At 40.0% G+C, this 71,458-nt stretch overlaps 3 protein-coding genes and 1 long non-coding RNA gene across 18 annotated transcripts in view; 1 reads left to right on the forward strand and 3 right to left on the reverse strand.

Moving 5' to 3' along the window:
• Nucleotides 1–10,807: 10,807 nt before the first annotated feature.
• LOC148868358 (Duplicated homeodomain-like superfamily protein) lies at nt 10,808–32,749 on the reverse strand. Of its 5 annotated transcripts, XM_088972461.1 has the most exons (5): nt 32,344–32,636; nt 32,114–32,246; nt 30,767–31,627; nt 21,013–22,041; nt 10,808–14,040 (listed from the first exon to the last, which is right to left on the reverse strand). In XM_088972461.1, the coding sequence occupies exons 3-5, from the start codon at nt 31,545–31,547 to the stop codon at nt 10,928–10,930; spliced, it is 4,923 nt and encodes a 1,640-aa protein (XP_088828587.1). In that variant the 5' UTR covers nt 31,548–31,627; nt 32,114–32,246; nt 32,344–32,636; the 3' UTR covers nt 10,808–10,927. The 5 variants fall into 5 exon arrangements, with proteins under 5 accessions (XP_088828587.1, XP_088828585.1, XP_088828586.1 ...); XM_088972459.1 differs by having other exon boundaries at nt 32,114–32,749; XM_088972460.1 differs by having other exon boundaries at nt 10,808–14,037; nt 32,114–32,681.
• Nucleotides 32,750–38,365: 5,616 nt separating this feature from the next.
• Nucleotides 38,366–44,893, forward strand: LOC148868359 (uncharacterized). 3 transcript variants are annotated; one of them, XR_016108168.1, is made up of 3 exons: nt 38,384–39,039; nt 39,183–39,405; nt 44,031–44,893. It is a non-coding gene; the product is annotated as an uncharacterized LOC148868359 (long non-coding RNA). The 3 variants fall into 3 exon arrangements; XR_016108167.1 differs by lacking the exon at nt 44,031–44,893 and having other exon boundaries at nt 38,366–39,039; nt 39,183–39,492; XR_016108169.1 differs by lacking the exon at nt 44,031–44,893 and having other exon boundaries at nt 39,160–39,492.
• Nucleotides 44,894–48,374: 3,481 nt separating this feature from the next.
• LOC148868360 (auxin response factor 4-like) lies at nt 48,375–57,116 on the reverse strand. 6 transcript variants are annotated; one of them, XM_088971813.1, is made up of 10 exons: nt 55,602–57,116; nt 55,442–55,498; nt 55,057–55,239; nt 54,890–54,974; nt 54,722–54,812; nt 54,466–54,630; nt 53,146–53,265; nt 52,971–53,046; nt 49,925–50,087; nt 48,375–49,826 (listed from the first exon to the last, which is right to left on the reverse strand). In XM_088971813.1, the coding sequence occupies exons 1-10, from the start codon at nt 55,947–55,949 to the stop codon at nt 49,039–49,041; spliced, it is 2,076 nt and encodes a 691-aa protein (XP_088827939.1). In that variant the 5' UTR covers nt 55,950–57,116; the 3' UTR covers nt 48,375–49,038. The 6 variants fall into 6 exon arrangements, with proteins under 6 accessions (XP_088827939.1, XP_088827940.1, XP_088827942.1 ...); XM_088971814.1 differs by having other exon boundaries at nt 48,375–49,823; nt 55,602–56,562; XM_088971816.1 differs by having other exon boundaries at nt 48,375–49,823; nt 52,971–53,040; nt 55,602–56,535.
• Nucleotides 57,117–70,113: 12,997 nt separating this feature from the next.
• The window catches only part of LOC148868361 (peroxidase 21-like), a 1,897-nt gene continuing 552 nt past the window's right edge, over nt 70,114–71,458 (reverse strand). Inside the window, exons 3-5 of one of the 4 annotated variants that reach the window (XM_088971820.1) lie at nt 71,266–71,454; nt 70,925–71,093; nt 70,114–70,652 (exon numbers count right to left, since the gene is read on the reverse strand). In XM_088971820.1, the coding sequence (XP_088827946.1) occupies nt 70,222–70,652; nt 70,925–71,093; nt 71,266–71,454 (789 nt within the window). In that variant the 3' untranslated portion in view covers nt 70,114–70,221. Of the gene's footprint in view, nt 70,662–70,924; nt 71,094–71,259; nt 71,455–71,458 lie in introns of all 4 variants that reach the window. The other 3 variants (XM_088971818.1, XM_088971819.1, XM_088971817.1) reach the window with 3 other exon arrangements.

Genomic DNA, 71,458 nt, shown 5'->3' on the forward strand with positions numbered 1-71,458 from the left:
AAGTAATATCACCAAAAATACAAAAATTAATGTTTGGTGATGGAGCGCAATCCGGTTGGTTTTAGCTGTCAGCGAATTCATCTCTGAGCTGGAGCGTCAGGGAGCTTGAAACGGGAAAAATGAGAGAACTCCGGGGGAAACCCGATGTGATAACTCCGAAGCTCAAGTCAGTAATCTCTCAAAGGCAAAGTGTAGACCAGATGGCGCAAAGTTCACATACCTTGATCGTTGGGGGCAGGGGGCTCTTATAATCACTTCGCGCACTCGCTCTGAGGCCCTTGTCAGGTCGGGTATGATTACCCTTACGTCTGTCAATTCGGTCATCGTCCTTTCTGCTGGGACAGAACCGTCACTGCCTAACCGTCTCTCTAACTGGAGATGGCGGTGTCAGGTGGCGGTGGCAGATGGCCATTTAGAGTGCGGCCGTCAAGCATCAGATCCCAAGTCAGTCAGGTGCGGCGCCCTTGGGAACGGACTTCCTCAGTGTCAGGCATAGTACGGTTTGTTTGGTTTTGGTGCCCTGAAGGTGTGGAGTGGTAAGCGAGGCGAAGTCTTGAGTTCGGAGGTATGTATAGGGCATGTCAGTTCGGCGAGGTGTATCCCGAGCTGTTACCAGGTAGGTCAGTTCGGCAAGGTATGTCCCGAACTGTTGCAAGGCAGGTCAGTTCGGCGAGGTGTATCCCGAGCTGTTACCAGGTAGGTCAGTTCGGTGAGGTATGTTCCGAACTGTTGCAAGGCAGGTCAGTTCGGCGAGGTATGTCCCGAATTGTTGCAAGGCAGACCAGTGGATTACTTTCCGGTTTGGGGCCAAGGGTGAGTTCGGGCCCCTAGTAGGGAGTTCGATCCGCTGGTTTCTCCCCTTAGTGAAAACGCCTTAGGCTTGCTTTTGTGCCAAGCTGTTGCTTTTGCCACGTGTCGCATAACTGTGAGGTCAAGCCAAATCATCCTTCATCAACTGCCCCCCACTCCTCGTGCCAAGGGTGTTGCCCTGGTGCGGGGAGTTTTGCAAGGTGGTAAGTGGACTTGTCCCATCCTTCGAATCTTGACTGCGCGAGTTGCATTTGCCAGGGTTCTTCAGTTCCAAGAAGACGGGAAACGTGCCTACGGCTCATAAATGTTGATGGTCGCTGGGACGTGACAGTGGGTCATTTCTATTTGAAGAAAGTGCGCCTTTGTCGTTCTGAAGGGACGTGCGCTGGCGGTTTTTGTCAGTTGCAGGGGGACGTGCGGCGCGGTTAGTTTCAGAAAGACGTGTGTCGGCGCGACGTCGGTTTCAAAAGACGTGCGCTGACGTTTCTCTCTTTTCGAAAAGATGTGCACCAATCGCGTCTCGACCTTAGGGGACGTGCTGTCAACGCGAATGTGGGTCGCGGGATCGCCTTTGATCTGCACGGTCGGTTCTTGGTTACTGTAGCTATAAATAGTGGGGGACCTTAGTCGATTTGTCACTTCTGCGGTTTGCCTATTGAGCTCGCGTCCAAGTTTTTATCAGCTCGCATCTAGGCTGGTTACTTAGCCTCCAAGGTTTTTTGGCTTGTTCCCGTCTCCGGAGCCTTCAAAACTTTCTTCCGGTGAGTACCTTCCTGAATCCACCTATTTTTCTCGATGTCTAGCTTTGATAGCTCAGACGAATTTTCAAGTAGGACTGATGTAGGTTCTACAAACCGAGCCGTATCCCCCGACTGCCTTAGTGATCCCGAGGTGGAACTTGAGGATGACTATGAACCCGTAAGCCGAGCCGCTTCGGGCAGTTTGGCGTCTACCCCTCGCCGAGGTCAGATGCTAGATAGGTTTGGTCCCTCAACCATGACGCCCAAGGGGCTCCAATCTATACTCATGTCCTACAATATGCCTGGGGGGTATACATATTTCATTCCCTCGGGTAGTTTTCCTTGGGAACATGGTCCTTACGAGATCGTGATTTTTCGAGAGCAGCTCGCCGCGGGGCTGCGACTGCCTTTCCACCCCCTTTTAGTCGAAGTCATAAACCACTTTGGCGTTACCATTTACCAGCTTCACCCGAACTCTATTCGGAACCTAGTGGGGACAGTCTCCCTTTTCTGCGAGCAGAATTTCCCTTTAGACTTGGAGATATTCTCCTCCATCTTGATGCTTAAGAGACAAGTGGGTTCTCTTCCTGGGGGAAGACGAGCGTATTACCTTTCTCCTCACCTGGGCTTTAAGCTTCTGCATGATCTTCCTAATAAGGTCCCGGCATGGAAGCGGGACTACTTCGGCGTGCGAAGTGCGCAAGGATGGCCCTTTCAGACCGGGTGGGGTGAGGCCGCTCCTGATTCTGGTGTCACTGTCGACAAAGAGACGGTGAAGGGCCTCCGGCAATGGGCACGACAAGGTTTAAAGTGTCATGAATACTTGATGTGGCCGGCCTGAGTTCGGGTAGGTTTCTAGTTCTGCGATTTCTTGCTTGCTTTTTTCCTTCATTTTTTCTGATGTCGAACTCGTTTCTACAGTTGCAATGGATGCGGAGAGAACTCGTGGGAGTGCCTCTTATAGGGCATGAAGAGGAGGAAGCGGGTCGCTAAGCGAACTCGTACCGAGCTGCCCCCGAATGAGGAGCCTCAAGTTCCAGGCCACACGCCGGAGGATCTGCCGAGGGAGCCCGAGGTGACTCCGCCGATGTATGAAACTACCGAGGTGCCTTACGTTGAGACTACTCATACGGGTGCTCCTGCTCACTTTGGGTCCGCTCATACGCGAGCTAGTCCCTCGGGCTCGGTAGCTCAAGGGGAGTTCAGGAGCGTGTTGACACCGAACTATGCTCTTCAGAAGAGTAGGGAGGCTACTTTCCCCGAGGAGATCGTAGCGTGGACCGATCTTCCTTTGAATCAGGTCGCTTGTCGCGCCGTAACACACGCTATGGTGGTAAGTCAGATTTCGTATGTCTTCACTTTCTATCGCTTTTGCTGTTGTTGCTCACTTGTTTCTTTTGGTAGGTGAATTCTTCAATTCACGCCTTAGCGGCCCAAGTGGAGAGGAGCTCACGACAGGCGCGAGCTACTGAGGTTACCGCCCATGTTGCTGAAGAGGCTTTCCGTGCGGCCGAGGCAAATACCCGAGCCGTTGAGGCGGCCGCTTATGCTGCCAAAGAAGCTGCTCGCGTTGCCATGGCCAGGCAGGCGATGTCTCAGCGTGATGCCGAGGCCATGGGGGTAGTCGTCAAACACATGGCGGATTTGAAGTTGGACTTGCAGCATCAAGTCGAATATCTTCAGGAGGACATCAGGGAGAAGACGCAGATTTTTTCCCAAGGTATTGAAGACTCCAAGAAGAAGGTTGTTGACGACTATATTGCCTCTCCGCATTTTGACGATCTGATGGTGGATTCTTACAGAAGGGGGTTCAAGCTAAGCCGGTGGATGATCTGGAACACGTACCCCGACCTCGATGTTAGTGCCATATCCACTTCGCATATAACTCAGGAGATGGCCAATGTTGCCGATGGCGAGCCGGACTCTATAGGAGAGGCAGGGCCTTCGGGTGTTGTTGAAGTGCCTTCTGATGGCGAAGAAGTGGCTCCGGGCGTGTAAAGATAATCTTTTTGTTTTTTTTTGAAGTGCCTTCTGATGGCTAATGTACTCTTGTTTCTTGCAACGGAATAGATAAATCTTTTTGCCCATGTTCCTTTTTCCCGAACTGATTCTTTGTTGAACTGATAATATGCCACTTGTCCGGGTTATTGTACTTTCGTGACCTGTTTTGCCGCGAAGGCTTTTGCAGCGAACTGATTTTTTGTTAAGCTGATAATATGCCCGACTTTTCTTTGCTTGTTTACGCCAAGGTTTCTCTTAGCTTCGCATCGTGGCCCATAGGACCTTATAGCGATTTCGTCCACTTCGCTTGGTGGTTTATAGGTAGTATCGCCTTAAGTTCACGATGTTCCATGCTCGAGGTACTAGTTTGCCTTCCAAGGTTTCAAGCTCGTATGCCCCCCCAAGCGCTCTCTTTACTTTATAGGGCCCTTTCCAGTTTGGTCCAAGTTTGTCCACGCCGGGTTCGGGCACCATAATCTTACGAAGGACCAAGTCGCCAACTCGGAAGCTTCATCGCTTTACTCTGGCATTGTAGTAGCGAGCTACCTGCTGCTGGTAGGCTGCTGCCTAGATGTGCGCGAGGTCCCTTACCTCGTCCAGTAGGTCAAGGTTGGTACGTAACTCATCTCCGTTTGTCCGATTGCCGTATGTTTCTAGTTGCAATGTTGGTACTTCGATTTCCACTGGGATAACTGCTTCAGTGTCGTAGGTGAGGTTGAAGGGGGTTTCTCCCGTGGCGGTTTTTTCTGTAGTTCGGTGAGCCCACAAGACACTTGGTAGCTCTTCGGCCCACAGTCCCTTAGCACGATCCAAACGTGCTTTCAGTCTGCGCAGGATGGCTCTGTTCATTACTTCCGTCTGACCATTTGCCTGTGGGTGCGCGACTGATGTGAAGTTTTGTCGAATCCCCATGTTCTGGCACCACTCTTGGAACTTGATATCCTCGAACTACTTGCCGTTGTCGGAAATTAGTATCCGAGGTAACCCGAAATGACATATTATGTTCTTCCAAAAGAAGTTCTGTATGTTTCGGGTCGTAATAGTTGCCAGAGGTTTGGCTTCTATCCACTCGTGAAGTAATCTACTGCAACAACTAGGAATTTTCTCCCACCTGTTGCTGGCGGGAATGGCCCCAGGAGGTCGATGTCCCATTGTGCAAAGGGCCACGGGCTGGCGAGGTATTTGAGGTCGGAAGTAGGCTGATGGTGGATATTGGCGTGTTTCTGACACTTGTCGTCTACATAACATTCAATTTTCATGCCAATTAAAGGCCGAAAAAGTTTATTTACAAGTCTTTGAAAGGTCGCACCAGCATTCTTTAGCCCGAAGAACATGACCTTGTAACAGTACAGGTCGAACTCGGTAATGAAGTTGGTTTTTTCTTGGTCGGACTGGTCCATCTTAATTTGGTTGTAGCCTGAGTAGGCATCCAGGAAGCTTAGCAGCTCGTGTCCCGAGGTCGCGTCCACCAGGTGGTCAATTCGGGGCAGGGGGAAGCAGTCTTTTGGGCAAGCTCGGTTCAGGTCGGTGTAGTCGACGCACATATGCCACTTGCCGTTGGCTTTTTTCACTAGCATTGGGTTGGCTACCCAGCTAGGGTAATGAACTTCCCTTATGAAGTCCGCTGCGAGGAGCTTTTCGACTTCTTCGTCGACCGCCCTCCAGCGCTCCGAGGCTAAGTTGCGTTTCTTCTATCTAATGGGTCTGACTACAGGGTCAGTGTTAAGCTTGTGAATTATAAGGCAGGGGTCAATACCGGGCATATCTGCCGCAGACCATGCAAAAATGTCTAAATTTTGGAGTAAGAAACTCACCGGTTCAGTTCGCAAAGGCTCGTTGACGGAGGCATCGATCTGTAGTGTTCGCGTCGGATCTGTAGTCGAGGCCGGGACTGCGACTGTTTCCTCAGTGGGCGAAGCTCGTTCCTCGCCCTGCTCCGCAGGTCACTCTAGTTCGAGATCGTCGGCTACCTTGGTTTTTCCCTTCAGGGCGGCAACATAGCATTTGTAGGACTCAAGTTGGTCGCCCCGCGCTACCCCCACACCGAAGTCCGTGGAGAACTTCATTGCCAGATAATAGGTGGAGACCACTGCATGCAGAATATGTGTAATTGGTCGCCCTATTATGGCGTTGTATGGGGAGGGTGTCGCGACCACCAGGAGACCACGGCCATGTGCTGACTTCCACAGGTACTGTTATTTTTCCCAAGGGCCTGACTTCCTCTCCGCTGAAGCCTACCAGAGGAGTGTGAGTGGGTTTCAAATCGCTTTTCTGCAACTGCAACTGGTCGAACGCCGATTTGAATAGTATGTCCGCCGAACTGCCTGAGTCTACCAGTATGCGCCGGACTTCGAAGTCGCTAATCCTTAGCTTTATGACGAGCGCGTCGTCGTGGGGGTAATGAACACCTCGCACGTCATCTTTTGTAAAAAAGATCAGTTCTTCCTTCTTCTGCCTCTTGGGAGGGTTTTGCTCCTCTCGGGCTGCTTCGCAAACTGACGTCCTTGCTGCCGCCGAAGTGCATCCTGCCACCACCGAACCGCCCACTATCACGTGGATGGTTCCCCGGACTAGCCTTTCTTTTGGGGGAGGTCGCAGCAAGGTTTCGGTCGGTCTGTTGCTCGGCTCGGGGACATCCTTCCCATGTTCCCCTTGCCGACCTGCTTTATTACTATTGTCATAATGTACAAAATTTCTTAAGTACCCGCAACGAAAGAGTCCTTCTATCTCGTCGCGGAGATTATTACATTGCTCGGTGCTATGACCGTGATCTTTATGAAAACTACAATATAAATTTTTGTTCCTCTCGTTGGGGTTGCTCTTCATGCGAAGTGGGCACTTTACGTAAGGGGCGTCCTTGATCGTCATCAGGATCTCAGTCCGCCTTGTGTTCAATGGCGTGTAATCCGTCCGAACTACTAAGGGAGCTCGGGACGGCTGGTTTGGCTTCACCTCTCGGTTATGGTCTCTTCTGTCGCCGGGGTTGGAGGGCTCACCTTCTCTTTTTCTTTTTTCAACCCCGCCTTCGTTTCTCTGGTTGATCTCTTCCTCTGTTCTCATAAACTTGTCCGCGAGCTTGAGGAAGTCGGCCATGGTTGCTGGTTGGCTGGCTACCATGTGCCATTTGAACTCTTTGTGAGTCACTCCTCTTTTGGTCGCGGCGAGCTGTACCGCGGGGTAACCGAGGGATCTGCAAACATGCTTCATTTAACCATTTGATGTAGCTCCGGAGGGGTTCTCCCTCTCTTTGGATCACCCCGAAGATACTTTCCTCGGTTTTTGGACACCTTTTGCTGGTAACAAAGTACGTAGTGAAGATCTGCACGAACTGGGGCTAGCTTTTTATTGACCCGAAAGCTAGGTTCCAGTACCAGGTGCAGACCACCCCTCTGAAGGTGGTGGTGAAGGCCACGCACATGCACGACTCGCTTACCCTAGCGAGGTGCATTTGCAACTGAAATGCGTCGACGTGATCGTTGGGGTCAAAGGACCCATCATACTTGTCCAGAGAAGGGAGTTTGAAATCTCTAGGCAAGGGGACTGTCAAAAGTTCTACTGAAAGGGGGGAAGGAACTGAGAGAATGGGGACGGTTTTTACCTCGCCCGAGCTCGTTTCTTCCTTGCCTCTGAGCCCGGGTAGCACGCGGGTAGCAGTTCGACGACTTCGCCGACGCCTTCTTTGATTGGGCCTGGTGCTGGCGCTGCTTGCCTTTGTGTTGCCGAGCTCAATGGGCCCGGATTGCTGGCTTGCTGCTAAGGCACTGAAGCGGTTCTCCGTGAGTGGGAACTTGGGCTTGGAGCGCCGATGTGACTGTTGGCGAGGTTCTTGACCCACCTGCGGGCTATGAGGCGGGGGTGATCTTTCTTTGCTTTCGGCCCAGGGATGAGGCCTGACTGTTAGGGGGGGTTCTGCGGTAGGGAAGCCTCTCCTTGGTGAGGTCGTCCACCTTGGGGGGAGGCCTTGGCCGGCTTTGAAACAGGGTGCCGAGGGGGGAACGGCTGGTTCAAGGGTAGCTGAGGGAATTGTTGTTGATAATGGTGTTGGGAGAGGTGGTGCAACACCTGGTGTTGCTGGAATTGCTGCATTTGGGCCTGCATTGCCCGCATGCATTACATCAGATCATCTATCTGGTTTTGGCGGGCTGCCAGTGGGACAACAGTTGGTTCCGCGAAGTTCGTTTCAATGGGGAGTGGGAGAGGGATGCTCAGCGAGGGAGTGTTCAGAGGTGCCACCGCATGTGGCACATTCAAACTTGGGATCCCATCCACTGAAAGGGGGATGGTGAACTGCCCAATGCACACCGTCGGAGCATGAAGTTGCTCTCCGGTAGCGGCTGTTTCAGTTCCACGTCCGGCACTGCTGGAGGAGGCCATTTTGGTGTTGGAGTGGGTGTTGGAGTTTTTGAAAGAAGGGTAGGTATAAGAGATTTAGAGGGAGGCTTTTAGAAGCGTTCCCACAGACGGCGCCAATTGATGGAGCGCAATCCGGTCGGTCTTAGATATCAACGAACTCGCCTCTGAGCTGAAGTGTCGGGGAGCCTGAAATGGGAAAAATGAGAGAACTCCGAGGGGAACCCGGTGTGATAACTCCGAAGCTCAAGTCAGTAATCTCTCAAAGACAAAGTGTAAACCAGATGGCGCAAACTTCACACACCTTGTTCGTTGGGGGCAGGGGGCTCTTATAATCACTTCGTGCACTCGCTCCGAGGCCCTTGTCAGGTCGGGTATGATTACCCTTACGTCTGTCAATTCGGTCGTCATCCTTTCTGCTGGGACAGAACCGTCACTGCCTAACCGTCTCTCTAACTGGAGATGACGGTGTCAGGTGGCAGTGGCAGGTGGCCGTTTAAAGTGTGGCCATCAAGTGTCAGATCTCAAGTCAGTCAGGTGCGGCGCCCTTGGGAATGGACTTCCTCAGTGTCAGGCATAGTACGGTTTGTTTGGTTTTGGTGCCCTGAAGGTGTGGAGTGGTGAGCGAGGCGAAGTCTTGAGTTTGGAGGTATGTATAGGGCAGGTCAGTTCGGCGAGGTGTATCCCGAGCTGTTACCAGGTAGGTCAGTTTGGCGAGGTGTGTCCCGAACTGTTGCAAGGCAGGTCAATTCGGCGAGGTGTATCCCGAGCTGTTACCAGGTAGTTCAGTTCGGCGAGGTATGTCCCGAACTGTTGCAAGGCAGGTCAGTTCGGCGAGGTATGTCCCGAACTGTTGCAAGGCAGGCCAGTGGATTACTTTCCAGTTTGGGGCCAAGGGTGAGTTCAGGACCCTAGTAGGGAGTTCGGTCTGCTGGTTTCTCCCCTTGGTGAAAACGCCTTAGGCTTGCTTTTGTGTCGAGCTGTTAGCTTTTGCCACGTGTCGCATAACTGTGAGGTCGGGCCAAATCATCCTTCATCACTTGGAATAGGCAATCATTAAGGATAAGTATGGTGGTAACCCTTTCTTTTTTGGCGGGTATAACTAAGAAAGCATCAATAAATCCTCTTTGGTTTCTTTATTTGTTTTGCACCTGTCTATCCAAAATCAAACCATTTGGAAAAGGAATGAAAACTTTCTAACTGGCTGTCTTAATGTTAAAACACTGCCAAATCAGACTCTTAGTACGTTGAACATGGTCAGTGGTCACACAACAGGAAGACTATACTGAACACTCTGTAACAGCCTATTTGAAATAAAACACTCTGTAATCACTATACTGAACATGAACCCAGTATGATTTACACTCTCATGCAAAAAAAACACATGAACCAAGTATTGCTAATAAATATTCATAATACAAGCAAAGATTAAATAATATATTATGTACATTAATTACAAATACATATAAATTACATAATATGGAAACTCATTTTTGGTAGGGCTTACAATCACAATGGAAACCACAAACCCACCCATCAAGTTCATATGAAAAATATCTATTTCTTAATTATATATGTTATAGTTAAATGCATAAATATATCAACCACCAATACCATCCAAGCCCCTCTGTCTCCACTACTATAGTCACCACACCTAGTATGCCGATCAATTTCGGATTCGACTATGATACTGTGGAAAAAAAATCTCATCCTTACTGTTTAGAATTTGACTTAAAATACTCCTATGTTTCCTAGCAATTTACTAAATCCTTATCCTTTTACTGTTATGGAAAGGAATATTTTATTCACAGGTTGGTTGGTTAGTTAATTACTCGTTCACTATTAATACAGACATCAGCAGTATACTTGCTGACCAAGAAAGATAGTGTAATTGTTTATGCTGATAATAATATTTGATTGTGTGAAAAAAGCAGGGTGAAAACAAAAGCGAGAGCCAGTTGATGAAGCCGTCCCTTGCGACTGCTATATAAAGCGTATGCATATATATGGTTCTGCATTCAAAAAATACCTTTTACATATTTCAAAAGTCATACGAAATTCAAAACATTTTCTTAAAGAAATGCATCAATATACATATCAATACACGATTTGGCCAAACCCAATTGGACTAACCATACAACAGTCAATGAGCATGAGATGAGAAAGAAATGCAATGGGGGATATTGTCAGTTTGCCAGCTCATCCCATCTTCAGCGATAATATACCTGGTAACTAGGCAGCTACGCTGAAGTCGTCCGCGGATCAGATCTTTACACCGATCTCACAGCGTGTCTCAACCGCACATCGAAAACATCTCCCATACTTCAGGGAGATTTCCCAATACATGGTGAGGAGCAAATCCCAATTCACGCTGATCCCAAATGGAGATGGGTTGACACATGACAGATTGGCACCAGATCCTTCACCTCTGCATGCTTGATTTTTGTAATTCAGGTGGACAATTTGATATACACTTGTGGACAAATGAATACGTTTACAGACCATGGTGGGATAGGCTCCAATTGTCGGCACTCGCCACTCGAAAATAAAGGAGTGACGAGCAATCCAATTCCAAATCCAAAACTTAAATAGAGGACAAGTGGGAAAAGAATAATTTCAAAACGAGGTTTTTGTATATACACGAGATATTCTTGATACCGTTGCTTTTGCTGCATCAGTGCAAGCTCAGGGCGGCAAATCGAAACCATCGGCTTGGTAAGCAACCCAGCACAACAAGAAGCTGAACAAAGTGGCTGGCAGCATGTGTAGCTTCCTCACTAACGCTAACCCTTCTTTTTTTTTCTTTTTTTTTCTTTTTTTTCCAGATTATTTCTGTATATTTCTATCCTAGTACAATACAACAAACAAATACAAAGCAACTAAAAACTTTAGGAATGAGAAAGACGGAAGTAAAATCAGCCCATTTTCATTGAGAGAGGTTGCAAAGCTATTATAATACAGAGAGCGACAAAAAAAACCAAGCGCCGCAAAATCCCACCTACGATAGATTGATTAACCAAGTCTGTTTAACTTCTTCCTATGTCTCCGCCATGCCACGATTCATCTTCCCTCGTACTACTACTACTACTAGCCTGAGCCTGCCCACTATACCGTTGGCGTTCCGAGGTGGCATAATGCATTTTTATTGCTGCCACCGGATCTGAAACGCCTGGACAATTCCCTCCAATAAGGATCCCTCCTCCACCCACAACACTTCTTCCCTGTTGTTGAAAACTAGTCACTTCAAATCCATTCCTCTTCTCCAGCTCCGAGAATATGCCATGTCCCTTCACATCCACTGTCGTAAATGGCTGTAACTTCGTTCCATCATAGCTTCTGTATGCCTGATAATCTGCCAAACCCCCAATACCATCTAAATCCTTCGTTGGAAATACTGACACACAACCCATGTTCAGGTCATTCCTCTTGACAACTGGCACCGGTTGCTTCCCTACCCTGCAGGATGGTGCTGAATAATCACCGAATGCTGCTGGATATTTTGCCAATAGCATAGCAGCATCTGGTTGCGACGAAAGCCCAGTCTGTATTCTGCTCCCATCCCAGAAACCATGACTCCTCGCTGGAAAATCTTCCAATCCCGAATAATTGCTATTATCAAGCTTTATTGAAACTGCAACTCCATCAACCGCATGATTGGAAGTAGACTTCAAGTTGAATGAACTGCTGCCTAGTTTGGACGATGCCCCACTTTCATTGTTCTCTGGAGAACTTGAATTTCGCTTTGAAGCAGGAGTCGGATGGCTCAGTATCTGACCAAATAGTTTGACATCTCCAGTTCTTCGTGACTGTTCTTCTGCATCTGAGCTACTCCAAGAATGAGGCCTTGGATGATCAATTGGAGATGGTTCTTGACCCTTTGGCAGAAGTGGGAGCTCAGCCACTGAATGGGTAAATCTTGAACTATTGCACTTTTCATGGTATACTTCCTGCATGTACTGGCTATGTTGGGATTTCCTTTCCATCTTAGAGAAGCTTTGGACCTTAGAAGATTCCTCACCACTTTTTGTATCTGCATCCGTATTTTTGTCATTCTTATTCAGCACATGCAGTGGATACCCTTTGAGAATCTGGGAATGCTCAACCCGGTTCAGTGACTCATGTCCCAACAGAATTTGCTGAAAAACATCTGCACTTGAAGATTTCTGCTGTTGCTTGTCACCATGTACCACAAAATCAAGGGTTGATGATGACGCCCTACATTGCTTTAACTGGTCCTTGCAAAGGACTGACGAATTCAACCCGACAGAAACTGAAGGGACGTTCTCTTTTTGCTGCCAAGAGACGACCTGAGGCTTCTGTATAGAAGATAGAAGCTCTAGAGGAATCTGATGAGGATATGTAGCAGGTAGAGTATATGCTGGATTAACACCTTCCATCTTCGCACTTGATTCAGTCGTGAAGATGCAGGATGTACCTGTACAACTATTTCTGTCTATACCATTTGCGGGATCCTGCCCATCAATCAGCACTTTTTCAGACACTTGTCTTTTATCTAGATCAACTTTAGAGTCCTCACAACCACTACATGGCAATGGGTGGAGATCAACTGCAGCAATTGATTTGGACTGGCCGACTTCCTCCTGTTCACATGCAGATACAGACTCTTCCTTGGGAACGATGACTTTATGAGTATGTGGTTCTTTAACAATCTCTTTCTCATCAGCCAAAGCAACACTTCCAGAAAGTTGCACGTTTGGCTCACTGTTCGAAACCACATCTACATTCACATCATCTCTGTTAACCACCTCTGGGCCAATGGAATTGTTATCAGCATCTAAAACCTTGGCAGACTCTGCCCCTACCTGACACTCGTCTGGCACCATGGTTTCAACTTTCATCTCGGAGGCTTCTCTATTTTGTGTCTCCATCCCATGTTTTTCACCTGATCTATCCAAGTCAATCTGCAGATGGGAGGGTTCTACCTGTACAGATACCCCACCATTCATGTTTGTCACAGATGATGCCAGATCAACCTCCATCTTGGAACATGACTGATTGCTGCAAATAGCTGATTCCAACTCAACAAGACAAGCGTCTTCAGTGTCACTCCTCCCGCCATTGGTGTCACTCCCTGGCATTTCTTCATTGACTGTCCCAGGATAAAGCACATCTAAACCAAGACATTTCCGAGCCTTGCTAAAGAAGATCCTGCATTGATCCCTGGACCTTGTCCTGACATATCGAGAGATCTTGGCAAAATCCCGACCATATAATCTCAGTGCCTGGATGAAGACCGACTTTTCCTCATCAGTCCAATCCACAGAATCCAGTTCCCCACAGCTCTCATCTGAACAAGTTTCTTCATCATCAATGTTCTGTGAAACTTCAGGGGTCAACAGTCGATCTTTCACTGAGCGGCGCTTCCACTCCTGACAGCCCTCTCCTGGATCAATTGAGCTCGTAACACAAGAGCTCATTGCCTCTGATGATAAAGCACCACATATACCAACCAACACATCAGCAGCAGCAGCTTCTCTTTCATTTCCAAGAATATCAACACTACTTGACCCTTCTAAATTGCAATCATCACCCTGAGATAAACTATGGTCATTATACCCTCCCAAAAACAACTTTCCACCACAATTTTGCTTTGTCTTGAAATTGGCATCAGCAGTAGCTGCTATCACTGAAGCAGCCCCTAACAAATCAAGTGAAGCAGCATTCCCATCACGATTCCACTTCTTCCCTGAGGTGACTAGGTATGTGTTGCTAGGGAAGCTTTGTTCTTGTTTTCTAAGTTCCAATTTTTTCTTTATTTTCTCAAAGCTCTCAGATTTCTGGTTCTTATAGTAGAAATCAATGCAATCTGCCGTTGTCTTATGATCAAGGAAAGAGGAAATTTTTTTGAAGTCCTTCCCAAATGTTGCAAGCATTTCCATGAAAATTTCCTTTTCTTTAGATGTCCATGGGTTGATCATTGCCCGCTCCTTTTCAACAGCACATGGATCTTCGACTAATCCATTACTTGTAACAAAACTAGAGAGCCTTTTCTCCTTCTCATCCAAAAGCAAAGCTGGCATTCTCAAACTATTCCTGCAAACCTTAATTTGGGAATCCGATAGCAGCTTGCCAGCAAAATCAACTATCTCTGTCGTAGGAACCAGGGTCAAGTTACCTGCTGTAGAAGAGGAAGATATTGAAAGATGAGAGTAGCACAATTTCAAAACATAGATCATTACAAGTTCATAACATTCCTAACATGGTTCAGAAAAGATAAAATCAAAATTCAATCCACTAGAAAAGGGAAAATGTGCAAATAAACACAGCCAATGCTGTAAAGGTAGTCAGATTCAAATTTTAGTTCCACAACCTACATAACAACTTGAAAAACAAGCAATGAAGAAGATATGCTGAAGTTTTGGAAAGGAACTTCCCAATGTCCAAATAACATATGTCAAGGCCCTGAAATGTTTTAGCCACCTAAAAATTTCCCTGTGGTCCTTCCCAGGGAAACAGAAATACATACCATGCCTTACTGATACTGTATTTATTGTTATCACATATTCCATGTTTATGAAATAATTCAACTTTATCTGTTGAATTATAGAACCTCCCTTTCCTTGTATCATTCATAAGCTTGGAATAGATGTCTTCCAAACCTTAAGTATTGTAAATTTGTAATCAAGTGATACTTCTTTCATGGTTTTCTTTATAAATAGAATGATTACTACAGAACTTTAAAAAAAATGTCCTACAAGAATCCAGTTATAACTGATGACAACCTTCTTGTTGGATGCTAACAAGTCATCATGTAAACATACACTTTCTCCTTGAAATGTACATACTCTGGCCCCATTATCCCGGGGAAATATTAACCGAAGGCAAATAATGTCTTCATAAATATCTTTAACAATCTTGCCTACATCTTTTTATGAATGACAACCTTGTTTAGTTGCTTATCTGAACTTTTCCTGGCACAATAATCTCCAACCATCTATACAAACCCTACCAGGACTAGTTGGTAGTAGTTAGTAAGCTAAATCACAAGCTCTGGCCTCTGCAATCTCACAAACAAATACTCTTCTTCAGCAAGGAATAACCAAAATGACAACTGCCACACAACCAGGCCTTGTCCAAAGTTCCCCTGAGGTACAAATATCAGAAGTCCCCATTCATTGCTATCACATATTCCATGTTTACATGAAAGAATTCAACCTACCTAGCTTTCCCAGAAGGAAATGTGTCCTCTCTACATTGTTATAAGTACAAGTGTAACATTACATTTATGATACTGTAAAACTTAGATTGGTGTCCTAGGAAAAGTTACAAGCAAAAACACTATTGAGATTTTGCATCAGATGATGACCCAGTATTTACCACCCAAACCCAACTTGCCTATCATTTAGAAATCTTCCAAACCAAGCCAGTTCCCAAGTTTCACAGACAAAGCAATTATAGAAGCAAAAATACCCTATTCCAAATGATGAATAATTGTAATTTTGAAATGGTCAACAAAGCAGGAACTCCACAAAGAGAATCTTGACACCCTCATAATACCATTTTTACACTTTCCACAACACATGTCCGAACTGGACATTGTATCAATTGCCTATCCTTATATACACCACCACAAAGAAAAAGCACTAAAGAACTCAAGCAGATATCATCCTGCATTAGAAGTTAACTTGACCCTAGGAATAATGCCTTGCTGAAATTCCAGAACAGCACTTTAATATCACCAGCTTCAAGAATCCTATAACCAGACAATTATTGGACCTTCGTTCTTCAATGAACAAAATAAGTTGAGGATTAATCGAGGCTATTACCCAATAAGCTAATTACACAAACCCCAAAATGAGTTTCTGAATTGAATCCGTGAACTCAAGGTATAACTTCAATCAGTTTCTAGACAAGATAATAAATGACAATTAGCCAAACCTTTATATACATCTAGATGATATTTTGGGTGGAAATCTAGATCATTGAATGAACAACAAGAAATTCAATTAGACTGCTCATTGATTGAGAAACCAAGGGGGTGTTCTGTAGTGTATATGAGAAATTGGGCGATGTGTTTTCTGTGGTGTGGATGAAAACACACTACCCCTCAATGGGGTAGTTGTTTTGCATAGTGGACAAAGATGTGTGAATTGAACCACACCACACCTCCGTAGGCCTTCTGCAAGGCGTGGTGTATTTCAATCCACACCCAGTGTTATGATGCCATGCATCTCAGTTACAACATTTGAGATGATCTATGCCACTAAACATTAAAATCAATAATATACCTTTTAGTAGAATACATAATAGAGAAATATTAGTAAATTGCTAACGATAATAATAATTAATAAAATTAATATTAATAAGAGTAAATAACAAACAATAATATTAATAATAATTAAAAACGAGTAGTAATATTAATGCTAATTGATAATACTAACAATACTGCTAACAATATTTAATAATAATTAAAAAAAATATTAATATAAATAAAAATAATATTTGAAAATTATTAATTAATAAAAATATTAATAATTAATATTGTTAATTATTAATTATTGATAACATTAATTGATAAAAATAATTATTTATATTAATAAAAAAAATATTCAAAAGAAAAAACTCTAATTCCATGGTCGTTGTTTGTTACCACCTGGATATGAGCCCCACCCACCATCAGGTTCCTTCTGCCTCACTACCATTCCTGAACTTAATGACTTACATCTAGATGATATTTTGGGTGGAAATCTAGATCATTGAATGAACAACAAGAAATTCAATTAGACTGCTCATTGATTGAGAAACCAAGGGGGTGTTCTGTAGTGTATATGAGAAATTGGGCGATGTGTTTTCTGTGGTGTGGATGAAAACACACTACCCCTCAATGGGGTAGTTGTTTTGCATAGTGGACAAAGATGTGTGAATTGAACCACACCACACCTCCGTAGGCCTTCTGCAAGGCGTGGTGTATTTCAATCCACACCCAGTGTTATGATGCCATGCATCTCAGTTACAACATTTGAGATGATCTATGCCACTAAACATTAAAATCAATAATATACCTTTTAGTAGAATACATAATAGAGAAATATTAGTAAATTGCTAACGATAATAATAATTAATAAAATTAATATTAATAAGAGTAAATAACAAACAATAATATTAATAATAATTAAAAACGAGTAGTAATATTAATGCTAATTGATAATACTAACAATACTGCTAACAATATTTAATAATATATAAAAAAAATATTAATATAAATAAAAATAATATTTGAAAATTATTAATTAATAAAAATATTAATAATTAATATTGTTAATTATTAATTATTGATAAAAATAATTATTTATATTAATAAAAAAAATATTCAAAAGAAAAAACTCTAATTCCATGGTCGTTGTTTGTTACCACCTGGATATGAGCCCCACCCACCATCAGGTTCCTTCTGCCTCACTACCATTCCTGAACTTAATGACCATGATGCAGGCTTTATCTGTTCCTCAGTAGATCTGCTCTGGCCCCTGAATAAATAGTTGTCTGAAGCCCCAGGCATGATCATAATGAATAATGGTTGGGAGTAAGAGGGGTCGGGGCTGGAGAGCCCACTATCTGTGACACCACAGGGTCTCCCCTTGAGTTAGAGGTAAAAACTCCTTTTATTGACCTCCACTGTTGTACCCATGATAGAGATGACAGGATAATTCATGCCTTGGGAAGTTGATTTCATCTCAGCACGTCGATCATGAGAATCAACAAAGACAGAAAAGCTGCCATTCAAATCTATATGCCACATTGAAGGCTGTCTTGATGATGAAGCTGAGGAAGGAGACGAGCTTTGATTGCCATTACGGTGATGATAAGGGGATTTTTCATCCATCCTCCGGTCTGATGATGGGGCATCTTCATTTCATTAACACGATTCAAGTCCAGCTTGAGTCTCTCTACCCTTCTTGAACTCACTTCAGTGGAAGATTCCCCAGAAAGAAGGCCAGAAGATACTGGCATTTGTTTCATCAGTGACCTCATCATCAACTTCAGCCACATTCTGATCAATATCAAGAACATCCTGCTTCTACTTTGAACTGTAGCTGCTTTCCTCGACAGAGGCTGTCTTCTCACCATCCAGAGTCCTGTGGGGAGATGGTGGGCAGAAAGCACTTGTTGCAGCAAACCCCTTCCATCCTAGTGCCCCCTCTAAAGAGGAGTCACAGAGCAATAAGAAGCATGGGATTAACTTGGAAATAAATGTCCACAGTAGTGTGGACCTGTCCACGAGAAATAATGAAGGACGATATTTTGCCCTGTGGTGTAGACCGATCCACGATATAGTGTGGTTCAGTCCACACCAAAGCGAAACAGAACAATAGGTTTTGGCATTGTGCATTTCTAAACGTAATAAATCATGGTGCATCCATACCACCGAACAACACCCAAGTCTCATCAAAATCTAACAACAATAGCTTATCTATAGAGCCCTCAGACTAGAGACTTCTCCAAACAAAAGGCAATCTATTTTTTCAAAAAAAACAGTATCTAAAAAGTGGGTGTCTTCACTATCATATAAAAGTCTTATTCCTCAGACATGTGTCTACCCACTCACTGAAAAAGTGAAAGTATTTAAACTTCACTCTCACATAACTTCTGAAATATAAAAGTCTTATTCCTCAGACATGTGTCTACCCACTCACAGAAAAAGTGAAAGTATTTAAACTTCACTCTCACATAACTTCTGAAACATGGCTACCGATAAAAAAATAAAATAAAAGCAACCCACTTCAAAAGATGTCGAACCCATATTAATCTTTTCAACTCAATTTCCTTATTAAAATAAAAGTCATTATAAAGATTTTAAATGCTGTAGTTCCCATTTTTTAGATGAAATAAGTTATCCAATTACAAATTAAACCAGATCTAATTTAAAAAAATAAATAAATAAATAAGAAAACTAAATAGAAAGCATAAGAAATGAAACTCAAGTGAAATAATAAATTGTGTGGGACCCATTCTTCTAGACGAAGTGGGGTATTAATTACAAATAAAACCTGATTTAATCTCTTGAATCAAATAAAAATCTATTTATCAAAAAACAAATGGGTAAAATACAAAAACCTCCCTTGAAGTTTCTGACAATCATAAAACCTCTCCTATAGTTTCATTTTAACAAATACATCCCCTAAGCTTTTGAGAAATTCAACAAAAACCTCCCTTCAATCACTGTTTCAGACAGAAAACGCTAGATTGATGCACCAGTTTTTTCCAAATATCCATTCTACCCTTTTATAAATTATTTTACATACAAAATTACTGAAATAATCCCATTTTAACTCAACATTTCAGTAATTTTGTATGTAAAATTGCTGAAATGATCGATACAAGAGGTTTTTGTTGAGTTAAAATAGGGTTATTTTAGTAATGTTGTATGTAAAATGATTTATAAAAGGGTAGAATGGGTATTTAGAAAAAAAACAGGTGCATCAATCTAATGTTTTCCATCTGGGACAGTGATGGAGGGGAGATTTTTGTTGAATTTCTCAAAAGTTCAGGGGAGATATTTGTTAAAATGAAATTATAGGGGAGGTTTTTATGATTGTCAGAAACTTCAAGGGAGGTTTTTGTATTTTACCCAAAACAAATAAAAACCTAGCCTAAACTTAATAAAATTTATAATACAGATAATGGGTGTCAAACAAAATAGGTCTGATTTAAAAAGAAAAAGTGAAATAGTTAAGATTAGTGGCCTTGTACTTAGTACCCGGGCGGAGGAGGGTTCATTATCCAGAAATCCCAGAAAAAAGGTGTCTATAAAATAATGCCCTTGAGAAACAAACATATATAAAACTGAGTAAACGCATCTCAGTAGAGTCCCCTGATCAGAAAATCTGTAGGCCACGTCAGTGAATGGATTAGAATAATAACAATATTAAATCTGTTCATCATCATCATCATCCACGCCTTATCCCAACTAAATGGGGTTGGCTACATCAATCATGTTTTGCCAATCCGTTCTATTTAAAGCCAAATGCATTGATAAATTATTAGTGCTTAAATCATATATTGCCACTTATATGCAAGTCCTTTTTGGTCTACCCCTAGCCCTTCTAGCCCCTTAAAATTAACAAACCACTTCTCCTATCTGGTATTATATAAAAACACCATCATACGAGAATTCTAGATAGCAAGGAGGATCTTGCCAGGCATAATCATGTCTAAGTAAAAGATTTTGCAAATAAAAATTACTGAAAACCCATCAACAAATAAAGCCTTTCTCAGAAAGCCTGAACTGATGAAGTTAATCATCCTTCACAACAGGAAGGAATGATGAGAGCCAAAAATATTTTTTATTGTTAACACAATAATGACAGACAAACTCAAAATATACAGGCTAGCTTGTTACAGAAACCATAGAAGAACTATGTTTTCAATCAAAAGGAAGCACATGCATTTCAGTAATAACCAAAGATATGCAATTAAACAATGAACTGGTATCATGCATTCTTTGTAAAGTTTGGAACTTAAAAAGTTACATTATCGTAAATGGAATTATCCAACGGAATGGTTTCACCATTAGGCATATACTGTTTGTATGAATGAGAAAGAAGCATAACTTCCCATTAGGATTCAGATAATCTATAATCTATAATTTGATCAACTAAAAAATCATCAAGTTGATAAAAAGACTTTACCAACAGCTTCCTCAAATAGTAGTAACAATCATTCACAACACATAAACAGCACAGTGTGGAATTCATCACATGCATCTTAGATGACATCTACTACCATATATAAAAATGAAAAACAAACAAAGCAGGTATAACCTGCTAGCTAAAGAAGATTGAAAGAAAAGATGTAGTAGTGTTTGCCGTATACACCTGAGGTCAACTAAGAATACACTGAAGAACAGGTAAACCAAGAATTAGAGAGAACATATCAAATCATATGTTGCAGTAAATGCTATAAAATTTTAAAAAGGCAACAACCAATCGTGCAAGAAAGGAACTGAATCACCAATCAGTAAGGGGCAAGAAAACAAAACCAGATGAAAGTTTGCATGAAATTGAGGTAAAGAGGATTCTTCAAAACTTAATGTTATGTGTATATGAGGAGGGGGAAAGAGAGAGAGAGAGAGAGAGAGAGAGAGAGCACTTACCAGGTGAAATAAATCTAGAGTGGATTGAAGATCGATGCTTCTGACTCCCATTGTGCAAAGTTCGTGAGCTTAGCTCAAACCGTTTCTGAGACCTTGCACGGCACTTCCTTAGAGAAATCAAACGCATATCTTCCCTCCACAGGTGTTGAAATGCCCTATACTTGAGAGTAAGAACTCGCTCCTTGAATTTTATAAAACATTTCCTCATTGCCAGCTTCTCTTTGATGAGCAAGTTGTTCTGCACAGATGAAACACTATTACAGCCCACTGTATTTGTCTGATCTCGATCAGATGGCAATAGTTTATTAAATACTTCAGATGCTTTTCTTGCACAATCTCTGTTGTAAGCCAAGATTGAAGCATGCAGCACACTTTCTGTGTCAGAGTGAGGCATGGCATTGTCACATGCTACAGAACAGTCATCAAGCTTCACCACATCAGATAAAGAAACCTGCTTCTCCAAGGATAGAGGTTCAACACATTTGGAGGAAGCAGTTCCTGGACTATAAATATCCACATCTTTAATTTCACAATTAACTTCATCCAAATTGTCATTACATAGAAGAGGCTCCTCAACAACTTTCAAGGGACCAGATTCTGAGTCCACCTTGGATGCAACATCAGCAGCTTCACACGGTTTTAATGCACCTTCTACTTGTAAGAATTTGGATGCAATCAAACAAGAATCAGTTATTTTAGGTTCAGAACTCACACATTTGAGTTCACTTTCGTGGAAATCAATTTCACATTCAGTTTTTTCCAGAGCCTTCAATATATCACCCTTTAATAGCATCAACTTATTCATAGCAGTTGATTTCACAAAACTAGAGTCCCCAGAGCTTGCATCTTCAGCTTGTAGGAAATCAGCAAGCAGTGAGTTTAAACTAGCAAGAGGATTCAGCTCCAAATTCTCAGCAATGGCAGAGAACCCCTCAAGGCAACTATGACACCCATGACCTGGCGAGCTACTTAAATTACTTGCATCATTGTCAATATTTGACACCTTGTTATAAGGCTTGTCCTCCATACCTGTTACAACAACCAAATGAACAATGTAATTATAAATGCTGGAACAACTGAACAAAGGGTAAATGATTTTAAATGCCTAAATTTTCCATCAGTAGATGCAGAAACAACCAAAGTTGAAAACTAAGTACTAATATTTTGCACTAGGAAAATCACGACTACAATTTAAAAGCAAATAATGCAAGAAGGGAAAGGGATTAAGTAGTTATAATCATCATTTGAAAGTACAAAGAGAAGGGGATCATTATGTATAACTAAATAAAGGAATCAACACTACCAACTATACAAGACATAATGCTTGGTCATGGATCAACAAGAACTGCAAAAGGTTGCAAGAACAAAACAAAACCACTTCAATACTTAAAAAAAAGGGGTATCAAAACCATCATCTTGTTTGTTTGCGGACATGAACCTAATCAAACAGCCTGAGTTGTTCAAAATACATCCTTTTCTAGCATCCACACAAACATAGCATTTCAGTATCTAAAGCCAAAAGTAGGATCCACTAAAATACACAAGTGCACTTCTTCTTTGTATGTGATTGGTATAGCTTCTGTTTATTAAATAAATGTTTGTACTTGATTTGTCTTCAAATCTGAGAAAAGTATTTGATAAATCGTTTACGGACAACTAGGCACCACACCAGTTGCACAGTGAATAAACCATTGGGGGAAGCGTTAAAATGAAGCTTCCCCCAACGGTTAGTGTGCACATAAATCAAAACACACTTTTGTGAATATCAATGCTTACAGATAAATATGATGGAAAATTGCTGACTTGGCAATGACATGGCAGCTTTTTGATAAATGCCTATCACGAAATGCCCACAGAACAAACACACGCTTTATAAGCATGAATAACATTAAAATGTTTCTGTTTCATAAATACAAGGTTTGATAGGTAAAAAAACAATATCCCTGCCAATTCCGGAAAATAAGGTGGGGTACTTGCTAAGATGGTTTCATTCAGTGCATAGACCAACCAACTATTCTGCCCATAAAAAATGCAAGTTGAGGGTTCTAAAAGAGACGGGGAGATGTCCAAAAAAATAGATTGAAGAACAAACAAGGATCTACCCACTTACAATTTAACAGAAGATTTAGCAACTAAGAGTGGAATTGCCACAATGAAACCTGTCTAGCCAACCATTGTGATGTGCATTAAGACTATTCATTTTAGTTTAAATCTAAAGAAAATGCCAATTGCTTGTTTCAGAGTTTATGACATCTAAACGAATACACATTTGGGAAAAAAAACATCAAAATGCAGCCTTAGAACCATAACCTGCTGAATTTATATACAAACAATGCATTCTGTTTTTTTTTTTTGCAAACTCAAATCATCAAAACAACTCATTGTGGCATGGAGCTTTATTAATTATAACAAAAGGCAAAATATCTTTTTGCAGAGGTAATGAGGCTGCAAGCAATATGCAGAGGACATCTAGAAGAACATTGTGCATAATTTGGAAATATGCCTTGAAATGGCAATACATTAGAACATCAAGAAAGGAACAGATATTATAATTGGATATATCAACATTTTTTCAGTTTAATGGGGTGTTTTTTTATTAATGAATATAATTTATTAAAGCAGAAATATGAGGCAATACAGTAGACCCAAGAGGAGGAACGAGTTGTTACCTCTTCTAACAAATATTACATCAAACTAAAGCAGAATTGACCAGAATTAACCAAAACTAAAATTACAAAGCAGCCCAATATAAATGTTCCCTTGAGGCCCCTTGCTTAGCTAGCCCATCCACTAAGGCATTTGCTGATCTTCCCACCCAATGAAAGGTAACAGACATGTCTTTTGTGATCCAGTTGACTTTCCTTACCATATCTCTATTTCACCACATAGCTGAATCTGGTTCTGTCAGTCATCCCACAACAATCTCAAAGTCCCCTTCAAGTACCAAGTGCTGGACTCCTAACTGTTCTGCAATCTGAATACCTTATACTGCCACTAATAACTCAGCTCTATTGGAGTCTCCTGTTCCCACAAAGCCTGAAAACAATGCTAATATTTTGCTTTCATTGTATCTCAGCACCCCTCCTATCCCAAAAGGGCCTGGGTTTCCTTGGCTGCTTCCATCAAAATTCAGCTTTACCCATCCTTCAGGTGGAGGCATCCACACAACAAATTTCTTGTCCTTCCTTGTATGGCCGTTAGCCACCGCTAACCAGTTTCTCAAAAATCGTCAAAGGAGAACGTATGAAATAGTTCCATAGTTCTTAACCAATGAATGGCCCTAGTTAATATACAGTCCTCAACAGCTTGAGTGCTTCTTTCCTCATCCTTAAATACCCTTGCATTCCTTTCTTCCCATATTGTCCACAAGGCAGCTGCTCTAATACATCTCCACGTTATTTTTCTTTTTTTTTTGTAAGCCACACAAAAAATGAAGGATCAAATAGCTGACTTAAATCCGTGGACACTGGACAGATTCCACCTGCACCCAAACAAAGAGAAAATCCAGCTCCAAATGGCACTAGAAAAGGAACAAGATACAGGTAAGTGAGAGCAGTCCTCACCACTAGCCCTGCAAAGTACACACCAGTTAAGGGACAAACACAAAGAAGGCCTTTTCCTCTGCAAGCAGTCCGGGGCATTAACCTTTCTATAAAACACCTCCCAGCAGAAAATAATAACTTTAGGTGGAACCGGTCTAGACCAAATCTCCTTGGTTGAAAAACCCCACTGTCCCTGAGAAGAACAAAGGAATTTGAAAAAGGAAGCACAGATAAAGTAACCTTTTGGGTGAGGGAACCATAACCTCACATCCAAACTACGAGGGTCCAAGAAGACACAACCAAGAAGGGAACATTGTTAAGTTCATCATCCCTCAAGCCTCTCTGAAAGCCAAGGTCCCAACTTAGGAGGGGTGAAAAAGGAGATGGGAGAAAATGAGAGATAACCTTTTCCTTGTAAAGGGAAGTGGAATAAAGAGGTGGAAATTGGTCCTTAAGGGCAACATTACCCACCCAAATGTCTTCCCAAAATAAAACAGAGGTACCAAAATTAACATCATACCTGACAAAGTTGAGAAACTGAGGGAGGATACTCTGGATTGCTTTCCAAGGGGAAGCCAACGTAGCTTGACGTGATACACCCGCATCCCAACCATTTTCCAATTTACCATGTATACTAGCTATCACTTCATGCCACAACCTCTCCCTTTCTCTAGGCCATCTCCACAACCACTTTCCTAAGAGAGCTTTATTCTTGAGAGTTAACCTTCCTCTTTACTCCTATAAACTATTTCCTAGTTAATTAGGTGGTCTTTCTTTTCCTCCCCTGGCTCCCAAAGGAAATTTCTCATTAATCTCTCCAACTTCTTAGCTTCCCTATTAGGAATCCTAAAAACAAAGAGAAAATAGACTGGTAGATTTGCTAGAGTAGCTCTCAATGAAGCCACTCTACCCCCTATAGAGATGTTCTTTTTCCAAGAAGTTAATCTATTCTCAAACTTTTCCAACACTGGGGTCCAGAAACTACTCTCTTTTGGATTAGCCCCTAGAGGGAGACCTAAGTACTATAGAGGCCAAGTAGTGATGGAACAACCTAAGCAATCTGCCACAGTCTGGATGATCCCCTCATTCATACTCACACCTACCACACAACTCTTCCCCATGTTTATTCTCAAATTTGATACCTCCTCTAAGTGTTGTATCAATGCTCTAAGATTCCTCACTTTTTGCCTGTCACCCCCTTCACAAAAAAGTATGATATCATCAGCAAACTGTAGGTGAATTACCCTAATGTTATTTCTTCCTATCTTCCAGCAACTCACTTCCTCTTCCCTATCTGCCTTAGAGATTAATATGCCGAAAACATCTGCAACTAAGGTGAAAAGAAATGGGGAAAGAGGGTCACCTTGTCTAAGGCCTGTACAGGTAGGGAAAAATTCTTTGACCACCCCATTCACCAAAACTGAGTAATGACAGGAGCTAATACAACCCTTTACCTAGTTGCACCATCTATCTCCACAACCACGGCACCCAAGGACCTCTAATAAAAAACTCCAATCCACAAGATCATAAGCCTTCTCCAAGTCTAACTTACATACAAAACCTTGATTCCCCGACTTTCTCATGTCCTCCACACACTCATTTGCTATTAGGATCCGATCTGTTATTTGCCTTCCCAGCACGAAAGCACCTCGTGCTTGACTAACAATGGAGGGTAGTACTACTCGAATTCTTAAAGACCACTTTGGCCAGAATTTTATAAATGCTTGTAACCAGACTAATCGGCTTGTACTCCTTAAGGTCCCTCGCATCTATCTTTTTGGGGATTAGGGCTAAGAAGGTGGCATTAACTCCAGGGCTTACCCTTTTCGTATCAACAAACTCCTGAAACACCCCAATAAGATCTTCTTTTATCACATCCCAACAATCCTGATGAAAAGCCATTGTGAAGCCATCTAGGTCAGGTGCTCTAGATCTATCCATTGAAAATATCACCTGTCAAATCTCTTCTTCACTGAAATCCCTCTCTAACCAAAACACTTGTTCTTCAGATAACCTAGTCCACTCGAAATTCTCCAATGTTGGTCTATTAATCAAAGGTTTTCTATAGATTGATTTGAAGTGATCCACAAACAATCTTGTTCTCATCTTGATTTGTGACTTCCTCCCCATTTACCTCTAACTTAGCCACAAAATTTTTCCTTCTCCTTCCATTAGCCAACGCATGGAAATCAGTTTAAGGGGGTGTTCAGAACTATGGTTATTCCATGGATTGCTTGGTTCTGAAACATGCCACACCCATGTTCTTTTAGGGATGCGATGCATTTTGAAACCATCTGTGGATGGTTTTGAAACACAAAATATCACAATCTCTCCTACACCAAAATTCCATGGATTTCCAACTATTGTAAATTCAGTCATTATTATAGTGTATTTGAATAAATGACCAAGATATTTTATTGAAAATTTTGCTAACAATGCATCCATACCACAATGCAGAACACACTATAGAGTGTGTTGTGCTTCAAACCATGTGGTTTCGACCAGTGTTTTAAAAGTGCAAGGTGCAGGGGTCAATTTGTGCGTGCGGCTTAAGATGTAAGGTGATATGTGCACCTTTTTGAAGCAAGACGCAAAAATTTTTAAAAATCAAAAATGCCAAAAAAACAAAAATATTAAGCATAATATTAATAAAAATATAAACTTTAAATTTTAAATTAAACGTATTAATAAACCTGATACCTAAAATTAAAAAACATAAACACTCCTAGACCCAATGGAACCTTCACTTGTGCTTTTTTCTTCAAGTCCATCTCTCAACTTTCTACTCACCAACCCTTTCCGTCAAAAGAAATTTGGTGCAGGCCAGTTCCCCAAAAAATTATGGCGTTTTGTTGGGAAGTATTCCATGGGAAAGTAAACACTCTAGATAACCTACAAAAGTGAAGACCTATCCTCTGTATTTCTCCTAATTGGTGTATCCTCTGTAGAGCTCACGGTGAGGATTGTTACCACCTATTAATATCGTGTTCCTTTTCTACAGACCTTTGGGCTTGGCTACTTTCGTTGTTTGGGAGTTGTTGGAGTCTACCAGCAGAAGTTCACATGCTCTTCAACCACTCTACCTTTTATTGGCCTACAAAAATAGGGAGAATTATGTGGAGATGTGCTTGTGCTGCCTTGATTTGGACTCTTTGGGAAGAAAGGAATGTTAGAATTTTTCAAGAAAAGAAAATGAGCAGTCAGAAATTGAAAGACTGTGTGTTAAATAGGGCAATACCTTGGCTGAAGACCTTGGAAATCTTTCATCAATTCTCCTTTAATGACCATTGGAGAAATTGGTCAACAGTAGCGAGGTGTTCATCCCTAAAGGACAAATCAATTACAAGTTTTGAATTTTGATGGAAGTAGCATGGGTAATCCAAGATTATCCGAAATAGGGGGTGCTTTGAGAAATGAGAAGGGAGAGATTTTGTTGCTCTACTCAGGTCCCTTGGGAAGTGGGGACTCCATCAGAGCAAAACTTTTAGTTGTTGTACAAGGGGTGCAATTTGCAAACCAACTAGGGGTACAACACCTAACAATCGAGGGGGATTCCTAAGTGGAGGTGAGTTGGTTGAAAAATCCTGAAGAGGCTATGTGGAGTTACAAGAATGAAATGAAGAATTTTAGTTGGTTGACAAGGAATATGTTGGTCACTGTACAATGAGTGGGGAGATCAGCAAATACTTTGTCATATGTGTTAGCTAAGCAAGGGGTAAATAGGAAAGAATTGTTTTGGGCTCAGTTGTGATTCTTGCTTTTCTTTCCTAGTTTACTTGTAAGATTCAAGGAGGGGTTGCAGCTCGCGCCTCTCCTTGGGATGTTGTATGAACTCACTCTACATCTGCTTCTGAATTAATAAATTGATTATCATTCATCAAAAAAATAAAAATAAAATACATTAACATAACTTGTAAAGAATATTCAAATGTGAATTTAAAAATAAAATAAAATATATAAAACATTTTCAAGCATGTAAAACCAACAATCCTTTTTTTCCTCGATTGCATTACTTAAAGTAGCTAATGTGATGTAAAACATATTACATTCTTGATTCTACAAGTTGCCTTTGTGCCACGCTCCTCGAGGCAAGGGGTTCTGGGGGCAAAACCCCCGGTCCAGCCATTAGGATCAAAAAGAAGCAAAAAGCACACGCCTGGGCTAAGGCGCAAGGTGCATCAGGCGTGCGCCCTTTAAATCACTGGTTTCAACCAAATAACTATGGGGCCCAATGGATTCAAATGCACCACATTTTATGAAGATCACAGTACCAAACACCCCTAGGTGTAACTTACTATTGGCCCCATAACTAGGGGTGGCCACAAGCGGAGCTCTTCACGAGCTATTTGAGCTCAACTCGTGAAAAGCTCGGCTCGATTCAGTTTCAACAGAGATCGAGCCCAATTTCCAGGCTCGTTTATTAATCGAGCCAAGCTCAAGCCTAATAAAGCTCAGATCGAGGCTTGCAAGTCGAGCTTGATTAGCTACATACATATAATAATAAAAAAAATTATAGAAAATAATATATAATAAAAAATATTATACATATAATAATTTTATTTTTATATATAATAATAACTAATTATTATAATTCTTAATTTTTTAAATATCAAATAAAACATTTTTCTATATATATATATATAGAAAATATTATATATATATATATATATATATTATTTTTATAAAACATTTTTCACAATCCGTGCTTGAGACAAGCTTGGGCTTACGAGCTTTTGACTCGACCCAAGCTCGAGCTCAAGGTTCAGCTCGATCCGTGCTCGAGTTCGAATCCACCCCACCATAACAAAGCAAAAAAGGAAAGTCAAGCAAATTTTTCCACACTAATAATACATTTTAAGTTCCTTCACATGGGCCATGGCTCATACTTGTAAGGCAAACAGGTTCACCTAAGAAATGAGTGCAATGACAAAAGCAAAGGACCTATAGGTCCTATGGCATGCCTACATCAAAAAGCATTAAACTTCACAAAGAAGCTACCAGACGTATCCACCTTGGAGAATTCCATAGATGCCTTAGACACCTTGGAAAACATTGTTTCCAAGTCAAGGCAACACATATTGACTGACAAAAGGAATGTTCAAAAGGTTACCAACATATTCATGGATTCCCATACCACTCAAACTTCTCTTATGTTGCAACCACAATTATCATGGTTACAAGACAAGACAAAGTAACAGGATACCATTACCCAAGTGCTGAAGCTGGCACCCATGTGCAGATGTGCCACCTAAGCATTGTTAAACCATAGTTTTTTGACAAATAAGGCTTGTTAATCTTTATTTTTTGGACATGTTCCATGTTGGCATGTCTTATTTTCAATGTCTTCAATAAAACAACTAAAAGAAAGCCAATAATAATAAATTTTTCAATATTAGGTTCTATTTGTTTACAATGCAAATTCAAACTAGATGCAAAAATTGTGCCTTTTTGTCTCATTTTCATTCATTGGAAGTGTAACTTTGAAATTTCATGTCACAAAAGGCTGATGCAAAACTTACACCACCTTCATCCTACCTTTGTTCCCTCTCAAATAAAGTAAAACCTGAAACATACTAACATATGTGCTATCACAAATAAAACACAACGTAATAAGTAATAACAACATATGATAAGATGCCTGCCTTGCTATTTTCGTTGCCTAAGAAGGTGCAGAACATATTGCAAAAAAGGAGTAATTTAATGGCATGCCCCAGAAAAATGCCTTACTGCCCAGGTATCCCTTATATGTAATTATGTATATGTTGTTTCAATAGCTATGGTTTAATTATTACTAGAATAAGTAACAAACCAGAAACCAGGCATGCTCCCCAAACAATGAACATGATTGTCTTATAGAACTAATATGCTGAAAAAAGAAATTGGGATTAAAAGATAACAATTGTCGTGATAATAAAATTTGTTACAGCATCCAAAGAAAAAAATCACAGCTAGAATAATCAATAATGTTCATAAAATCATAGGAAAACAACCCAAAAGAGTAAGAGGTCATGACACCTAGCCCTCAGGAAAGGGATCAATGCTTAGAACCCAGTAATCAGCCTCCGTATAGGAAACAAGCAGGATGTTGTTTCTACTACAATTTATAGGCATTGAAAACCTTTTTTATCAATAGATACTGAACACTTGTAAGCAGTGCAATGCAATAAAAGACTTTTGAATGGATGACACCTCAAAGGAACAGCAAAACTTACCTGGTGATGAACTGCATGCAACAGAAGAGGGAGTTGCAGGAGATGCACATTCTGATAAACCTGTGACTCTAGGGCTTTTGTCAGATAAACTTGGAACGGAACCATTGCTTGTTCTCATGTTGTTGGAACATGGGAACAATTCACTTTTGCAGGTAGTCTCATCATGACCTTCGACCTTCTCCTTTTCATACTTTGCCAGACCCTGGCCCCATCCAAGCCGCTGCTTCTTCCTTGAGCATGTATCTTCAAATGGTGTACTGGATGTTACACCTGCAGCAGCATCCCCAGAAGAGGATTGAAATGGAGTTGCTTTTCCATCTTGTGATTCAAGCTTAGTATCATCCAAATCGGCTCTGGTGCTTTTTGAGCTACTTGAATGACTAAATCCAGAGCCTCGCGATGACAAGCTACTAGATCGGGTCCATTTCAGAGGCTTCCAAGCAATCGAGCCCAGTGTATGGTCTTTGTCATATCTGTGGCCTGTGGCCAAGCCATCCACTGTACCCATCTTATCATGATAATCTTTTAAGTGGAGTTGATCCCATGACGAATTTTCAATGTCAGAATGAGGGTGAGATGTGTATGTTAGCAGATCATCAACTGACCTATGAGAACTTAAATCATGCTGCCTGCCTGATGAACAAACAGAGGCGTCACTGGTATCCAACAGGTGCCCTTTCCATTCCTTCTGGCTGAAAAACCCTTTGTTCTCCCTGTTGTTCCTGCCATACTTCCACTCAGCACGGGACGCAGATGGCCGGCAGAGTTCGTCTTCCACCATCCTCTCACTTGACCGCGAAGGCGTACATCCATGTCCAGATTCTTCCGAGAACAACTGATAACCACCCTGCTTACCATGACCTTCAGCAAAAAATAATTACAAAAAAAAGAAGAGAAAAATCACAACAAAATCAAGACAAACACAGTATTGTAGATTATAGACCTTGCGGAAACAGGGGAGAGAACCTATAAGCAGTGACCAAACTCACAAGGGAAGCGAAATCTCAGATCTGTGGAAAATGAACAAAATTGGGGAAATGGTAAAAAAGCAAAATCCAGGAACGAAAGCAATGGATCCTCGGCGAATAAAGAACACATTCAGTTTTTTAAGTTTTTTTTTCCTAGAACAATTCTGAATTCTCGACTGGGAGGGGACGGAGCCAACATACAAGTTTTGGCCAGGAATCGATTAGGTTTGCTCTCTCTTGCACCACACCCATCAACGCAAAAGGAAAAGACGAAAAGTATGGGCACGTAACCCTATTTTTAGAATAATCTGAGTAAAGTGGGAAAAATGATTCCGAAGCCCTAAATCTCCTACAAACGGTAAGGAACTCCAAAACGTACCTGGAGGCCTGTGTAACTCGTCTGAACCCCATCGAGCGAACTCCCGTGATCCGTGATGAGAGTGACAGTCCCTCCATCTGGAAACAGGGCCTAAGGCTTCCGGCCTCTCGTACTTCTTCTCCTTGAAGAAATCCTTCCGATCCCAGGGCAAGGGTTCCGGCGGCATGAAAAAGCAGTCAAGAGCATCGGCAACCAAAAAATTCTAAAGCCGAAGGAAACACGAGACTTACCTTTCAACGCCCTCTCAGCTAGGGTTTGAAAAGGCCCGTGCACAAGAAAACACCAGAGGAACAACCCAACAGCCGATAACGAAACCGAACCACCATAGTGAAAGAGATCTCCAATGGCGAAAAACAGATAAATAAAGAGCGCCTCTTTGAAGCCGAGAACAAGCCGTCCTCGGTTATACTTCGATAGTGGAGAAATAAATATGTAGGCAGAGTAATTAATCAGCGACCGTCGCCAGCGATGGTCGTCTCTCAGACTCCGAGAGGAGAAAAGACAGACTGAATTTCAATGGAGGGAGAGGGAGGGTAGCTCATTTCACGGCGCCATTAAACGAAATTCCAATCTCCTGTCGTGTCCGCTAGATTATCTCCCTCTCTCTCTCGGTATTCTCTTTCTCCCCCCTTTTCTTTTTCTTTCTTTTATTTTGGTTCAATTTTCTTTTTCTTTCTTTGAACGCCCTTGCTCCGTCTTTTTTACGTTCCCTATTCCTAAAATACCCTCTGTACTGTTTCATGATTTACGTGTACTAATGAACTGATTCCACGTGCGAGCTGAGAAACTGCAGGGTTTATGTAAAGAAAAATCCGGATCCGATGATATGAATTAAAAGAAAAACAAGTTACGTGCAGATAATTGTATTGAATCAAAACTCGAACTTTTAACCATATAAAAGTAATAATGCCGATACATCATCCGAGAATTTTATTTTTTAATTTTTACCGTCATTTTTGACCTCTTCTCTCTCCATTGAATTCTGTCTCCTTCACTTTACACGTGCAAATGCATGTACGTGCCAAGATTAACCAAAACCCGGTACGACGGACGATACCTGTCTGTGTGATATGATGTGAATGTGAGCTCCAAATACAAAGAGGGCGGGGTCGATTATCGCATATCCGTTTTGGCATATTCCGTTCCGTCCCTCGCCCCTAATACATGTATCAAATTTTATCGTTATCCGTACCTTCGTGGGGCTGAAAATTCCATCCCCATCCCCCGAATTTGACCCTCCCCGCCCCGGCCATTCTTAATTTCTTAAGAGTAAATTTGTTATAGGAGAAAATCTAATATATATATATATATATATATATATATATATATATATATATTGCCTATTCAAACAAGAGAGAAAAATAAATGTATAGATTATACATGTATTATACACATGTTATTTTATAAAATTTAAATTTTACATATATAATATATTATTTATATACATATAATATATATTAAGGAAAAATCCCGATTAATACCATGTACTTTGGGCCTAATTCCACTTTGATCCCCAAATTTTAAAATACAATAATTCAATACTCAAACTTTCAAAGCGTGACAATCACGTGCCTGTCGTTAACTTACTGTTAATCAGCCGTTAAATGGCATTTGAAAAATACACAAATGCCCTTCAAATGCCATCTAATTTTCTTTACCAATCATTCAAATATTGACAAAAAATTAACAGTCCCAAATCTTTGCCTCTTATATTCAAGAAAGTTGGGGTCACAATGCCAAATTAAATATGACTCCAACTTTCTTGAATGAAAGGTGCAAGGATTTGGGACTGATAATTTTTTGTCAACATTTAGATTGTTGATAAACAAAATTAAATGATACTTGAAGGGCATTTGTGTCTTTTTCAAATGCCACTTAACGGCTAGATAACAGCTAGTTAACCATAGGTATTGGATTGTCACGTTTTGAAAGTTAAAGTATTGAATTGTTGCATTTTAAAGTTCAAGGCCCAACGTACATAACATAATACTAATTGGAATTTTTCTATGTCATATTATAATATTTAAGATATGATACAAAGATCATTTATTATGACAGGTTTGAGGTCAGGTTTTTTAGATGTTTGAGGTTGGGTTAAGGTGGACAAATGAATGCCCTATAATTTCTAACATTTTGTCTCCAGGCACTATAGTTTTGGGCCCTAAAACGGTCAAATAAAAAACACAATTGGACCAAGCCCCGGTAAGGGCATTCATTTGCTTAAGAAAAAAACTTAGTTGGTCATTGTATGTAAAAAAATTAATAGTTGCGATGATTTAAAAAGGACAAATTTCTTAAAGTACCCTTATGGTTTAAGAAATTGATTAATCCTATCGTTAATGTTTATATGTTGTCTTAAAGTACAATCACGTCATCATTAAGCACTAATGGAAAAAATAAAATGTGGAATTTATAAGCACAATTACTTAAAATCCAATTGAAGTGTACCTGTTTTAGAAATTATAGGTTTTTTGATAGATTAATCTATTGTGTACATATTGCCCTCCGCTATTCCCTTATTATTTAGATATTGTCTTGAGAGTAGTTGGATCTACGGATGTTTCAAAAGCTTTAAAACTTGTGTGTAAATATCTCCTAATCTGCAAAGGTTTATTGAATCTATAGGTGGTGTTTGAGAGATCGAAGCTCCATGAATTCGTCTTAGTTCATGTATAAGCAAATCATGCGTCTTTCGGGATCCCAAAACAATGAACATGGCTGTGGGTTGTGGCACGAAAAAAGAATAAATCTGACCTTGTAGTGGCCCATGTAGCCCATTCAGCCCAACGCAATTCCTGAATCGGCAAATCATGAAGGGGGCAATGTTGGGGGAATTAGGGTTTGGAATTAACAGTGAACATGAATGTGGTGCGAAAAAAGAATAAATCTTGCCCAAATATGATTTTCCAACCTTGATGAGGGCGGATTTGGCCCTCCAATGATATTATGACACATGGCACCTCGGAACAACTAGGTGACACCCGGAACCATTTAGGCAACAACTTGCCTTAGCCAAGTTGATGGTGTCCCTAACAGGCACGACTTGGCGGCCTGGCCTTAGCGTGACTCGACGTTCTGGCACAGGCATGAACTGGCGGCCTGGCCCAGGCACCAACCTGATGACCTGCAAGACATGCTTGCTGACAAATTCAGCATGTATATCCCAACACTCCCACGAACCTTTGAAATTGGCCCATGTACCGAACGATCCGGAGGGTGGTCAACATGCATGGCAGTTGCCTCCGTGAATCTCGGACCACTTAGGCGACCTTTCGGAAATCTCGGATATGGTTCATGAAGCCCACGCCAAACAATGCCTATATAAAAGCACCAACCCCAATGCCATAGGGCAGGCAAGTAAGCATATTGTAGCTCTCATACTTTGTGATTTTTAGCTCGCAATTTACTATGAGAGTATTGACTTAAGCATCGGAGTGACCTCGCCAGGTTAGCCACCCCGGGTCCTCTGACATTGATTCCTTGTAGGTCTCTAAAGAACTACAAAGCTCAACAATCAATCCAGCTAGCCACCAGGCAGCTCAGCACTCTGGTCAGCTCGACACCAAATAGGCAGTTCGGCACTCTGGTCAGCTCGTCACCTAACCTGCCTAGCTCGGCACAATTAACTCGGCACATAATTTGCCCCCCAGCTCGGCCTGGTCAACTCGGCATCCAGGTCCTCATCCAGCAGAAGTTAACTTCGGCCTCAGAGTCATCGGCCACTTGGAAGCAAGCCAAATGACGATGTACTTAACACAAAAAATTGATACATCACCAAGAATTGATTCATCACAACCCATTCAACCCAACATACTTCCTCAATTAGCAAATCACAAAGGGGGCAATGTCGAGGGATCTATGGTTGGAATGCAACATATTAAAAGGCTACTGCATCTTCTCAAATTATAGTAGGTTTTATATTTCTCAATTTAAAAGACTATAAGTTATAGTAGGTTTTCTATTTCTCAGCATTAGTTTGGTTGTAATTGGATCTGACTTATTGAGAACCTATATCCGAATCCGATCCGAAATTCGATTGGATTTAAAGACTCGGATTTGGATTTATTCCGGCTCTAATATAAATTTTTTAAAATACCTGAAAATTTAAAATTTATTTATTTTTTTATTTTTATATAATAAATTAATGTAAATATGACATACTAAATTTATTATAAATACAAATTTATATATAATATAATATATAAAATATATTCTTACAATTTTAAATTTAATAATATAAAAATTATATATTAAATTAATAAGTATTATAATATAATCGGACCGGATGGGGTCAAATCCAAATCTGATCCAATTATTAGTCGGATGTAGATTGTAACATCCAAATCCAATCCAATTATATAAATGCATCATTCGAATATGAGATAATCGGATTATATGTCGGATTGGGCCTCAGTTTTTTGGGTATTATTGACATGTCTAGTTCTAGTTCTTTCTTAAAATATTGACATCTTTTCACTCATTGCAGGTGGGACCCTTGACCACTTGACCTCAAAAGTTACCAAGTTGCCCTTGGCTTCAGATTTGGCAACAAGAGACCCTAAGAATACCAAATATAACAAAAGTGGGCAAATTAGTTTTTTTTTTTCAAATCCTAGATTTTATGTAATATTTTTTTCAATCCTTTAACTAAATAGTTGATTCCCTTTCTTCGAAAAAAAGTAGCAAATTTTTTTGGTTAGATAAATGAATTCTCATCCTAATTTTGTTATGTAAACTTTTTATATTTGAGTCAAGATATTTCATTGATAGGGTGATGGGTTGAAAGGTTGGACCACCTAATCAACATTAGGATAGAAACATTTCTTAAACTACCCTTATGGTTTAGCTAATTGACTAAGTATAACCCTATTGTTTGACTATTGTCTAATGCTATCCCTTTTATTTATGACAATTGACTACCTCTATCCTTATCATTAGCAACTGTTAATATTTTGTTAAAACTCATACACACATAACACCACATAATGTTTATTTTTTATTTTTTTAACCCAATGTTACCATCATCACCTTCCTCCTCCAACCCCATCTTTCTCTCTCTCTCTCTCCCTCTTTCTCTTTCTTCCTTTTTCTCATTCTCCTCCTTTTTCTTCTTCTTCTTCTTCTTCTTCTTCTTCTTGAAACAAGACACTGATCTAAAATGTTACTAAACTAGATATCATAAAACACTTGAAGGGAATCAAAGCTTTGAACTCTCATCTCCGAACTCCACACCTGCAACCACAGGGTGACCTTAATGTCACATCTAAAAACTGTGCATCTGCTCTATTTCTATTGGGACCAAAATACCCCACTTTTTCTCTAACCTTCTTTTACAGAGACATAGGAAACAAACTCCTCATCGTATAGATGGCGCAACTTTTGTGGCCTCAAGGAATAGGGATGCCTTTTGATGTATTTTCATATTTGAGCCCTCTTCCCTTGTAAGGGCAATAGGTGGTTCCTTTTTGTGCTCCTCAACTTTGGAAGCGGAAGTTGTGGCTATGAGAGTAAGTTTAGTAGAAGTAGTGGCTTGTGGTTTCTTAGGCTCCGTTTGGTTTGTGGGAAGATTTGGGTGGGATGGGATGGAATAGGAAAATGTAAAAATTTACACTTCCATTGTTTGGTTTTAGATATGGGAAAATAATGGGAAAAGCATTGTGACGAAGAAGAGAGGAGAGAGGGAGGAAGGGGAGGTAGTAGATATGGGTTCGTACAGGGAATGTAGCATATCTGGGTTCGAACGAGGAAGGTAGTAGATATGGGTTTGAAAGGAGAGGTAGTAGAAAAAGAAGAAGAAGAAAGAGAAGCCGCCACCACTGCTCTGCTTCTAGGTTCGAATGGGGAAGGTAGCAGATATGGGTTTGAAAGGGGAGGTAGTAGAAGAAGAAGAAGAAGAAAGAGAAGCCGCCACCACTGCTCTGCTTCTAGGTTCGAATGGGGAAGGTAGCAGATATGGGTTTGAAAGGGGAGGTAGTAGAAGAAGAAGAAGAAGAAAGAGAAGCTGCCACCACTACTCTGCTTCTAGGTTCGAATGGGGAAGGTAGCAGATATGGGTTCGAAAGGGGAGATAGTAGAAGAAGAAGAAAGAAAAACTGCCATTGCTACTCTACTTCTAGAAATAGTGATTTCTTGAAATTTTCCACCGGGGTCGCACGGTTTTGGTGCGACCCAAAATCCACGATTTTGGGATCTGACATCCCACATTTTTCTCATCCCATCCCTTTATTTCCCTCAAAACAAATGAGAGTTCTCATCCCTATCCCACAAACCAAACGGAGCCTTAAGGTTTCAAGCAAGTGGAATCGGACTAAGGAGTTTTGATTTCTATGATCAAGACTCCTCCAGTTTGCTTCCATCCAATGCTTCTCGTCATCGATGGTGGTGAAATCCAATGCTTCTCGTCATCAATGGTGGTGAAATAGAGGAAGTGAAAGAGGAGGAGAGAGAGAGAGAGAGAGGAGGGGGAAAGACAAAATGAGAGGTAGGGAGATGAAAGAGAATGAGAGGTGGTGGAGAGAGAAGTACCAAATCCGCCTTTGCAACTTGCAGTGGTGGTGGCGGAATAGAATAAGTGAAAGAGGAGGGAGATAAAAAGAGAGACATATAGCAGGAAAGAGAGAATGAAAGATAGGAAGACAAGAGGGAAAGAGAGGTGGTACTGTGGTGGAGAGGGAAGTACCGAATCCACTGCAACGGTGGTGGAACAAAGGAAGTGAAGGAGGAGGGGAGAGAAGGAGAGAGAGATAGCGAGAAAGAGAGGTGGCCATGAGCTATAACCGAACCGTCGTCACTGGTTTTCCCTATATGGAAGATCACAATGGTGGAATGAAATTGAGGGTCGTCCTCGCTCAAGCTTCTGTGGTCTTGACCTTGCCAATACTTCACTCATCTTCCCCCGTCCTCCCCTGAAACTTTCTCTCGACGAGGTGAGGATTTGGTGCTAGAAACTATTATGCCAAACTAGTTGGGTGGAATCAATGCTAGAAACCAAATCAAGTTCTTTATTTTAGTTTATAATTTATATTTTTCTCACAAGACTTTTTCAGTCCTCTTTTCTTGGTTGTTGTAGTGGGTTTAGCGGTTGCTCTCTTGCCTTTGGTTGCAAGCTTCCTCTCACCTTTCTCACCGTCACCCGACGAGGATTATTGGGTGGTATCGGCCGGTTTTCATCAGTAATGACCACCACTTCCAGAGGTTGCAGCAATGGTGATAGTGGCTTCGTTGACATTCCATTGTGTGCGAAGGAGGTGGAGAGAGAGAGAGAATTGCTTTCAAAGGGATTTAACAAAAGGGTAAAACTGACAATTCAGCTCTTCTGTCAATATTTAACGAGGATAGTAATTTTTTGAAATAGTAAAGGTACCATTAAACAATAATTAAATAGTAAGGGTAAAATTAGTTAATCAACTAAACCTTAAGGATAGTTTAAGAAAATTACCCTAAAAAATTAGTTAGTATAATGCCCAATACCAACCCAATAATAAGGGAAGTTTTTCTTTTTATTTTTTTTGCTTTTAATCAGTTAACCAGGTCAAGTAGAGCAGCACTTCCCCCACGTGAATATAACATTTATTGCAGGGGCAGAGCTAGGATTTTTTATTGATGGGGCCAAAGCATAATAAACATGGATAGGGGGCGAAAAGATAGGAAACATGGGTATGAGGGGTAAAATATATGTGAGATTTAAATGGGGATTTTCAAGGCATAGGGGGGGGGGGGGCATGGCTTCCCTTTGCCACCCCTGGCTCCGCCTTTGATTCATTGTTTATAAATGACGTGACAAGCCAAACAATCCATTAATGATTGAATTCGCATTGGCTTCCAACAACACATCCTAACCATGCATTAGATGTGTTATCGGGTGCATTGTGTGGGGATGATTCGGTAGGTGTTTGTTTGTTTAAGCGACCCATGGACTAATATTATTGTATCAAATCATCCAAGAGTATAATGGATAAATAGGGATGTCAATTTTCCCATCTTCAACGGGGACCCGACTTCCCTAGCCCCATTAGGTCAGGGATGGGGATTGATTTGGCGGGGTGGGGACGGGAACGAGGATTAATAGGAATCTCCGATTGGGGTTGGGGTTGGGAATGTGAATTGAGGTCCATGCCCTGCCTTAATCCTAATTATATATATATATATATATATATATATATATATATATATATATATATATATTAAATATATTTATCAAAACATATTTAAAATATTATTTATAATTTAAATTTTTTATTTATTTTGAGTAAATTTATTTTTCAAAAAAATATTGTTATCTAAAAGAATTTCGGGGATTCGGAACCCCACGGGAAGCCCATCCCCATTGGGGATTGAGGATGGAAGACAAATTTTATCCCCGACAAGGATTGAGGACGGGGAAGGGGGTAATTTCAGAATCAAGACCGGGGATAGAGAATATGATCCTGCCCCAAACCCGCCCCGTTGCCATTCCTATAGATAAAGCATTTTTAGCAATTAAGTGGGCCACTTTATTGCCACTTCCTAAAACATGATTGATTAAATGATGGGGGAGATAACAATGCATGACCTTGCAATAGAAAACATACTTGAAATGCACCAAGGTTAATTAGGATACTCCCCCAACAAAAACTTAACTATAAAGCATCCCTATCAACAATAAGTCAATAACATTATGAATTTGCAATTCAGCCACTTAGGCCAATTTGGAAGGAGTACAAATACAAATATATACAATACAAATCTATACAAATATAAGGTTTTGTACTCTATATATTTGTATTTGTACTCCTTCCAAACTCTATCTAGAAGGAGTACAAATACAAATGCATACAGTACAAAATACATACAAAATAATAAAAAATGCAAAGTTTTGTACTTTGCATATTTGCATTTGGACTCCATCCAAACTGAGCTCCAGGTGCAAAATGGTATATGGATTTCGAATTTTTGGTCCTATTAAGGGTGTTCCGAATTTAATCCATTTATAATGGGATCAAATATGGATCCATTCTATCCATTTATATATACTTTACATTTGTATTATAATTATTAGTAGAGTTGGTTTGAATGTTGTATTTCTATTAAATTGTGATAGGCACGTGTTTCATACAAGTAATTATTTCATTTATGCAATTTAATATCCAATTATAATATGAATTTGCTTCAATTTGAATTCAAATATAAATGAATCAGATTTGAATTTACCTATATCCGATTCGATACAGCCCTACAACCACTAGCTTCAAACCTTTAAGAAGAGCGTCTGTGGACCTTGAGAGCTCTGAATACCACCATTTCACCATTGTGATCTCTACTAATAATCACACCAACTCCAATATTTACATATCCCTTCACACATAGTGAAGAGAAACTCGAAATCAATGTTTTCAGTTCGTTGTTAATTCAGCTTATCAAACCGTCACTCGGTTAGGATTATGGGTCTATTTTAGTTAAAATCTATTAAACATTAAAAAACCGTTGACTTGGTTAAGAATCGTTTGACTCGTCTGATTCGATTATTGATCCATTCGATCTAATGACTGGGTCGTGGGTTGTACACTAAATGCATACATACTTTCAGAGGCCATAACTTTGCATTTCGATATCCGATTGGGGTGTTTTTTTTTTAGTAACTTTTCAAGATTTATACATCCCAAAGAGTCGTATGCACTTTACCCCACTATTTTCGTGAAAACCCCCCTTTTTTTTACTTCAAATTATAATTTTTAATATTTTTATAAAAATAAAAAACTGAATTAAAAAATATATATTAAATATACAGCAATATATATAACATATACAAAACATATTTATACATTATTTTTTGCTAAAATATATATATTTATACACATATTCTGATGTGACACAATTTAAACCATTCGACCTGGCCGGTTGAACCAGTGACCCATGACCTATAGACAAAAAGGGTTCAGCCTCCGGGTCGGTTTTTACGATATTGCTCAAAATGACTCTGAATCTCCTATCCACAAGAACTCTACCTAGTCTTACCTATAAAACACTGCCTGTATTGAAAATATTTCTTGGCATATAAAATAACATGTAAGAGGATGAAATGTTCCCCATGTGTGACTTCAATGTTACGTGGATAGAATTATAATGGGTAGGAAATCTGGACTCACTCGAAACAAAGTGGTTGAGAAAACAAATAAGAGGTGAAAAAAGAAGAAGAAATAAAAATAAATAGAGAGCCACGTCTCTTTAATTTCTTACACCTCCAAGAGCCAAATAGGGTCAAGTAGAACTTTTAAGATGCATCTTATTATTTTCATTATTCTGATTGTAACTTCATATATTTTCAATGGGTTTCTATACGTATTTTTTTCTAGGTGTGTATACGTACCAGTTCTTCGTCACAGGAGGTATGAACACAGTCCCTATCTTGTATCATAAGAAAGTAGCGACGGTACATTCTTGAATTTTGAGATCTATAAAGGCGTTATTATATTTATCCTTCTTGATCAAAACATAAACTCTTATTTCTAGTCACGTTTGGTTTATCAGAGGTCATTTTGGCTAATCCTTTGAGAGGTCAACAGAAAGTTCCAAGGTAGGGGGCAAATGGTTGAATACCAATCCACCTCTTTTCATTGCAACCCATTTTCTAGTGGTTCATAATCCATCCACTTAATTGACCTGTTTAGGTATGTCAATGGGTTGGGTTGTGATAAATCCAGTTTGACCCGGTCGGTTAGGGTTTTGATTATTTGACCTGAATGGGGTTCGAGTTTTGACTGATCTGTCCCACTAGGTCAATGATACCCTGCATATATGCCAAGTATTCTATAATTTTTTGACTTTTAGTTTTATAGACTTAAAGTTTGTAATTTATTTATACATTGATTTTGATTTTCTTTTCTTTTTCTTAATGAAAAAAAGATAACACCTTAAAATCTATAAAACATTTTTCTTACTTAAACTAATGTATTTTAAGTCTTAAAATGTGATAAAAAATGCATTTGAAATAATACGGGTCAAACTGGGTTGGAATCGGGTTAAATACTATAGGTTCGGGTCTGGGAATCATGCATTTTTAAGTCAGTTCGGGTTGGGGTACTGGAGGGTCGGGTTAAGGTTGAGACATACTCATGCCAAACCCGACCCGTTAACATCCCTTGCTCTGATATATTGGAGAGGAATTGGTGATGAGTTCTAGCAATGGCAAAGTGCCGAAAAAATTCACGGACAATAGCAATGGAGTTCTCCTTCGAGATGGGAGACTGAAAACGTTGCAAAGGGGTTAGGCACCAAACCTAGACACCTGAGCTTTAGGCTTGTTTTTTTTTTTTTTTTTGAGTTTTGAAACTCTGAATTGGAGCTGTAGAGGTGGATTAGGGATCAAACAATGGCAAGAGAGAGAGAGAGAGAGGGGGGGGGGGGTTGGAGCTCCTATCATCCTGTCTTTCGATGCAGGGAGGCGATGTCCTGTTGGAAGCTTCTAGGAGTGAAAAGGTGAGAGGGAGAGCTGTTGGGATTTAGGAACCCTAAAGGGCCGGTATCCCCGACCCAAATCCACCCAAAATTTAATGCGTCTCTCGACCCATATTGACCCACCACTCAAATGGGTGGGTATGGGTTGGGTTTCAAGTGGATGGGTCAAATGGGTTAGGCTCAAAATTTCTCGCCCTAGTTCCATTTTCCCCAAGCTGAACTACTTAATGGTTTGGTTCTAGTATTTATTTAAGGAGAAGTACGGACATGTCCATTATAGAATTCTGATTTTCATGGTAGATTTACAACATTTCAAAAGGCCAATTATCCCCACCCTATGCATTACCTTAACTGTACTTTGTGCCTATGAGTTCTGACCCTGGGCTGAACTATCATTCTCCCATCTATTTATTCTAATCTTTAGATTTGAGGACACTTTTATAATTAAGTGACCATTGACATTCTATTCCTTAATTTTATGCAGGTTGTGCCTGCAATAATAGGGTTCTTCATGGCTTATTTTGTGGAAAGCTCGACTGGAGTAGTTATTGTGGATTAAATTGTCTAACTTTTCTGCAAAATCTCTTATTTGTAACTGTAGCTAGAGTTCTGAAAGAAACAACGTTCTATGAAGAGAGTAATGGTTTTAGTGTTATGAAGAGGGTAATGATGATTCAATTCTGAGAAATGGTTTTTTATTTCTTCCATTATATGATTATTTTTTGGGCGTTTCTCATCATGGACACAACCAATTAGAGGGCATTTGGTTCATCTTATGGACAGACCATTTTGGTTCATACCATGGGGTGAATACACAGTTTGGTTGGGTGTGGACGGGACTAGTCCACACTATATCATTGGACCGGCCCTATTCGAACCCCAAATATCGGCAACAGGTTCCTCAGTTCATTTTTGATATATGTTTCGCATACACACTCCTAACCCTACAACACCGAAACTTGCTGCTGCCATGCTCTATCGCAAATGGAGGTCTCCTCCACCGAAGCTCTCCTCCAGGTTTTCTCCACCACCGTTGTCATCTTTCTCCTCTGCCATTTCTTTCTCCTTCATTTCTGTTGTTGCTATTGATTTTGGTTTTTTGTATGTGTTGAAGGTAATGAATCATGGATTTGCTCTTTTTTTTTTTTTGTATTCTGTAATAGTTTGATTTTTGTATTGAAGTTAATGAATCTGATCTATCTTCTATAATTTTTAGTCTGTTTTTTGCTAGAATGTGATCGGTTTGAACACAACAATATGATCTATCTTCCATAATTCGTTGGGTTTTTGTACTCTGCATCGGATTAATAATTTTCAGTCCCATTATTTTAGATTTGAATATTAAAACTTACATCTGATTAATAATTAAAAAATTAATCAGATTAATTTTTTATTTTTGTATTTTATTGGGTGAACGTTTGCATTCAGATTGTTAAGTGAAAATAAAAAAGGTTGAATGGCCCGAGACTTAACATGCGTTTTCCACACAAGTCTATTTAGTATTTACCGGCACATTTTAGTAAGAAAAAAACATTTTGGATCTGATAGGCACAATACTGTAAGCATGTTTGATAAGCATTTGAAATTTTTTTTTGACACCTATCCCTTAAAATACCCTCATCCCATTTTTTAAAAAGATTAAAATCCATTTTTAACACTTGTTAAAATACTTATCAAGTGCTCATTTAACGTGCTTACTTATGTTGTATTTACTAGATCCATACCCTGAAAAAAAGTGGAGTGTGGCGAAAACTAAACCCTCGTTTGAACTTTGAACACTTGTTCTTTATTTTATTTTATTTTGAATTAAAAGCATCTAATTAAAATCAGCTGCATTATACACAACATAATCTACTTAAGCAACATGGAGATAATCCTATGGCCGATCCAACTTATCCAACCATGAATTAATTGGACAGGGAACCCCAAACATCGTCCACGTGGCAATAGTCATTTGGGCCCAAAAAATTCCACGAATATAAGATGGGTGGAGAATGGATGAGGAACGATGAACTCCATTTTCAATCAGTTGCCACGTGGAAATTTCCTAGGTCTTGTAGACTCCATTACTAAATGGCCTAACTAGAAGGAGAGAAGTATAGCCTCGCTCCCATCCATCTGAGATTGAAAAACCTTTGGCAGTTTAGAGGCTGTTTAGTTTGAAAGTTTCACCATGGGTGCGGGGTAAAAGAAAACTCCCAAACAGCCCAGACCAAAGTTTTCTCTCTGCTGAGATCACTGGAAGCAGGAGATTCTTGGGCATACTGGCTCCTCGTGACACCTGATCAAGTAGGGATTATATGGCAAAATAGCAAGCCCAATTGTTGATCCAATTGGGCCCTGGTATCACTGTGACAGACATCTCATTAATCATTTTATTCAAAAGCTAGATCAAGGAGTTGGACATAGACCTTGAGACTTGAGATTTATTTCATAGTAGTGGACGTCCAATATAAACAAACAAAGAAGTGGGTACACGAGTTTTAGGTGAAAGGCAGAGTGTCAGACCCATGAAATTCATGTGAGCTTGTCAATCAAGGTAGTTGGCTACCACTTCACCATAGCTACCCATGTCCCTGTCTAAGCCTTGTTCCAACTATCTATATGATCCCTATTTCATCACTCCCTTTTCTTCGGTTTCAAATATATACAACCTCAAACATTAGTGTCAATATTCCGAATTTCCTACCCATAAACTGTTCTCACATCTCTGCCCACACAACACTGCTGCAGTGTCTTGGGAATATCTCTCTATGAATGATGAGGGAGATATTTCCAAAGTACACCTGTAGGGGTATTCTTTTTTGGATTTTGAGAGTGGGCGGGAGGGAAAACTTGGTTCCTATTGACCAAGAAATATATGTTCTTTATTCAGATTTATATGGAGATCAGGGAAAAATTATTTTCTTGGGTATCACTTGTCCATCTTTTAAGTAGGTAAATAACTTTCCCACCTGGGGTCCGAGGAAAATTGTCTACACTTGGATGGGACAAAAATGCCCCTTTTAATAGTTGATTTTTATAGCTAAAATAGTTATTGTCTTGTTTACCTGTCGACAGGGATGTCAGAACAGTTTGTGGGTAGAATATCCATGTTTCCTAAATTCGGCATAAACATTTTTACAAGCTGTAAGTTTTAGAAACCAACTGGTTTGGGGCACAGCAGGTCCTATTGCAAATGAACTGAGTTTTTGCTTAGTTAACTTAATGGGCCGATCCCAATTCATTGCTTTTCTCTACATACTTATAAATGATAAATAAAAGGACAGCCCATGCACTAGGCTCCTGTGCATGCAGGGTCTAGGGAGGAAAAGATGTATGCAGCCTTACCCTTGTACATACAGAAAACTGTTTCCAAGATTTGAGCCTGATCACCCAGGTTGCAATGAAGCCACTCAACTGTTGCACCAAGGTCCACCCTCATCTACATACTTATAAATGATGAGTTTTCTAAATTTAACCTAATAGGTATGTTACAAATGAAAATAAGGTACCGGCTAGCCTGCTGGTAAAGTCTCCAGCTGGTTGTATCCCAGAATCCTGCCTTCACCTGAGTTGGGGGCAATCTAGGGATACCACTGACTCTGTCGCCATATGATCAATAAAAAGGATTGTCACCAAGCCTAATCTGCCTTCACCTGCATTTGGCATTTCTTATTTTTTTTACAGTTAAATTCTCAGGGGCATTTTAACAGCAAAAAAGAGATAAATCCTTAAAATAAGGAATGCCAAATGCAGCCTTAGCCCAGCTAATTTAAAGCTTAACATATTTTACGTAGTGACCCAGATTTGATGTATAATATTAAGGTCCATGGTGGGATGGCTGTAGGCCATGGCTGGGCCAATCTTGTTTGGTGCGGCACAGTGTGGCTTGTATGTAATGCTAAACCAAAAGAAAAGGGAAAATACATGATAAAGAGCTTTGACCAAACAAAACCCCACATGAACCTGATCGCTTATCACTTTTGTGATATTGGTTGATTGGTTATAAGTTTTTCAGGTATAATGTATTTTCGATATAATAATAGAATAAAGAAGGAAAAACCGAAAAAAAAAAAAAAAAACTAGTTTCTGTGCTCGGTTAATGTTACTGTTTGCTCCTTGTCTTATACTCTTCGTTAGGCAGGCCATGGTTGCAAAACCAGCCCAACCAGGTGGGCAGAGAAGGTTCAATGGTCACTGACACTGTTTCATTTGATAGAAATAAGAGAAGCAGAACATTCCCTCAAATTTCTGTTTCTCTCTTGTTTTCTATCAAACCAAATATGACATAAGGCCTCTCTATCCACCTAGAGAAGGAAAAAAAGGAGAAGATTGACTGATAAATCCTCGTCTCAATAACGTTATCCACAAGGGAATCAGAAACCATCGCTGAGTTCTCATTTGAGAGTTTTGACTTTGAGTCTGACCGATTGAGGATATGTAATCAAGGAATCGTTGGTGAGTGACACTTTTTGATCATCTCAAAGATTGGATTCCAAAATTAGTCCGGTGGTAAGAATCCGATCAAGTATGGGTTCAATCATGTATGCATATTCCTTTTAAGATCCAGGCAGGACCCAAATACGCACAGTAGCCTAGTAATGATGGGTAGTTTATTATTGTCAGTGAATGAGTTGTATTCTCCACCCAGTATCAGTACTTTCTTCTCGAGACAATCAAACATAAGCGGCCAAAGGCAAACAGTCTATAATCCAAACCCATGGCCAATAGCAACTGAACTGTCTTCCTGGGTATGGATGCCAGGATCCTTTGGACTGGGGGGAAGTTTTCCTTCCAGTTATTTAGTTTTAACATCTCACCATCTGAGAAGCAACTGAGATTTATATGCTGATGAATGATGAATCTATTGAAAGTGAAGCAACTGAGATTTGAAGTTTGAACTCAGGAGGAAACTAGGTACCCCATTCAGGTTTTTGGAAATATGTAAATTTCATCTTAGAAAACATAATTCATAAAGAAACAGTGTCAAATCCTAATTACCGTTGGAGAAGAATCAGGTTGCTCCACCGAAAAAGACTTCAAGTCTTCAATACAAGCATTAATGCAGGTGCTTCTTCCAAACAACTTTGACATTGAGTACCATCACTGACCATTCCAATTGTCATTTTCCACACTTGACACTTCCTCGTGTGGTGTATACATATATACCGGATTAAATAACTTGCTGCCAACCGTCCAAGTATAAATGGTGAAGGTTGATCATTTCAATAAGTAATACGTAGACAAAGCAACTTGATGTAAGATAGAGAAACTCACTGTCAAGTAACATCACTCACGATCATCATATATCATTCTCACTGTGCAAACAACTAGCCATCCTTTATATTAGAATTAGAAGGTCTTCCAATGTTGAATTGCCGCTCCAGTTCTTTCAGCAGATCATCAATAGCCATTGGGTCTTGACGAATCAACGCCTCCTCCACCAACTTTCTTTTCTTGTAAACCTTCACTTTGTTTATTTAGGACGAGCGAGGACTTCAGCAACACAATTAATATCCAACTGTGCTACTATTGCAGCTTATGTTGTCACAACTTCTATTAGAACTCTGAGAGTTGGGAACTCGGGTTTCTCCAGTCAAGGAGAACCCAAACAGTTTACAGCCAGTTTTGGATCCATTCATAATTTCATCTTTCCCATCATCTTTTGGGTCCAGATCTTGAGTGGTAGGAGAAGATAAATTTTCTAGAGGCTTCAGCTCTTTTGCTGTATGATTTGAACCTGGATGGCGCTCCTCATCCCTGATGATATCAGAGAACTTTTGCTGTGCAGACACTAAAGGGTGGAAACTCCCTCTCTGATAATTGGTCATGTATGGGTGCATGATGGGATTATGGCTTGATTTGTACACGTCATTAAATGGCACATACATGGTTCTGATGCCATCTGGAGCAAGCGGGTAGTGATATGGGTTGGGTCCTTGGTACATGTTGTAACCGAGATCATTTTTCCCCCAAGCATTAAGGTTGAACTCAGCTCTTTTATGCAGGGATCTAAATGGGCAAATTTCTTGACCTTGCAAGACCTTCTGGAATCTGTTGGATTCCGCAAAGCCTGTGTAAGTGGTGGGTTGTGATTGCATAGAACCGCCAATATCAGTTGCTGCTGAGCCAGTTATCATGAGACTTTGGTTTGCTGGATTATGCACCTCAAAGCCCACTGGATGGTTTACCATATCACCTTCATAGTGTGGTGACATGAAACCCACTTTTTCTTGACCTTGCAAGACCTTGGAGGATCTTAGAGACTCATCAAAGTCCAAAAATCCACCCCCTACTGCTGCAACAGGAAGCCAAATTTGAACCTACCCAAAATCAGAGACAAATTACAAATGCAATATTATGCACAATTCGAAACGTTCATGATTAGATCCATACCAGTAACAGGACTGTTGGGTGAAGTTGACTGCAGACTCATCCGTAGTTTCTTCAGCCTGGGGGCAGATGGGGTGCTCAAAGCTGGTAACGTAATTGATGGTTCTATTTCCCATGGAGAAACTCGTTCTTGGTTTTCTCTAGCAATATCTTCATCCCATCTAATCTGTTGTCATAGTTGAAAAACATTTCGAGTTCAATTATCAAAAAATAAAAAACATTTCGAGTTAAAAAAAATACCATATGAAAGCTTCACAATATTTATAAGCTTCTGTTGGAAATATAAAACACAAAACTACTAGTATGTAAGAAGTAGGTCACAAAACTACTAATAAACTCCACTTCTCTACACAAGCAACTGAAGAAGCTTATGCCCCATCATTTGTGTATTTCACCCTTAAGGCTCAGTTCGGAAAAAGTACAAATATAAATATGTACAGTACAAAGACATACAAAATACAAAATTTTGCACTCTACATATTTGTATTTGTACTCCTTCCAAATTGAGTCTAAAACACAAATCTAAAACTTGGCATCACAATCAAGACCATAAGAACCAAAAGTAAGGAAGAATTTGAAAGTTGTCTGAAGCAGTTGGCATTTGGAGATAACTTCAATTTGGAGTTAATTTATCTCGGGGGTTAATTGTTAGAATCAGAGTTATGAAAATTGATTAGACCAGACAGTTGAAAGGAAGCTACAATCTGCCCAAAAAGCAGTTCACTAATTCAAAGAGCAGACTGTGTGTAAACCAGAAATTGAATGTTCAAACTACTGAATTGAATGAAGAAATGGTTCAATTTGGTTTGTGATTCTTTAAAACACTGGATAAAATGTTTAGATGCCATAATGAAAAAAATATGCCTATATGTTAAACAACATTCACCAATTCTCTAAAAGGTTTCAAGTCATCTTTCATACTTTAGCATGGCCTTGTCTATGTATTTGCACAAAATGGTTGAATGCTTGATGAGCCAAAGAAATTCTAGAGGCAATAATCACAAGGGGAGTATTAGAAATATGGCCTTCAAGATGTGCAAGCTTGTAAATCACAAATTTATTAAGGTAATCAAGGTGTTTTGTAGTGCTAGCTTCCACTAATCATGCTTTTTAAAATTCTAACCAGTACAATTGCAAACTCAAGAAAATAGCGGCAGCGAGAACAAAGTGAGACACAAAAGAAATAGATATATTCTCAAAATAAGTGATTTTAGAATTGAATTCTTGATTCATTGAATTCAGTCAATCCAATTATTACCAAAAAAAAAGAACACTAGTGAATGCATTTACTTCCAACCAATTAGTAGAAGATTGATCATAATTTATAAATCATTGGATGGTCAGGTAGGAATTTTGAGACCATTATTTGATAAAATATCCAGGGTACCTATCTCAAACCATGACATTGCTCTCCCAACATAGGAGCTCAAATGTGGTCAACTCACAAGGCGTTCCAGAAAATGCCTACCATATTGGAAATTTAGCAGACCTTCATAAGATGAATCATATATAATGACTTTTTGTTTTCTAGTAAACTACTTATTCATCTTAAAATATGGATAACTGAATCTTGATCCTTGAAACAACCTTGAGAAAATCTCCACTGACATAGTAGACATGTATGGGCATTAGATATATTGAACAGATGTTCATTAATTGAGGATATGATAAAAGTTATAATGTGAATATGCAACTTTTGCGACTTGCACTAGAGATGTGGTTATATGTAGCATTTGGTTCCAAAAAAAATGTTAAAATATTTGAAAATAAGGAAAAAAGAAATTGAAATATTAATTGACTTTATTATGCTAAGACTAAGAGCTGCACATTGGGTAACAAAAGAGGACTTTATAGGAGCCACTAGGCACAATACCTAGAGGCTGGCCAACAGTTCATGGGTTTTCCCCTAGGAGAGAAGCATATAGTTGTTACATGGATAATGGGTAGAAATGAAATGATTGTTGATTATTGCTGTCTAGACAACCCAGAATCCTCAGGAATTCGAATATTCAGAGATCATCTTGGTCGTTATTTTCATCATCGTTATCCAAGGTTTAAAGCCAGCTTCACATCAGGTTATTGTAGGGATGCAATGGATTGCATCAGATTCAAATAATACTCATATTGAATACCATTAATATATAAAAGTAAAAATGATTAGACTATTCTATATTATTAATAAAATGAACTATAATGATTTTGATATGAACGAAATTACTTGAAAATAATTTTTTATGAGAATTGAATTTATGACTGTAGTAAACATACAACACAGGAACCAACTTTACAAATAGATACATATTTTTATGTAGATATAAGCATATAAACTTAAAATATTAATTTCATGTATATATAAGCATATTTTATTGGGGTGGTTCCATATTCTATCCAATTATAAACATATCAAGTTTGGACTAACTTAATCAAATTCAATATTTGAATTCAGACAAATGGATACTAATTCGCAGTCCTAGGTGATTGACAAGTAGTGATTGGATGGTTATTCCATGGTTCAGATGGTCCTTGGTTTTACAGAAAGTTAAGGCCCTAGTAACAAGCCTGAACTACTCATTCAGGGAAGGGGTATCAAGGGATGTATTAGTTTGGGGGGCAACTAGACCATGATCAAAAGCAATAAGACTGAATTGCTTGTTCAGGTGGATTCCAAGGGTGGTAAATGGTATACCAAATGCTCTATCCAGTGAATGGTATCAACGGATTATTGATTTGAGGGCACCTGGACTGAGAACAAACTTGTGAAACCAGTGAACACAATAAAGTCAGTGGTGGTATCTATTATATACAGGACTGTCCCCATATGAAAAGCTATTGGGTCAAGCAAGTTTAACACCTAATCCAATACCTAGAATTATGTTAACCTAGAAAATTAGCAATTCATGTGGAAGGAAACATTGTAACAAGTTCAGAATTTTGGTTGTTTGTAATAGAGAAGATGAATTAAGACTGCTGGCAAACCTAAATGCAACATACATTTAAAATCATTTTATATTAAATCCCAGATTGTACGAAACAAGTTTGAGGGCATTACCATCAAGCATCTCCATTTTGAATTAGGCCATCTATGGGAATCCAGATCACCCATCCCAGTCACTACACCACTGCATCTGCCAAAAAAAGGGAAAATATCCAAAATTCTTTTGGGATATGATTATAGAGAGAGAAAATTTTGATTAAGAAAGGAAGTTAATCATATTAAACCACACCTTCTCTCTGGTGTATCTTCCATTTCAAATCTCATTTTGAACCTTGTCCCAATAGATACTGGATGCCTGATGCTTTTAACATATTTTTGGTAAGGTATGACAAACTCTGCAGGACTTGCCCTGCATTTTAAGAAAGTATGAGACAAAATTTCAAAGATCACCAATAAGATATAAAGAATTATCTCGAATTGGATATAAAATACAGTGAATACCTTGAACCAGAATGTGAAGTTTCATTTTCAGACCATGGAAAGGTCCCAACTTCCAAGAGGTGCAAAGGGATGTTTATGTATGTGTATTGACTGTGTTAAGAAATGAGGAATTTGACAAAGATCAAATCCCAAACCCATAAGATCTTTTTCTTTTCTTTGGTTAGAAGCATTAGAATGAATTTCTCTACCACTTGTATAGATTTCAGTGAAAAATCTTTTGGTTGCATTTTGTAGTTGTTGCAAGACTCTAATTTTTGGGATCTTTAGGTTTTATAAGGAGAAATTTGTTCATCTTTATGGCATATGGTTGAGATGCTTTTTTTTTTTTAGATTTGCCTCTGATATTTACCTTTTTCAATGGTCCACTGCTGAAACTTTTGAAGAATGGAGAATCTCATTGTGAGATGCCATTCTCATATCACAGACCAGAAAACAGGAGTTTTGCACATTATGGTAACTATCTATAGCATGAACCCCAAAACATCTCATTGGGAGTTAGCTATGTTGAAAACAAAGTTCTTATTTCTGAAATTTGGCTGTAAAACAATTTCTTTTCTCATGTCAGAAGCCTGTTCACACATTTTATGAAAAAAAGATAAGAACTTGTCAATTCATGTGATTTTTATGCATATGAGCTCATCTAATTACATCACGTCTATAATACGTTGCATACTATGTGAACCAAATTATTAAAAAGAAAAAAAAAAAAAAAAGGAGCTGAGCTAAAGCTCATTTCCATCCTTTTCTTTTCCTCAGAGAGAAAGCAGGGATTGGACCTGTGTCCTCATATCAAGGCATGTTGTTGCTCCCTTTGATTTTTTCTTTAATCATTTTAATGCTTACCATTTTTGTGTACCAGAGCTTATCAGATGACAATTTCAACATTCTTACAATTGAATTAACAAAAAACTAACAAAAATGCCTTGCAAAGTTTTAAGTAAAATGCATGATAAGCTGCATATATTTTTTCTAGCTCAAAGGGGAGTGAAGTTCCTCTTGTTCTTGTTTATGATCTGTGCAAATATTGGTAGTGACACAATTGGAACTATTATAACATTTTTAAACACCTGCCCTGGGAAATTTAATCAACGATGGCTAATAAGAGTACCTTGGGCTGTAGAAGACATGAAACATGCTTCTGGTGGATATTGCGTTAGCCACTGGCGAGAGAACATTGAGATTCATATTATGGTTCCCAACAATTGAATTAGGAAGACCATTTCTAGGTCGGGAAGCTCTTCTAACTCCCAATCTCAGCTCTCCATCTTCACCCCTTCAAAACCAACACACAAATTTGGAAACAGGGTTCAACGGATTTAAGCAGGAGTAACATTTTTGGGGAAATCCGAACCAGAAATATATACCTCAGAAAGAGCACAGCATCTCCAGAAACCAGATTCTTTTGGCTAACAAAAATACTCCAGCCTGTGGTGAGCAGATGCCGCCGAGGCTGACCTGAAAAATAAACATCAAATTCCATGATTTTCCTTCTTCAATCAGACACCATTAAAAATACTCCCAATCAATAGTACCTCTGTAAATATGACGGAACCTCCATTCAACTCCATGAAGGTCCTTGGCAATGAGCTCCTGAGACGGCCTTTGCTGTTTATAATCCTGTAACAGGGAAGCGTTATCAAGTCTACTGATTCAATCCACCAAATCTATCCAACATTAGAGAAAATAAACAAAACCTTACCAATGGCGGGAAACAGTCTTCTGCAGCTCGACGAGGGACAGAGAAGCCACCATGGGTGCTCGTGTCGGAGGCTGTAAGCGTCTTGCAGAACATGTGAGGAGTTGATTTTCTGGGCAAATGTCCACCTTCCTCCGCCCCGACGTCCTGCTCGTGTCCTTCGCCCTCCATACTCATCTCTCCTAACTATATAAATATAAATTAATAAATAAATAAATAAAATAAGACTCGGAGTACGTTAAAGCCAAATCAAGGGAAGGCTCAACACTATGATATAGAAAAGAGAGAATCATCTGGTTCAGCATGTTTCATTCACGTCCGAGCTAAAATTAGTCCATGCCCAAAGCATGCGCATGAGGAATAGTCGGGAAGCAATTTAACAGCATACCTCTGGTTGAGGCAAGAGTGTCACCTGTGTATAGACCTCATCGTTCTCCTTGTTAGCCTGCAGTAAAGTGGGAGAAAGAAAATGAGAATCCAGAGTGATAGAAAGAGCAATGCGAAGAAGATAAAACGACTTCAATCGAAAAACAGAAAACCACGCTTACAAGTAGTTGAACATTGACAACCCTGCAGAAGATCTGAGGTTGGAGACCAAAGGTGGGTACTTCCAAGCATGGAAACGGTGAGTAGGAAGCAGCTTGCTCCAAGTGGCCCTGTGGGAAGTAGACAACCAGACTCCCTTTCTTTGGTAAAGAGGTAAGAGGACCAGCACATGCATGCCAAAGCTCCAAATATGTTGAAGAAGATACAGAAGAGACGGAAGAGGTTGAGGAGCAACAAGAAGATGGGGAAGACATAGAACAGCCAGCAACACCACCGCCCTTGTCACAATCTCCGGGACAACATGAGCTCTTGTCCCCGTCTTTGATTGCATGGTTCAAATCAATTTCCATGAACACCAATATTCTTCAAAGAAGCCGAAGACAAGTACAACCCGCTTCCCGCCGACCAGCAAGGAAGAGAATACAGAGAAGTGGAATGAGTTGAAAAGAATAGCCAGCCACAAGGCGAAAACACGAAAAGAAAAATGGATGCAGAAGGGATAACAAGAAGAAGTTCACAATTTGAGGGGTGTACACATGACTAGAACTTGAAAAAAGTGGAAGAGGAAGTCCCAAAGAAAAATAAATTCATACATAGAGGGGCACCCAGAAAGCTAAAAGATGATAAGAAATGGAAAGGAAATGAAACAAATAAGAAAGGAATTCATGTTCGGATGGAAAGCTAAAGCATGAAAAAATGGAACGAAGATCAGATAATAACAAGAAATTCAAAGTATGATTCCTCCCCCATTTGCAGTACTGAGCAGAGGGAGCAGAAGCAGCAGACATAGACAATTGCGAGAAGCACAGAACAAAAGGCAAAAAGCCAATGCTGGTGGTGGGTTCTGGACTGAGACTGTTATTAATCAGAGAGAGAGGGAGAGAGATTAGGGGGGGGGGGGGGACAGGCTGAGACGGTACAGAACCCACACCCCACGCCCTTTACTTTGCCTTTTCTTCTTCTTTATTTTCTTTTTTTTTTCCCTTTGATTTATTTCGCAATTTTAACTGTGGTGAGACGTGGAGCCGTGGAATCCCTCTCCTTCGGGACAGGAAAGCTTTTCCATTCAACGGAACGCCAAGAAAAATTCAATGATTACAGGGAGCAAGTGAACAAAAACAAGCACAAAGAAACAGATCATGACATACATACACAGGATGGCCTTAAGAAATTCCGAGAACAAAATTATCTCATCATTTCAGAACCTCCAAGAACCCATCTCAAAACTGATTATTAAATGAAAAATAAAAATGGATAAAGAAAAAATCACTTTCTTATTTGTATTTGTTACTGTGGTTGCTCTCTCTCCCTCTCTCTGTAGTTCTGTGTTTCACCTACCACAGAAGAAGTAGAACTGTAGAAGGAGAAATATTAAATATTAATTTAGAGCCATTGGGTAGAGAGTGTGTGTGAAAGGGAAAGATCGATGTTGTTGCCCCCCTCAACTTCGGCTGCAAATATCGGGGTGTGTTCGTTTTAGGATTAGGACTCCTCGCTTTCTCTCTCTCCTCGGTTTCCTTGGAGATGGAGTGAGGAGGGACAGATCCTCCCTATAAATACCAGAGAGAGAAAGAGCATAAAATATTGAACATTAATCGGGTCGGACCCGGGCCTGACTGACTCTTTGATGGTGCTGTTGGCTTTGCCTCCTTTACGAAATTCGATGATTCGATCATCCCCAGTCCCCCAAGGCCAGGACCTTACACTCAACCACCCAAGGGCACATTAACATTCTCTCTCTCTCTCTCTTTGGGATAACCGCCTTAATTTACCCCTTGTTTTATCTTATAATTACCAAAATACCCTGGCCTCATCCGTCCCCGTCCCTGTCATTCTCGTTTCTCCCAGTCTAAAAAGCTGCTGCGGTGCACACCCCCTCATTAATCGTGGGGAGCAATGCCAGCCCCGTCCACTGACCACGGCCTAAGGCCCAGGTTTGCCCTTCTCCTCCTCCGCCTCCCTCCCTCTTTCCATTTGTTTATTGGTTTTGTAGTTCCACAAAACCAATTAGATCAGATTTCTAATTCTATTTGTCCTTTACAAAATTTACAAATGGAGCGAAGGCCCAACCCATTCCATGGTGGTCGGTCATGGGTCATGGGTCATGATCGGTGGACTTATCCAGAATACTCTGCTGTAGAGATTGTCTTTTTATTTTTATTTTTTCACTTTGGTAGCAAAACATGTGTTTTATTTTCACTAGGGCTGGGTGGGTGGGAACAGAGTTGAAGCCCCATGGCTCTTTCAAAGAAAACAAAACATCTGGTTGTGACCATAGCATCTTAAACCAAATCTGGGACATGCCATGTGAGATGGAATAGGGCCCAACCCAGTATGTTTAATCAAAGTGGTTTGCTGCTACTATGCCAGATGGAAAATTTGGAGTTTATAGGTCCAACAATGTTGGCCCAATTTTGGATTTCTTCAGCTTCAGGTGGTCCATGAAATTGTTCATTGATTTCTTCTGTGGTGGGTGGGTATTTGTATAGTAAATACTGCAGACGGTTCTCAGTTCTCAGTTCTTGAGAGAGCGAACTCCGTTTTATCACCGTGCCCATGCATTGACAAAATGAAAAAACAGGGGAGGGACTGGGGAGGAATATCAAGGAAAAGCTGCCAACAATTTGTAACAACCAGCAAGGTAACAAGTGGGCCTTGGTTGCAAAACGGAGGTAAAAGGTGTCCAGCTTCAATGTGAGTGTCCTTCAATTGCAGTCTGTGAGTCTTCAACCCAAATCCAAATCCATTGTACGTGCCCCTCCCACAGAGCTTACCAACTCAGCAATCTGACATGGCATGGTTGGTCATCTCAATAATCTTAAGGTTCTTACCAGAACCTAGCCCAAGAAAAGCACAAGAATATTGTGGTCCAGAAGAAGGAAGAAAAAATTTATGTAGACAAAAGGAGTGTAAAAGGACTGAGCCAGAATTGGACCATGGAATTTGAAACCACTTAATACCCACACCCATACTGGGCTGGCTCCTGGTCCTGGGTGGGCATGCCGCATGCAGGATGCAGCACAGAACTGTGAAATGTGAAATGTGAAAATCCTCCTCATCCTCGAGCAATGCCAAGGATGAAGAATTTGGGCCCATACCATATCATGCCTCAGTAAGTATAAATCGTTTCACATTTATGTCTTTTGTGCGACTGATGAGATTCTAGTTCTTGCCCAGCAATATCTTTGTGTTTTACTGGAACAAGAAAAAGAAAAGATCCCCAATACAAAATAATACAGACAGGAGAATGCCTTTCCATTGAAATGCACAATTATAGTCACATGTACCCAAATGGATATTTATATTATCAGGCTAAATTTAAAACAAGGATGGGATTTGGGAATGGACAACTCACAAAGCAAGCCGCCAACAACAACAACAACAAAACAGGGATGAGAGAGATAGAGGTTAAATAAGATTTGAAGAAAAAAAAAGTAAGTAGAAATTTATATCTGGCTCTGCTGCTGGCTTGCAAGCCATGGACTGAGGACTGTATAGTGATATGTCTGTGTTTAGTTCTGTGTAAATAGCGATCAGCTCAGCTGAATGCAATTGTCTATGCAACTCATATAACTGCAACACAGCTTAATCAAATTAAACACCTGAAAAACAATAAGAATCAAACAGAGCAGATGTTTGTTTCTACTTAAATAAAACAAGCAGCTAGCGATGGAGAAATGGAGCCAAAAGCCAAAACAATGAATTATATACTGTGCAGTGACATCGTTGTGTGCACAACCTTTAATACCCAAGCAATGAATTATACAGTCAAATTAATGATGAAGAAACAGATTTTCTTTCTGTTCCGAGAATAGACAAAATAAAAAGAAGGGGAGTGGGTCTTGGAAAGATAATAATGTATCAAATCAAATGTAGTTAAAGCAAGAGTGTGAACTCTGAAGCCTGAAACAGAGGGGGGGGGGTTTGTAATTTGTAAATTAGGGGAGGGGTAAAATTGGGAAGTACCGTCTCGTGAGGAGGAAGCAGAGATGAGTTTCACTGGGCTGTCGGTGTCAAAAGGAGCCCTCGAGATTCATGCCGGCTCCTGCTGCTGTTGGCTGGTGCTACCCACTGTTTGACAAACACTACACATTAACTCTTTTGCCCACTTTATTAAATGGGAGTGTGTGTGTGGTTTGCTGCTGCTTCGGTTTTGGCCCTCCTTTTTTTCGCCCGCATTCATCGTACTCTTTCTGACTTGTCCATTTCTCCTCTCCTCTCTCTAATCAATAATCGTTCAACCTCCCCCCAAACCAAAACCGAAAACCCTAAAAGGAAAAGAGAAAACCCCCCTCCCAAACACTGACCCTACTCCAGACTCCACACACGCACTGCAAACACACTTTGTACGATACAAACTCGTGCCCGCCTTCATTTCAGAACGTCTGATCATTTGACCCATTTCCTTAAAATTTGCATTTCAATTTGACCCACTCATTCATTGATGACACAACGCCAGGTGGGTGGGCAGCTGGACCCTGGAGGCTTCAGCGTTCAGCCTTGGTAATGGTAATTACAAGCACAGAATCCCCATCTCCCATCTCCAAATCGTGTTTGTGTACAAAATGGGATTTTGATTTTGGAGAAGCTAAGGGCTAAGGTTAAGGATGTGGGTCCAAATGGGGGAACAAATGGCATCCCCATGATTATGAAACTGCTTTGTGGCATGTTAAGAATAATTAAATGTCCTTTTTAAAAAGATCAGCCGTATGCTTATAGTCTATAGAGCAGCAGACAAAAGGGACATGTAGTCATGATAAATATAGATAAACACCATTTCAAATCATAATTAAAGGCTAAGTGTCTTTTATTTTTGTTCTCAACCCAATTTCCTTTTTCTTCTCCCAATCTCTCCCCCCCCCCCCTTTTTTTATTTTTCTGTCTCAGCTTCCGTCAAATCATAATTAGACTGTGATGAATGAAGAGAAGGGGCCCAGACTCAGAACCAAAGAAGACATGAATTTACATATATATTAATATAGGCCGAGAGAATATGAAATAGGTAAGCTAGCGTCATTTCAATTTTCAAGTATAAGTGTAGAAGCAAAGCACCTAAAATTTCACAAAGGCTATCTCAATCTCAAATTACGTTTAACCATTGGCATGCAAAGACCAAGTTGTCGGTTGTGTCTCTGACGTACGATTCAACAAAGTAAGCAAAAGAAAAGGAAAAAGGGTCGGAGATTTGACTGGTACGTACGGTGGCAGCCATTCCGTTCGCATAGAGAATGAGAATTGAGAGATCCATCTAATGCCTATTCTACTATTATTATTATTATTATTATTATTATTATTATTATTATTATAAGTCATAACCGATCCAACGCAAAAACCCACCACTGGAAAGAAATGGGCCCGGGTTTGGGACCTAGTTCTGAATATTACAGAAACATCGTTTCCGGGTGGTAGGGAACCGAGAAAATACAACTCTTGTAAGCAACGATTCCATGCAATTCTTGTATTCCTCGCCTTATAGACAATTGGTGTGGAAGTGGATCCCATGAATAAACGTTGCCAATACATAGTAAGACATGTCTTTTCACGGGTCTCACCTTGCCTGTCGGTGAAGAATAATAATAATAATAATCAAGATTCAAAGAGAGAGCGGCATCACTTGGTTGTTTACTTGAATTCTCTCCATGGAGCATGCTTTGCTTTGGTCCTTTCGAATTTGGACTCTGTCCTATTCCTATTCCATCAAAATTTACACTGAAAGATTGGTCATTATTCGGAAGCATAGATTAAAAACCCAAATGGGTTTCACGTTCACTTGCTTCCCACACTACCCTACCCTCAGAGGCACAGACCTCAGTTGATTTGATTGAACAAAAATTGTAGCTGATCACTGTCCTCTTCCTAATCTGTTATTTGTCAAATTAGAGCCTGTTTTGCTCTTTTTTTTATGCTTCTGTACTAGCTACGAAGAATTTGAAATTAAATAATAGGACAGGCAATAGAAAACTTTATATAAGCCAAACAGCAAAATTCAAAAGCAATAAGCCTTTTTTTAGCTGACAGAACAATAGTCTTTTTTGGTATTTTAATAAAAAGAATAGCTTTCAGAATTATTTGCATCCCATTTTCCAATTCTCACCCCAATTGAAGCACATTTTTAAATGAATGAGACGAGGCATGATTTTCCTTTTCGATCTGACTGAAACGCAAAGACTAACATTTTAAAAGCTAAATTTTGATTTATGTAGGCTTATAAATATGTAAGTGGCTAATTGCAACAGTTGCGATTATGTCGAATGGGCGATGTCTCAAACGGATCTTGGAAAAAAATATGATATCCGATTTTTATATTTTAATTAGAAGTTGGAGTTTGATTTGGAAAAAAAATATTATATCCGAAAAATAATTGATCAATACACTGGAATCATAAACGTGGTAATAAATAACGTGTTATTTATTAAAATTCATGAATGGATTTTTATTGACCAAAATTTATAGATTTTTCCAATGGGTTTTAGCAATTGAAACATTCAAGTTGTGTTTGGTTGGATAGAAGATTAGATAGAGGGAAAGTTCCTAGAGATTTTTATAAAATCATTGGGAACTTTCCCTCAACTTTCTTTTTATTTATTTTTCTATCAATCCAAACATTAGTGAGTTTCCTTGAAGATCAGGAATCTTTCACGTGACAAAGTAGTTTGGAGCTCAAAAGGAGCCTTGAACTTCCTCTTCCCAGTTCCCATCCTATACTCATGGAAAACCTTTCTGCCCACCTCCTAACATAATGAGGAGGGACATGTAACTTATATGGACTGCGGAATTGAGCAAATGGTCAATCCTGTGAGTTCATTCCTGATGGACTGCTGGCGGATAATTTGGACGTCTGATTGAATAGGTCGTCATGTTGGGTTGAAAGAAGAGAGCGACCAGAGTGCCTTGAAGGACTATAAAGAGAGTGCTAGTATGCTTCGAGATAAATCGTGCGTATCTTTTCTAAGGAAGGGGATGTCTTTATATAAGCAAGTTACTACGAGGCTACGAAGCGTGTCTGAGATCTTTAGCCCATCTGGTTCAAAAGTGGTTTCATGCTTGAAAGTGGACTCTATGTAAGCGGGTAGTGCTTATCCAGTCGCGCTTAAAAGCGGATAGGGTGATAACCGGCTCTTTCGACATGGCGTTTTGATCCCAAGGAAATCGGAGACAATAGCCCAATTAAGGAGGAGGTCGCCTGACGCGTTAGGTAGGTGGACAACTAGGTCCTAGTTAGGTCAGTAGGGTCTCAGGGGAGGTTGCCCCTAATGCTGAGGTCCCTAGCTTGGCCGTGATGAGGTCGCCACCTGAGTCTTCATTGGGTCGGCGGAGGTAGGTTACTAGCTGAGTCTCCATCAGGTTGGCGGAGGTAGGCTGCCACCTAGGTAAATAGAGGTAGGTTGACTCTTCTGCTGACCTATTCCTGTCGAGATCTATGTCGTTAGGTCGACAGAGGTAGGTTGTCAGTTTGGTCTCTATCAGGTTGGCGGAGGTAGGTTGCTAGCTGAGTCTTTGTTAGGTCAACGAAGGTAGGTCGCCATCTGAGTCTTTGTTAGGTCGACGGAGGTAGGTCGCCAACTAGGTCTCTGTCAAGTTGGTAGAGGTGTAGGCAGGTAGCTACCTAGACCTCATTCTGCTCGGTGAGACCTCGATGAGAGGTCTCCCTTTGTGCCGAGGTCTCAAGCTCGGTCCTAAGGTGGCTGTCCCAATCTTGACAAGGCGTCTATAGGTCATCAATGGTGAGGTGGTGATGAAGTGCTCTCAGGGCATGCGAGGCGCATCTGACGTGGTTTTGAGTAGGTCTCCATCATTTTGGCTAAGACAAATCATCGCATACGTGGTGCTGGTGTGTCATGCGATGACATTGAGATCGCCACATGGCACACTGTCACTAAAGGGCAAAATCTGGCCTCATCAATTCTCAATCTAATGGACGACCCGGATTGGTGTCATGACAGAAACACGTGGATTTATGCAAGAAATCAAGCTCCCTGCTCGACCCAACTAGTGAACCTTTTTTTTTTTTCTTTTTAATGTGGGAATTAATGAATTTCTTTCTCTAGAGAATTAGCTTGTAGGAATTAATGAATGCTAATGTGTGGTACATTTTTGTTAATGGATTAGTTGAGGTGAATTTGGATGTTCCTCTGAGTACTGTTAAATTTAAATGCTACGGATTTCTATCTACACTAATTGATATATTTAGATGAAAATCATAGAGGATGGAATGGATATATATATACACGAACTGCATGGATTTCAATTTTGAACATTGAAGTATTGTTTTATTTTATTTTGGAAATGGTGTTTGTTTGAAACCTTGTAAATTTGGATTGATCCAAACAAAAAACCACCATAGGGTGCATGGATTGGGTAGCGCAGTTTAGGAAGCGAAAACCGAAACCAAAGGGTTTTAAAATTGGATGGCAATCCAATTAAGAAAGGAGAGTGGTTGTACTACAATCTTTGTTTCATGTTCATCCATCATCATCATGGTTACTTTCATTTAAGGAGGGGGAGTAGCGTTACTTGGCTTTTATAATTGTTTCAACTTGGGAAAAGAAGATCTCTGTTGTGTTTGTCCCAAAAGCTTAAAAGAGAAGATCCTGAATTCCTCTTTTTACACGACATTTGGGAGACTGTGTTTCATCTTTCACGTGACTGTTGTTTGGAAAAAAACCAAAAAAAGGATGAACCAAAAGGAATTAGCTTAGCCTAGCCAGAGTATGAGGAAGTTTCCTTGGTGGGCTATAACCGTTGGATCCGAACCTTTAGCGACAGGCGTTGATCAGATGGATTGAACTCATCATGTTTTCTGATTTGGGGGGGGGTCAAACTTAAAAGCAAAGGCATTTAATCCCCTAACAATAAATGAGGGACTTGATGATGATAAACATGTTTAGAATGGATTAAAGATGGTTTGTAACAAATAGGTGCAGTGGGCCTTCCCATAAAAGCATGCCTCCGAGTTGTCTGTAATATTTGCTTTTGATTCTCCTACCCCCAATCCAAAGCCCCCCGTGGACGTGGAGTCGTGGAGTCATGGCTCATGGGTTGTGGACCTTGTGGTGGTGGTAGGTCATACATGCCCTTTGGTTTTATTCCAAACTCACTCCCCCTTCAACGTCACCAAGTAGTGATGTGTGTTGTCTCTGTCGCGCACGTTAACAGGACTCCGCTTCGTCTTCGTCTTTCTCATCTTCTTCACAGTTCCTCTAACATGTTTCTTCTCACAACTAACCAAACTCTCTTTCCATTGATCAGACATCATTAGACAGCCCATGATTCATTTTGGGCCGTTCGTCAAGTCCAACAAATGTCTCCGATACAAATCGACGACATGTCTCGTCCTTGCTTCTTTATTATTATTTTTAATTTCCATTTTGGATGTTTACCCCCCATTTCTCTTTCGTGGTACCGTTGGTAGGGGGCACATGGGTTGCTCTATGTTCACTAAATTTGATGTCAGCCCATGAGCGTGGCCTCTCTGAGTCACTGATCCTTATTATTCAGCTGGTGGGCCAACTCTTCCCTGATGCCTCTTGGTGCTGGTGGTGCATAGCAATAGCATAACCCAACGAGCAACTCGGTACTTTTTTTTTTTTTAATATATGTTTCACGTAAGAACTAAGAAGGTGGGCCATACTGAGGCAATCTGTTGCTAGTTTCTTGAGCCAGGGGAATAAGTCCATATGCTTCAGGGGCTGTCAGAGATCAGCCAGCGTTATGGGATGAGGTGAGTTGTGTTCTGTTGGTGAGGGGGCGTGGTCGCCTGGTCGGATATCCGGATATGGTCGGGCTTTGGATTGATGAGCTTATAGCTTGGGCTTGTCTGTGGCCTCTGGCCTGTGGGTGGATGGGTCATGAACTCATGGGTATGGCACTATGGCGCATGGGTGGATCTTGTACTATTGTTAAATTGTTTCACCTCTCTCTTACATGTCTTAATCAGGTTTCAAGTGGACAACTGAATCAACGGTTGGATCATGTCGTCTCAAATGTCATTTTGCATCATTAGTGTATTTGTTTTGTTGTTAAACAACACAAAGAGGGCAAAGAGCTAGTTAATAGTTAAAAGATGTCTTTGATTTTGGTTTATGGCCGTGTCCGATTTTGCCTCTTTATTAATAGAAATCCTGAATCCAGTCTGACCACACCTAGATCATGAGTCCAAATCTGCCCTTTATATAAAGTCTGGATCCCAAGCCCTTATATATATATAATATTATTGGGTCAGGTTTATTTGAGAAATCCTGAGCCTGAACCAGTGAGCCCGAGCCCAAACTTATAGACCTACAATCATGTCCAAGTCTAATCTAGAATGAGTCAGGTCAGACCCGCCTGTCAGAATTCAAATTGAATTTTGAGTAATTTAAGGGTCATTCTCACATTGTCAGATAATCAGGGGAGGGGTTAAATGTGAAAAATTTGAGATTAGGTTGGCAAAATGCAAAGAGTAAGAGTCAAACAAATTGAAGGAAAGTAGGAAACATAAGGTCCCCAGCAAGCAGCCAGCCAGTGGTAATGAAAAAAAATGAAAGGAGCCAAGGTGTTCCCGAAAAAGATTTTTCTTCAAACCTGCCTTTTTGTCTAAAGATAATGCCGTGTCTGTCCCTTCTTTAGCCTGTGACTGTGAGCCTCTGGAGAAAGAATGAAAGATTATCCCCACTAGTCACTAGCCACTTTATTTCAATTCCTTCATTGGTAAAGAAAGTAAAACACAGACAGGAGAGCACTGGAAAGTGGAAAGCTTTCTCGTCCTCTGTCCTTTTTTAGGGTTAGTGTAGCAAAACCATTTTAAGTAGGGATTCTGTTGTAACTTCCTCACATAGGGCTGCCAGTGGTTCGGGCCTACCTTACAGAACAAAATTGACTGAACCGAATATGTCGGTTCTGGTTATGAGATTTTGTCCTATTAATGGTTTAATTGGGATCATCTCTTGCTGTTCCAAAGTGATTCAGATTATATAGCTAATATTATATAGACACTTTTTCGTTTTATGTGTAATTTTTATTTACTTATATTTAAAAGAAAATAATTTTCGTAAATAATAATAAGATAATTATGATTAATACCACATGATTTTTTTTTAGTTTCAATTTTATTGAAGTTATATTATCAAAATTATAAGTGCTAGGTGTGGTCGGGTCTAATCGGGTTGGACCCAATTAATAGGTGTTTGGTATTGTGGTTATTTCTAGTAAGGTATTTTTTTTTGAAGAAACAGTAGTACAAAACCTCACTAGAAACGGCCACAAAACGGCTTTTTTGTGGTTATGAGTTATGCGGCCACATACGAGCCACAACACCTCACTGAAGGAAACGTCCACATACACATAGGAAACATCACCTTGTTGTGAGAAACACTGGCTTCTTGTTTGAAACACCTTTTTATTGTTTCGAGTGGTTGTGAGTTATGCGAATTGCAAGGTGTTCTCGTTTTTACTTATTTCTCATATATTTTTGTGACCGTTGGAGTATAATCTCCTACGTGGCATCTATATGGACTCGAAACAGACACGTAACACTACTGTGCCAAACTGAAACACCCGTCCCGACCCAGATCCGACCCATTGACGGCCCCATTACTCACCAGTACCACAATGGATTGACATCCTTAGAAAGCGTGTGTACACACACTTGACAATGTTTGTTTCTTTTTTAATTATTAGTTACCATATAAGCAGATAGTTGTGTAATTGGCCTCACGTCAATGCGACCATCCCAACGTCTATTGATTTATTCATCTTTCATTCGGCTCTTGCACGTGCACCTACCCGTGCCACTGCACTGGTAGAAGTTTAATTCACTGTTCTGTGGCTGGCCCTATAATATGATTTAGGGCCAGCAGCCGTTGAGAATATTTTGGGGATTTTAGATTATGCCACAAACACAAAGCGCAAGAAGCAGGTTTGAATGACGGAGAAGACTGATGAGAAAGACTATCGTAGAGTTGCTTTTCGGCTTTCATAGATTTCTATGTACAGAAAAAAAAAAAGTATTAGAGCAATGTCTGGTGAAGAACACGAAAAGTCAGCCACTGGCTTCTGGATCACTATTTTTCAGCTTTACCGAAAAGCATCCTCTCTCTCAATCTCTCTATCATATAATTATATATATACATATATTAATAAACAGAAAGCAAATCTCACTAATTAAGCTGCTTACTTAAGCCCTGGCCTATAGATTAGATACTTAGAATGACCTTATGCTAGGGAGCGGGGAAAAAATGTAACTTGCTGCTGCTAAACGCCTAAACCGTTTAGAGTTCAGGCCTTTACAGTCTTAAAAAAATTAGAGTTTGTTAATAAAAGGGAAAATTCTCGATTAATACTTTATATTTTGGGCTTAGTGTCATTTTAGTCCCCAAATTTTAAAATACGATAATTTAGTATCCAAATTTTTAAAACGTGAGAATCTAATATCTGTCGTTAATTAGCTGTTAATCGGTCATTAAATGACATTTGAAAAAATATACAAATGTCCTTCGAATGTCATCTAATTTTCTTTATCAGCCATCCAAACATTGACAAAAAAATTAACAGTCTTAAATCCTTGCCTCTTCTATTCAAAAAAGTTGGGGTCACCAGAATGTGCACTTAAACATGACCCCAATTTTCTTGAATAGTAAAGGCAAAGATTTGGGACTGTTAATTTTTTGTCAATGTTTAGATGGTTGATAAAGAAAATTAAATAACACTTGAAGGGCATTTGTGTTTTTTTCAAATGCCACTTAACGGATGGTTAACAGCTAATTAACGACAGGTATTGGATTGCCACATTTTAAAAGTTTGGGTATTGAATTGTCGCATTTTAAAGTTCGGGGACCAAAGTGGCAATAGGCCCAAAGTACAGGGTACTAATCAAGAGTTTTCCCTTAACAAAATTGTAAATCTATACAAGTTGAGTTATGGGTCATATATATATATAGTCCTAACATCTCTTTTGGATGAAAGTCCCCAAGAATTGTTTGGATCAATTTGGAAAGAGTAAAATACAAATATATAATATAAATGCATACAAAATAATACAAATTAGAAGGTTTTGTACTCTACACAATTGTATTTGTATTCTTTGCAAACTGAGCCTTAAAGTTGTTATTTTGATAACCATGGCATGAGGGATGAGGAATTGAGGATCATATATATAAATTATCAAGGCCTCAAGAGTCAATACCAATTCACAGCTTGCGCAATGGCCTCCTGGACGGAGTTTGGCTTCACTTTGAACAGCCTTTTTCTGCCTTGCATTGAGAATATCTCCCTACTTATGTGCTTTATTTCATGGGGAGATATTCCTAATGAAAGGTTGGAAAAGGCTGTTAGAATGGTGTGGGCACGAGTTTGCCTTGATGGAAGCCGATCTCTCCTGGATGTGGGGAATCCCAAGTTTTTACTAACTTGCCAGGTGTGTCGTGTGTTTGGCAAAGGGACCCACTACTTGGGTCCTACCAATCGGGCTGCAGGCTCATCTTAACCAAAACAAAGTATCATGCAGAAAGCAATGTAAAGATCTTAAGCCGGGAAAAAGAAATAAAAAAGCTCACCGGGTGGAGACAACTTTGGCTCCTATATATTAAGGTTGCATTTGGAATTCTACGTAAAGTATAATATACTATACTCCTTCCAGCCTAAAGATTCCGTATTCGTAAGAGCATGTTAATTGAAAAAAAAAAAGATAAATTAAGGAACGTCAAATGCAACATAAATACTTAAATAATTATCTTTTGATGATGGATGATAAAGTCACCTCATTGATGATTCAAAAATTTTGGCAAAAACAAAGGAGGCATGCTTGGATTGGACTGCAGTAGTTTATAAATTAAATTAAAATCAAGAAGAAAAAGAAGATTATTATTGTACATAGCATAGCAGTAAATGCTTCTAGCTAGGTAGAAAGTTGGTCGAATTTCGACAGCCTAATTGTTCAATTAGTGTTACCCTAAATATATAAAATCGTAATTCTTTATCCCCAGTACTCTGCATGATATATTTAATATTGGAGCCTGGCTATACTTTTTTTGTTCATATATACGCTACTCGGTGAGCATTTAATTTGCAAGATACAATATTCTCTTTCCCTCTCCCCTCCTTGTATGATTGAATCTAAGAAACTGACAAAGCTCATTATGAATAATCCTTCTGGCTTTGGATGTTTCTATTGACAAATTCCTCATTTCTCATTTCTGTCTATATATCAAAACATTTAAGAACTAACTTCTAACAACTGTGTTATATATAGTTGTACAAAATATATCTCTATGTTCTGAAAAGAACTTTTTTATTTCTTTTTATGGTTTAATTTACTACATTGCCCATGGTTTTGGTTTACTGCATTGCCCATATCAAGATCACATCAGTACCAACCACATTAATTAAGTCAAGTCAAGGTGTTGAGACTTTGCTTCTCAAAGCAGGAAACATGCATCAAATTGATGTTTTCTTTTGACACCCCCTGGCTTGTATTTTTATGTCAAGTGTTTGATGACTGTTTAACTCAAAACAGCCCCCAAAATTAATTAAAACTAGTTTGGTGCAACATAACTGAAGTCATTATTTGGCACAAGAGCTCTTCACCATGGATTACACATGAAAAACAAATTAGGAGATAATTATATATATATATAGTAAATGGGGTTAAGTATTTGGTGAGACATGGATGGATGGATCACTGACAAAGCGACAATCCTTTCTAATCTCTCCTTGGTCACCAGTGAGGGGATTGTTCTCTGAGAGCAAAAGTAGAGCCCTAGAGAACTGATGATGAAAGTAGGCATTGTCCGACGCCATCTTCTCCACAAAAGGAGATGTATTTGGATCAGAAACCAACTGCTGGTCGACCAACAACAGGCCTCTTTGTGTTCGCAGGTTCTTGTAGTACATGTTATCAAGCACCATCGGGGTTTCACGATCATTCCTTGCATATTGCACTGCTTGTGGGTCTGGTTGTGGTGATGGACACCGACGCTTCAGGTACTCGCTGTACTCAGGATCCAAGGTGGGGTCAACATTGGGGTATAACCTACCTACAATGTTGAGGCAGTGAACTCGACCAACGGAGTGAGCACCTGTACGTTCTACGTACTAGTAAGTATATCATTCATATATATAGAAATTATTTACTACTCTTTAAAACGAACGAGACAACTTTTATTTGAAGCTATCTAGCTAGTACTTACTATTACTACAACATAGTCCCTACTTAGTACTTACTAGGCCTAATAATATGGAGTTATGGACTAGGCCTAGTTCCAGGCCCATCAGCAATCCTGGATTGGGCTGAAAGGCTTGGCCCAAGAGAAGAGGATGTTGGATGTGGTAGAATTTGAGGAGAGACTACCTAATAAAGCAACAGTTCCTTCAACATCAATTCCGACGGATTGAAAACGTGAAAGCACAAGTGAGATGGTGTCATTGTGGTTGGGGATGAAGTCGTCGACGACGGAGATATGACTTTCCCTGCTATCTCTTCGCCCAGTTTTCATCCCAGCAATATACGGGCCTCCTAGCTGCAGCAAGCGACATTGACGAACGATATACAGAATTAATTATTATTCAGAGACATTGGTGATATTTGGTTCACTCACCAGTCACCAGTCACCAGTTTTAGTAACAAACAAGTTACGACGTTGTAGGGATTATTAATGATGAATTGGATGGATGGATGATATGTACTGGTACCATGACGATGGCTTCTCTTGCAGAAAGAGCTACAATATCGGCACAAGACACGGTCATGGGGCATTCTCTTTCCAGGGCCTCCTTAATGGTATTAATGTACTTGAAGTTTCTCATCCCAAAGCTCCTCTGTGACTTCTTCTCCGACACAATGCTGCTTGTCGTGTCCAGCAAAACCGAGGCATCACATGACTGC

This window comes from Nelumbo lutea, chromosome 2, assembly GCF_056320005.1.
Source record: "Nelumbo lutea isolate HS-2025 chromosome 2, American lotus-T2T, whole genome shotgun sequence".
Lineage (NCBI taxonomy): Eukaryota > Viridiplantae > Streptophyta > Magnoliopsida > Proteales > Nelumbonaceae > Nelumbo > Nelumbo lutea.

What these genes read in the sequence shown, in the direction of transcription:
- LOC148868358 (XM_088972459.1), bottom strand. Translation starts at nt 32,279, where the DNA reads ATGCCGCCGGAACCCTTGCCCTGGGATCGGAAGGATTTCTTCAAGGAG. An exon ending in CGAGTTACACAGGCCTCCAG is followed by an intron (nt 31,628 to 32,113) that starts GTACGTTTTGGA and finishes TTTTTGCTGAAG; the next exon opens with GTCATGGTAAGCAGGGTGGT. An exon ending in CTCTAGATTTATTTCACCTG is followed by an intron (nt 14,041 to 21,012) that starts GTAAGTGCTCTC and finishes CCTCTTCTACAG; the next exon opens with CAGGTAACTTGACCCTGGTT.
- LOC148868360 (XM_088971810.1), bottom strand. Translation starts at nt 55,949, where the DNA reads ATGGAAATTGATTTGAACCATGCAATCAAAGACGGGGACAAGAGCTCA. An exon ending in AAGACTGTTTCCCGCCATTG is followed by an intron (nt 54,975 to 55,056) that starts GTAAGGTTTTGT and finishes TCCCTGTTACAG; the next exon opens with GATTATAAACAGCAAAGGCC. An exon ending in CATGTCTTCTACAGCCCAAG is followed by an intron (nt 53,266 to 54,465) that starts GTACTCTTATTA and finishes CTTAAAATGCAG; the next exon opens with GGCAAGTCCTGCAGAGTTTG.